The sequence below is a fragment of the Phalaenopsis equestris genome, unplaced genomic scaffold (assembly GCF_001263595.1).
Source record: "Phalaenopsis equestris unplaced genomic scaffold, ASM126359v1 Scaffold000223, whole genome shotgun sequence".
Lineage (NCBI taxonomy): Eukaryota > Viridiplantae > Streptophyta > Magnoliopsida > Asparagales > Orchidaceae > Phalaenopsis > Phalaenopsis equestris.
Window position 1 is genome coordinate 692,182 of NW_018164665.1, and position 61,023 is coordinate 753,204.

General features: G+C 33.8%; 4 protein-coding genes across 10 annotated transcripts in view; 3 read left to right on the top strand and 1 right to left on the bottom strand.

Annotated features, from left to right (window-relative positions):
- LOC110023211 (protein transport protein SEC23) overlaps positions 1-16,715 on the bottom strand; it is a 20,160-nt gene extending 3,445 nt beyond the window's left edge. For both annotated transcript variants that reach the window (XM_020722514.1, XM_020722515.1), the window contains exons 1-12: positions 16,302-16,715; positions 16,151-16,213; positions 15,749-15,802; positions 15,199-15,371; positions 14,112-14,298; positions 13,577-13,722; positions 12,920-13,074; positions 12,393-12,474; positions 12,186-12,301; positions 6,567-6,662; positions 4,848-4,971; positions 1,403-1,677 (exon numbers count right to left, since the gene is read on the bottom strand). In XM_020722514.1, the coding sequence (XP_020578173.1) occupies positions 1,403-1,677; positions 4,848-4,971; positions 6,567-6,662; positions 12,186-12,301; positions 12,393-12,474; positions 12,920-13,074; positions 13,577-13,722; positions 14,112-14,298; positions 15,199-15,371; positions 15,749-15,802; positions 16,151-16,213; positions 16,302-16,629 (1,799 nt within the window). In that variant the 5' untranslated portion in view covers positions 16,630-16,715. The remainder of the gene's footprint in view (positions 1-1,402; positions 1,678-4,847; positions 4,972-6,566; positions 6,663-12,185; positions 12,302-12,392; positions 12,475-12,919; positions 13,075-13,576; positions 13,723-14,111; positions 14,299-15,198; positions 15,372-15,748; positions 15,803-16,150; positions 16,214-16,301) is intronic.
- A 10,608-nt stretch (positions 16,716-27,323) lies between these two features.
- On the top strand, positions 27,324-29,307 carry LOC110023252. The gene is made up of 2 exons (XM_020722565.1): positions 27,324-27,690; positions 28,772-29,307. The coding sequence occupies exons 1-2, from the start codon at positions 27,402-27,404 to the stop codon at positions 29,113-29,115; spliced, it is 633 nt and encodes a 210-aa protein (XP_020578224.1). The 5' UTR covers positions 27,324-27,401; the 3' UTR covers positions 29,116-29,307.
- A 2,820-nt stretch (positions 29,308-32,127) lies between these two features.
- Positions 32,128-49,004, top strand: LOC110023190. Of its 6 annotated transcripts, none has more exons than XR_002293865.1 (4): positions 32,128-32,570; positions 37,097-37,323; positions 37,515-37,698; positions 48,724-49,004. XR_002293865.1 is itself a non-coding variant. In XM_020722470.1 (2 exons), exon 1 carries the CDS (start codon positions 32,164-32,166, stop codon positions 32,527-32,529), a length of 366 nt encoding a protein of 121 aa, XP_020578129.1. In that variant the 5' UTR covers positions 32,128-32,163; the 3' UTR covers positions 32,530-32,570; positions 48,724-48,993. The 6 variants fall into 6 exon arrangements, 1 of the variants encoding a protein (XP_020578129.1); XR_002293867.1 differs by having other exon boundaries at positions 37,530-37,698; XR_002293868.1 differs by lacking the exon at positions 48,724-49,004 and adding an exon at positions 40,189-40,367.
- On the top strand, positions 38,220-59,986 carry LOC110023274 (ammonium transporter 3 member 2). Its single transcript, XM_020722597.1, is given in 7 exon segments — positions 38,220-38,424; positions 48,724-48,780; positions 53,241-53,331; positions 55,555-56,245; positions 57,190-57,464; positions 57,467-57,492; positions 59,415-59,986. Coding segments are annotated over 7 exon segments (1,917 nt in total).
- The last annotated feature ends 1,037 nt before the right edge of the window (positions 59,987-61,023 follow it).

Here is a 61,023-nt window from a genome sequence, read left to right on the forward strand (position 1 = left end):
TATATAAGCACTACCCAAATTCTATGTATTTACATATCTGACACTTTAACTTTACTTTTTTTACATTTAAGTAAAGTGGCAAAATAGCCCCCTGACTCTTTATATGGGGTCATTTTCATCCCTGAGTTTATAAAAGTGCTAAATTAGTCCCTGGACTGTTTTTATGAGGACTAAAAAGTCCTTAGACTGTTTTAATAGGTGCTGAAAAATCCTCACCGGGGACTATTGCAGCCCATATTGAAGGAATTTGGGGATTAAATTGATATTTTTATAAGCTCGGGGGCCAAAATGGCCCCCCTGCAACGAGGACTCAAGCTCAAGCCCCCAACTCCACTATAAAAGGACCATGCTGGAGTTTGAGAGCAACAAATTATGAAGTAGTTAATTCTCCTCATCATACTAAAATGCAAATTGCTCAATTAAATGTTCATAAAAAATAAATTAAGAAGAGCAACATAGATAGCAATTAAAAATGGCATTACTGATAACAAAGGCCAAAAAAACAATGAAAGATTTACTTACATACCACTCAATGCCTATGTATTTACATATCAAGCATCTAAATTTCAATTTTTACACACATACCACCTTACCAATGCATGAAAAGGTCTATTTCACAATTTAAAAGTTCAAATGGTGTTACTTTTCATGTGATATGAAAGATTTGCGTTATATAAACAGAAAGTAAATTTTAGGTGTTAGATATACATAGGAATTGGGTGGTACGTAAATGCCCCAAAATGAATTAAAATCACTCAATGTATTTGGTTGATTGTAGCTAAAAGGTGATGTGAACTCCCAAGCTAAAGCAGGTTCTTGCGAACTTAAAGAAAAAAGAGAAATTTATACCACATAATTCTTATGTATTTACATATCCAACACACAAATTTTGATATTTACACTTATAACATCATGATTTCATAGGCCCATGCATGAAAAGATGTATTTCATTTTTCAAAAGTTAAAATGTTCGTGTTTTTTGATGTGATGTTAAAGATTTGAGTGGTATGAATGTAAATATGAATTCATAGTTGTTAGATATGTATATAAATAATAAGGGGCATGTGCATAGCACACAATTCTCATATATTTACATATCTAGCACCTAAACTTCCGTATGTTAAACACATAGCACTCAAATCCTTAATATCACAAAAAATAGCTCTATTACCATCTTTTAAAAGTGAACTACACCTTTTCATGCATAGGTTTAAAGTTCCAAAGTGCTATGTATGTAAATATGAAAGTTTAGGTATGAGATATGTAAATACATAAGAATTGTCTGCTAGGTATGTAAATTTCCCAAATAAGGTTTATGTGGTATGTAAATGAATGTCCGGGAAAAAAAAAACTTACTACACAAGGTTTTGATGAGATAAAAAAATGATTGAAGACAAAATACCTGAATAGGCATTGCAAATAAATACGATAATCTGGGTGTACCCCTTCTTCGTGGAAGCCAAGAAGAGGATTCCTTAGAAAAGCAAATACGAGTCGAGGAATGGGCTGCAATTGTGGGCACTGCGAGAAGCCAATATCAACACGAGAAAATGAACTTCCATTATCATAATGAGCAAGCTTAAACGCATCGCTGTACTGCGCAGTAAGAATGACAAGCCAATCATGTAGCAGAAATCTTCCTTCCCTGACTCCTTGCTCTAGGGAAGCTAAAACAACCTGAAAAACAGTGTGGTAAGTAAACAGAAAGCCACAAACTAGAACAAATAAAAGTAATTAAGTACCAAAATAGTCCCTTGACTATTTAGATAGGGTCATTTTAGTCCCAAGAGTCAATAAAAGCCCTTAAATTAGTCCCAGGCTATTTAAATTGGGGTTGAAATAGTGCCCACAAATGAGTTATTTCATACCATATTAAAAGAGTCTAGGGACTAATTTGACACTTTAATAAACTCTAGGACTAAAATGACCCTCTACAAAGAGTCAAGAGACTATTTTGACATTTTTCTAAAAAGTAAATGTTACAACCACCATAGAAATTCAATTAGGTGATTTATGGTAAGAGAAAAGCGTAAAAAATGATCCCACAACTCTTTGTAGGGGTCATTTTAGTCTCAAAGTTTATAAAAGTGCAAATTTATTCCCTAGAGTCTTTTAATATGGGTTCAAATAGTTCCTCATAATGACTATTTTAGCCCAGTTAAAAGAATCTTTGGACCAATTTAGTATTTTTATAAACTCGAGGAGAAAATGGTGCTATATAAATAGTAAGGGGACTATTTTGGCACTTTACTATTTATGGCTACTAGGTACCCTACCCCTTTTTAAAATTACGCAATATGAGGCGAGCCCCCAACACATTTTACAAAAAAAAATTGTAGTGAGGCTTATGCCTCACTGCTCCAAGGTGAGGCTACGCCTCGCCTCAAAAAACACTACAAATCTTTTAGAATATTCATAATTTTTTTAGCAAAACTTAAAGTAATATCAATGCACTCAACATACACACCTCACAAACTAAATAACAAGAAATAAAAGAAAATATATACTCATAAAAAAATTATATAATTCTAATTTAAATTATCAATAAAATTATTATTTTAATTAACAATTTTATTGATGATTGCTCATTAAAAAAATAACTGAGATTAAAGATAATAAGAAATGAGGAAATATAGATACGACTAAGGAAAATACGTGAGATAAACAATTCATTATGGCAATAATTCTAACAAAAATTGATTAGGCGATAAAAGTAATATGATTTTAAAATAAAAAATTCAAATGTTAATGACATGTTATATTCTTCTTTAAGTGGGGGGTAGTATGTGAAAGAGAGAAATATTAACGCTGATTTTTTTTTTATTGTTATGTTTTTAGGTTTCAGTATATTATTTTAATATCTTAGGTTACTTTCATAGTTTAATATTTATATAAACTATCTTATTTTATAATTTGATCTTAGGATATTAACGTGTTATTTCTAATTTTACATAATTTATTACTTTTTAAATGTGTTAATAAATTAAAATATTAATATATTAACGCTATGTAGAGCGATCCCCGATCCTGTCTTCTTGCTCAAATTTGGTAGCGAGAAACATCTCTTTTTAGATTCATTTAGATTCGTCACAGTTTCGAGATGAGTGCTCCATTGCTTAACCTGAATTGCCTTCCTCCAAGAACCAGAGCGGAAAGGTAAGGGGGCAAAAAACAGAGAAATGAAAAATGGTTATGACTGCTGCAGGATGTGAGTGTCCTAATCGCTGGTATCGTAGGTTAATTGGAGTTGCAATGGATTGGAATGCTAGAATGAGGATAAAGGCCACTCCGGCTTCATCCTTTGGTTTGCTGTCCGATTCTTGATTTGAAACCCATCAAAATCAGAGTGAATTAAGTAATCACCAATGGTTTAGAGAAGTTGTGTGATATAGAAGGTGCATGAAGTCTAGAGAAAAAGAAAACGCTCATGTTGGTAAAGGTAGTATGCCACGACCTGTGTGAGAGATCGGGATTGAATTGCCATCACCAATGGTGATTTGTTTAGGGTCATTGTATTCAGTTGGTTGCTAAAGTTGAGAGTAATCAGTGGTGAGATGGGAGATTCCACCTGTATCGAGGTTTTGTTAGATGCTGATGGAATGTATGTAAGGTTGGTTCTGTGCAAGAAGAATAGTGATGAATGACCTTATTTGCCACAAATCAGCGAGGACTTGGTGTTTTTGTTACTGTTGTTATTGTAGAGTGACAATGGGATTGAATAGAGTGTCTGCGTTGAAATCTCTTGATTGTTATGGAGTTGCAGCTTCTAAAGAATACTAGGGTCGTGCGAGATGACTGTTACTTAATGTTTTCTACCTATTCTCTTATCGCTTAACTGAAGAGAAGCAAGTAAAAATCATCAAGATGAATTGGCTCAGAGTACCTAGAGGGCAGACCATTGAGGATGTAAAAAGGCAACATATTCAGTGTCCAACCTACACCAGTTGATCTACAAGGGATTTGATGTCGTTAAGGGATTGAGTCATGGGGTCATACTTCATAGAGACATGGTGTAGCACATTTTTAAGTTGTATCATCTTGGAATAGTTGGTTGATTGCGGTCGTTTCAAATGGCAGCACTTGAATCTAGAAATAGAGCAAGAGATAGTATGACACAAGATATGGTGGAGTAGAGTACCGCTGACAGGTTTTGGTCAACGAGTTTCCAGAGGATGTGATCTGGGTTGGAGTAAGAAGAAGAACTAGAATTCAGTATGAACGGGTTTTTTTTGGGAGAGGCGGGAAGTGGGGGTGGAGTATTTGAGAGCTCGAGAGCTCTAAATGGGATGGTTGTCTGCTGTGAGGGATCTGTTTGCCAAGGATTTGATATTGATCATGAGAAATTGTGGGGTGGGAATAATTGAAATGGTGGCTGTTTGTAGAACGAAGGATGATTCATCTTTATGTGATTGAGATGAATTGTGGCTGTTTGTAGTGAATACAAGCTTCTACCATGTGCTTTTTGTTTTGTGAGCATATGCGGTTCGATAAATCATACATGGTTGGAAAAAGAAAAGAAAGTACGAAGAAACTTGTATTCACTAAACTAAATCAAAAGCAAACATGCTGCCAAAGCAAAAATTGAAGTAATAATAAAAGGGCACGGCAGGAGAATTACAAACTCAAACAAAATTCCAAAGCTTACCCACCTTCAAGAGGCACAAAGTATGCTTCAAAAATCGTTAGCAGCTAAGTTTCACCCATGCAGCGAGAACAAATACCATTGATTCTTATAGCACAAAAATATTAAAATAAACATGTAAACTTTGGAAACCTAAGGTTTACCATTTTCTTACTCCAATCAGATTAAGTCAATTTAATAGAAAAATCATGAAGAAAAAGAGCACCTTGTGAACAAGGATGCATAAAACTGTTTCTGGATCAACATTGTCATACAGATCATTGATACCACCAGCTGTTGTATACTGGATCGTGCGAATTCTCAGTCTTCTTTGTAAGGAAAACTTTGGCCTGAATAGATGCGTCACTCATGAAATTTAATAAAAAGAAATGATATAATAACAAAAGAATAATTTCAAATATAATCACTAATATCAGAACATAAATTACTGAACTAGATGGGCTTAACCAATGCATGAGGTTTTTGTCAATGAGAGATTCAAGAATGGAGTTGATATACGGGGCCTTACCCCTGCATTATGAGAAAAAGCACAAAATAGTCCCCACAACCATCAGCAAATGACCAATCTAATCCCGGTGTTTAAATTGCTTCACTTTAGTTTCAAACAATTAAAAACTAATCCAAATTAGTCCTAAGGCTGAATTTCAGGGTTAAAGTAAGCACCAACTGTTACCTTTGAAGGTATTTAGGAATAATATTTTGAAATAAAATTTTATTTTTATTATTAATTTTTTTTCATATATAATAAATTATTTAAATTTATGAATGAAGGTAAGTCTTTTAGTTGAAGTATGAGTTTAATATTGCATAATATATTAATAATATAATTATTAAGTCTATTTAAATTTATTTTATTTTTTTTACTTATAATTATACTAATAAATCATTAAGTATTCATTAACTAATTAATCATTAATAATAATTTTATTATATTAAGTACAACAACAACAACAAAGCCTTAATCCCACTAATTTTATTATATTAACTACATTAAAAAATAATTTAAATTTCATTAATTAATAATTGATTAGTTATTTATTAACATTAATAATTATTAAATTTTATTAAATTAATTGAATTTAAAAATGCGATTTATCTTTTATTAAATAATTATTATATAGTTACGTTTACATTTATCTAATTATAATTATTTTGATAACATATTAATTAATTATTACTTATTAATCAATTAAATTAATGAAATTTAGTTTAAAAAAAAACAACTTGAAGCCACAAACCTATCTACCCCTCCCCTCTTCAACTTGAAACCCTTGCCTACGTCCCTCCCCCCTCCTGGTGTCACCCAAAATCACGTCTTTGTGACCGAAATATTGTCACGATTATAGCAAGCTAAGAAGGCAACAGCGGGATTGCGGCGTACAAAGACCTCCGACTCCCTTCTTTCTCATTGTTCCTCTTTGCACCTACATAAAATCATTAACGAAGAAAATCCTCGTCTTTCTACCACTTCTCCTCACCCGCATTCGCGCGAGTAGAAGAGATAGAGCAACAAATTAGGTCTAGAGCCGTGAAGTGACATTGCAGCGAGTTCAAATGATCATCGTAAATATAAATTTTTAATTTGACAAGCTCAATTGGTTCTGCAACAACATTAAATTAAACAGAAAATTTGATTTAGAGCTAATCTGGATCAATTTTCAATAGCCCGTGACTAATATGAAGTACTTTATAATTTTGGGACTGAATTAATCACTTATTGAAAGTCAGAGGAGTACTCTGAGCTTTTGCTTTCTGCATCATTATGCGCACATTTTCATATTTCAAACCGTTCACCTCCAATGCACATATAGAACCTAAGCATTGTTCCAACCCATCTTGATTATTGAAATATAAGTAGTTCTAAAAGAGGAGAACATGAAATATATATATTTTCCTTATCCATTATATTTGTAAACAGATGTACCTTTGACCAGATTTTGATGCAGAATCTAATGCCTCTTCTGTCGGAACAACAACGCTATACTGAAATGCAATTTGTAGCACAGGGGGTTCATTATGCCTGCAAGCGATTAAGTTAAATTTATATTATGCATCAACAGTAACAATCATATAGAAGGAAAAGAATGGAAACAATATGGATAAAATTTAGAGACATTTACATATATACCGCACACATATGTATTTACATATCTAACACCTAAACTTTCATATTACATGCATAGCATTCAAATCTATAAAATCACATAAAAAATACCACTTTTACTTTCTTTTTAAAATGGAAATACACCATTTCATGAATAGATTTATGACACCAAAGAGTTAAAAATGTAAATATAGAAATTCAGTTGTTAGATATGTAAATACATATAACTTTTGTGGTATGTACGCAAACTTCCCTAAAATTGCACGCGCTGGAGGATGTTCCTGCTTGGATAAAAAAGGATGAGAGTTATGTCAACAATCCATCTAAAGAATTTGCCAAAACTAATGAAATCATGCCAAATTTTAATTTTGATAGTGCTAGGCGCTTCTTAGAAATAGTGTGGCATGGACTAACCTGATTTTAACAAGTAGTAGGTAAGAGTTTGCTAAGAGCATGTCCGAGAAGCATACCATAACTTATTGTGGTGAAAGGTTGGTAGGTGTGTCAAATTGGGGTAAGTGTGTCAAATTGGGCTTGGGTCTGACCCTAAATTGACCTAACACGAAACTTCTTGACCCAAACCTGAAACGGGCCAGAAAGTCCAACACGAACCATCATTCAGGCAGTTGACTGATCCAACTAGTATAACCCATCTAACATAAGGCATAACAGCTACTTGTGTCAAATTCTGGTAAATTTAGGGTTGGATGGTCAAATTTCGAGTAAATTTCATGTCGGCGGGTCAAACTGACCCGAAATATTAAATGGGTCAAGACTCCTAGCCGAACCAGAGCAAAAATTATTCAGGTCAATCTAAATTTGTTCGGATCTTTTCAATCAAATTTGGGTTTGAGTTAGCGTGTAGGGTCAATTTTTTACACCCCTAGTGAAAGGTAAGCAAGAAAAAAATACCGCCCGCATGTGCCATACCACAACTTAACTTTTATGATGGAAATTATGCAAAGGTTGTCAAGATTTAAAACTAAAATTGTTATCTTAGGTGCTATAAATTTCGTAGAAAACAAACTCATAATGTTGCTTATGCTTATGATATCCTGATTCTGACAAACTCAAATCAAGAAAAACCATAAGACTACTTTAGTGCTTCTAAAACCTCAATTTAAAACCACCCGCAAATTGAAATTTGAAGGCACAACATAATCAAGCTTGGAGAACTACATTAGGATTTTAAACGGCATTATTACATCAATTTATGGATGAGTTTAGTAAATGTAGATGACTTGGCTCATGACGTGCAACAAGAACTATTTTTCATGAATGAGCATACTACAATATGTTGTATAACATATTTAAGATTTTAGAGAAACTGTATATTACATAAATTAGCAAATTGGGCAGCATTTCCTTTATTATCTGATCCTAAGTTTCCTAGCACCATCATTACAACAATGGCACCGGATTGCCACAACAATTTGATTGGATGTAAAATGGTAATAGCTAGAACTTTAAATGGAAAGACAATAAGGTGCATTTGGGGATCTAAATAAGATCGTTTGGTCCATACTCTGTGGGCATTTAATCAACATAAAAAGCCCCTCATTCAGTACATTTCAAGCCATTGAAATGTGTTTAACTTGTGAAAAGACATGAAATAATAAAGAGATCAACGGGAGAGACTACAGAGAGTATACTATATAAGGCCGAACACAAGTGATTACACAAACCTAGCTATCCTTGTGGCAACCTATTTATAAATTAGGATTGGGGTTTAAGCGTTAGAAGAAAAGCTATATAATATGCTTCATATAAAAAAATATTAAAAGAAGCAAATTAGTTACTCTCTCTAAAAATCACAAGACATGCAGCTTGAGAATTCAAACTCGAACTTGTAGTTGATCAACTGGTCAAGAGAAAGTTAAGGGTTCCACAGAATAAATCAAGTTGATTCTGAGCTTGGACGACTAAACCAGAGTTTGACCGGTCCGGTGAGTTTATTAAAAGTTTAGCAAGTTCTCTATATGTGTGGTAGAGTCCTCATTGAACTCACTTGGTGAGTCTGCATTGATCCCTTTTGTCCTGTTCAGTACAAGCTCGATTAATGAGTCCATCTCAAACTCACCTAGCGATTTAATCCTGAACCCAGCAGACGATTCTATCTTGCATTCAACTGGACAAGTTCAGCCTTAAAATATTTGGGTATAAAAAATAAGGGAGATTAATAACTTGTATTGCATGATTTTATTGGACAAATGTGTATAATCTCCTGTTGATTCAGTTGTAAATATAATAATATAAAAAGTGTTTAAAACATGTGGGTTAGATTAGGAAGCAATAGGTGGCCATTACCACTAATTAGTGAGCTAAGTATGGCTTTTGACTTCAAAGTCAATTGACTTGGGAGCGTAGGAATGAGAGAATGCGCAATCCTGCACGCGCATGATCCACTATAGTGCAGAACCTTTGGGAAGCCGCAATCCCGTTTTGGCAGAATTTCATGATTCGTGAATTCTACATCATTCCACATGATCAGGGAATATCCTATGACAACGGGACTGCTATTCGCCTCAATATATCTTCCGTTTGCAATTTCAGCCAAAACTTTTTTTTTCTTTTTGTTTTTTCCTAATTCTTTTATTTCTAATTAGGTTATTACTAATAGGAGACTATTTATATGATAATTTTTTTTATTTGAGGAAGTTAGGTTTTGATTCGAGTATTTTGGATACTATATTCTCTATCTTATGTTCTTAGGAGTGTTGTATCATTTCCTATTGAAAGTGGTGTGGTTGTATCTTGCTCGGGAATGGGTGGTAAAACCTCCTCACCACCTGTATCTCGCCATCTCTTCATTAAAGCCACTGTTTTCAACCGGGATAGCCGCCGAACTTGCCAAATCTGCTGTCCAAAAGCAGATCTTATCTCCTTCCCCTTCCAAACGCCATTAAAGTCCTATATATTTCATTCCGTCGCAATTCCATAACCACTTACCAACTAAATCCCCTTCCTAATTACCTCATAGGAGCCCTATAACGGTATTATGAACATAAGCTATGACGCAAAGTCATCCTACTTAAAATTGATCTTCCTAAAGAATGAAGACTATTTTGGTTGAAGAAGCCATAATTATAGCTCAAGGGTATATGCAACCTAGAGTCTAACTTTCAAACTAATTGCTAGGACCTTATCCTCGCAATATGAGTTGAGGCCATAACCAACATGGATTAAAGCATGTCCATAGTCAATTCTAAGGGTTATGAGAACATGATGTATGAGCTTCAAGATCTTAGAATCCTAGAATGATAGATAGGTGCATAAATTCCATGACTCTATAATTTCTTAATGATTCCACAAGCCTTTTTTACCCCAGTTCTCAAATCAATTAGACGGGCGGATAACATCTATGTTAAGCTTGAACAGGAAAAAAGGTAAATCTAAGATGATATAAATTGAATTTGTTCAAATGATTAGCAAAGAATTAAGTTCAACAATGAAAAATGGGAATTCAAAAGGTTAATCGCCCAATTAGCTGAGATAAAACTAATGATAACGATTTCATGCTAGGGACTCTAAAACGACAGAAATGATTATCAAGAAATAATAAAATTGAACTCCCAAATGGAAAACAACAGCAGGCTTTTAGTTCTTAAGTTGAAAAACAACTATGATCAAACCCCCCTCGCATAGGCTCTCCTCTTCTCCTAAGATACAAAGAAAAAACCATATCATGCAAATTGATAATCAAAATTAAATCAGAGTGTAAGCAAGTAATGATTTTAGAACTGCTTAACAATGATCATATCTTCCTAAAACGTAAGATAAACTGGCTGGACACAGTCGAAAGATGCAACCAAAATTCTATGGTTTCTTTGTCATGATAGACCTAGGAAAAATTCTTAATGTTAATGCATAATAACCAACTGAACAATAAAAAGATAGAAAAATAGACCAAAAGAGACGGTGCTAGTAGAACAGGAATGTTGTTATAGAACCGTAGCAATGTAGGGTAACTTTGTTGTTAAGAGCAAGCAAATACAACATCATACACAAAATATGGAAGTATATGCAAAGTTGAATGCAACATAAAGGGCATTGTGAAGTAAGAATGTGCATACTTGAGATTCTAAGAGTAGAAAAATCAAAGAAAGTAGTGAGGGAAAATTGGCTAAGGGTATATGCATCCAAAAATTGAGAAAGCATCAATAAAACAATGGACCAGATAAATAGGCATTGATTATAATGCAATGGGAGTTATTACTAAACTAGATGATTATGCTTTAAGGAAAAATATAGCTGCACTATATTTAAAGCCAAATGCAGTGCTTAAAATAAAAAGAGAGGAAAGAGATTCACAGAGCAGGCTCAAATGAACCCAAAGAAAAACAGAAAGAAGATTCACATAGCTAGAACAAAATATCTAGAGTAACATAAATGATGATGCTGAACCATTGTTTAAGTTAATTATAGTTAATAATACAAACTTAGAGCCTGTTAATTGCCAAAAGCCGGTTTCTTTCTAGAATTTGAAAATAAACCAATTTATTTCCAAGAAGGTTGTTTGACTATCTACCATTGTAAGTCGCTTTGCTCCTTAGCTAGGTGATTAGAACTAATAGTGCCAAGTTAGAGAACTTATAAACACACTATAAATCTTACCAGCCAATGTGACTATTCGCCCTTGAGCGGAAAAGATAGCAAGGCTAATCCCAACTTCAAAAGCATTCCATTTTAAAATTTCATTCGTGAGGACCCAAACAGTCCTATACTACTGAAAAGCAAGCTTGCTACTTCAGGAAAAGGAAGAAATTCATTGGAAAATTTAACACACATTTTTCTATTGCATCTAGGAAGTCTCCATCACACCAACTTAATACGCAAATGTTTCTTTAATTCAAATGCTCTATAAACAAAATTCCAAGTACATATAAGCTTTAATTTAAGTTTTGTATGAGCAAATGCAATAAAGGCATGCATAGATAAATTTTATATGTGTAATTGCATGCATGCATGAAGTAAATTATCTTCTTCATAAATGTGACCCAAGCATGGATTCACGATTTAGGCGACATCTCAAACATGCTCCAAAGTTTCAATTTTGTTTAAAATTCTCTGTACCAAGCCAACTTTTATGGACACCACTCACTGGATTTTCATCTCCATTCATGGCTAGCATATCGTTGAAGCATTCATCAATCTCATCTCTCATTAATAAATAAAAAGATGAATGGTGTAGATTTTAAGGATGAACGACCAATCACCTAATTTGAGTTCAAAGTGCACAGCATCAGCAAGTTGAAGCTTGGTATCCAATTATAAAAATATATTTATACAAGTGCTCAGATGCATGAACATATCCAATTATAAAAATATATTTATACAAGTGCTCAGATGCATGAACAGCAAATGTCATATGCACGAATGAAAACTTCCAGGTGAAAGAAATTGAAAAAGAAAAGGAGAGGGAGCTGAGCTCGGAAATACCTAGAGAAACCAGAAGAATTAACAAATTCAAAGTCATAAGCATATGTAGCAAAAGAATCGCAACATATGATGTGCTGGACATTTTCATATTGTGGGTCAGGGAAGAAATGGCCATACTGCAAATAATGACAGTTAAATTTTAATGAGAACAGAAACCAGAACTAGAATCACATAATCAAGACGCAAACAATGATACTGATTTCGTACAGAATGTCCAAGTTTGAATTCAGAAGATGTTCTCAAACGTAGGATACAACCAAAAGCATATGGACGACTCAACATCCGGTACCTACAAGATGCTAAAAATCAATTCTTAGAAATCAAGAGCAATAAGAACAATGGACATTTACATACATAACACACAATTCTTATGTATTTACATATATAAAACCAATACATTAATATATACATTCATAGCACCCAACTATTTCACATCACATCAAAAATACCACTTTTACTAACTTTTTAAAAGTCAAATGCATCTTTTATAAATAGGTTTTTAGTACCAAGGTATTATAAATGTAAATATCAAACTTTAGGTGTTAGATATGTAAATCCAAAAGGAATGTGTGGAATGTAGGTAAATTTCCCTAAAATTAAATGCATAAACCAGATAGTAGAAAAGTAGAAAAATATATCTCAATCCTCTAAATAACACATTTTTATGTGTTAGAGTTGAGCCGCATAACCATCAAATGGATCCAGTCTAAAATGACTACAAAATTTAGGCTTACATGTCCTGTGGAAGAGTTGAATCATCCGTGCTTGAGTAAAGAAACAGAGAACCACCGCTCTCTATACTCAGAAATTTGAGAGAAGCCAAGTCCGTGTATTCATTTGTTATGGCAAATAAATCCACGCAAACACCTGCTTGAACAGCAATAGTAGCCTGTGCAGCACAGTCAGCAAACATGTTTCCAAACATACAGTGATAATTAATGGCTTTTTAGCGAACAATATTATGTTTGTTTTTTCCTTTGTTTTTAGAAACATGTTTGTTTAGTGTATTGTTTACATGTTTCATTTTTTTATTTCCAAAAATAAATTAATATGTTCTTGAAAACACTCAAAAAACTTTTAGATGTTTTGTTTGTTTTTAAAAATGATCATATCTCAATCAAATATGTTAAACATGTTTTGATTTGAAACAAAACATGTTTGGCCATATATTTCTATGTTTTGGTTTTTTTTTTAAATGCTCAAAACACCATAAAGTTATTTTTGATGATTTCAAAAATATATTTATTTTAAACAGATGATAAAAAAGATATAAAAACACACTAAACAAGCACATTTTTAAAACAAAAGAAAACACAAAAACAAAATCAAAAAACAAAAAACAATATTGTTCCAAACAAGTCCTTGGATTATCAAATTTAAATCAGTATTACCAAATCTTTATAGAATGGTGTCTGCTCAGGAAGCAGAGCCAAGTCAGCATCTTCCTTTCTACTAGCATATTGATCTCCATAACGCCTCGTATCTAACTGCCCAGCTCCATAGTCAGGAGGACCAGATAAAAAGGCAAATACTCTAGCTGCCCATATTTAGAAGGCAAAACATTCCTAGTAAGAGACATTAAATGATAGAAACATGCAAGGGAAAATATAGGAAAATGCACATTTGTAGAACACAATTCATATGTATCTACATATCTCACCCCTAAACTTTCATATTTACATGCATAACCCTTTGGAGCTTTAAAACTATGAGGAAAATATGTAATTTCTAAAAAGTGGTGACAGTGCTATGTTTTATGTGATATTCAAGATTAGAGTGCTATGTGTGTAAATATGAAAGTTTAGGTGTGAGATATGTAAATACATAAGAATTGTGTGCTAAGTATGTAAATGCCCAAAATAATATATTATATCAACAATACAATCAAGCATACCAACGTGACATAAGAATCAGTCTTTACCATACCCAATGCAAACGTATTTCCATATTCAGAACTCATATAGCTTATAAGAGCATCCATGGCTGTCCCAAAACCACGGCCTCCAAACAAGACGCCATCTATCCCTTGTCCTGCAGCTGTGGTTCTTTCCCATGAAGTTGTTGGCTTTAGCGTCTCAAGAGCTGCAGCAATGCGGTCTTTGCAAGTTTCTACCTGAAAACAAAGAAGGAAGATTTACATGCATACCACTCAATTCCTATGCATTTACATGTCTAGCACCTAAACTTCAATTTTTAAAAACACACCATACGGCCTTACCCATGCACAAAAAGTTATACTTCACTTTTTAAAAGTTAAAACAGTGATTTTTTTTATGTGATATGAAAGATATGGTGACATGAATGTAAAAAATTAAAATTTTGGTATTAGATATGTAAGTATACAGTGATTAAGTAGTATGTAGGTAAATGCCTTTTGTTAGAGTTGATTTTACATCTTATTGGCCTTTGAAGACAACATCAGTAATAGAAAACCATGACACGTGCACAAATTTAAGATTGCAGAGAGAACCAAGTTATTTATATTCCATCTCCTCTAGCTGATCTACATAAGATACAAATAAGGGTGTAAACAAGTCGAGTCGAGCTTGAACCACCATCAACTTGAGCTTGATTAATTAATCGAGTCAGAGCTCAAACTCAAGCTTAATTCTACGATTCGATTTGGTTCATGAGTCGGCTTGTTTAATATAAAAGACATTTATTTTTATAATAATATGACAAATAAAATGAGTAATTAGGAGATAAATAATAAGAAATAACTTGATATAAAATGTAAAATATCATTTTAAAATATTTTTAGAAATTTAAATATAAAGTCTTGAATTTTAATATATTTTGAATATATTTTATATTAATTATTATTTAAACGAGCTAACGAGTCTAGTAATGGCTTGAGCTTGGCATGTTAGCTCATCGAGCTCATTTCACGATTCACTTATCAAGCAAAGCCCAAGCCGGCACACGAGTCAACTAGGCTCAGTTACACCCCCAGACGCAGAAAATAAAATTACAAGCAAAGAGTGCTGACATAACTGATAATTTGATTACTTACAGGCGCCAAAAATGAAAGTAATGGCATCACATCTTCAAGGTTGATTGGTAATCTACCCTCTGCTTCAGGTGGAATAAGAACATTTTTTACTACTGGTATGGGTCCTTGAACATCATAGAGCCCTATCTTATGGCTGAAGGTAACAAGCCCAAATAATGACCCAGGTCCAAGAGCTGCATTAATGATGTAAAAGTTGGTCAGAATGAAAAAAGGAGGGCACAACTTAAAAAGGACATCTACAAACATAACCCCAATTCCTATGCATTTACATATTTAACACCTAAAATTACTTTTTTACATTTATACCACCCAAATCTATCATATTACATAAAAAATGCAACCATTTTAAGTTTTGAAATGTGAAATGCACCTTTTCAAGCATAGGTAAGAAGGTACGAATGTAAAAATTGAAGTTTGGGTGTTAGAAATGTAAAAACATATGAATTAAATGGTATGTATGTAAATCTTTCAACTTAAAATTGGTTTGTTTCAGTTCAATAAGCAGTGGTTTGGGAATATCCAGCTTCATAAGTCTCATCTAAGCATCTACCTTCAAGGGCTGCTAGAAGAGAACTTTTGACAAGCTCCAAAAAATCTTCAGAAGCTGCAACAAGTCAAGAAAACAGACTTTACATGGCATCATCAAGGACACGGTAGCCTCAAATTTTAGCACTAAATTACCAGTAAAATACACTTACAACCTCGAAATATGCTCAAATAGAAAAAAAATAGGGAAATTGCACCAAAGAAAAACCAAAGCACAACAATATTTAATGGCATGTCAGGTGAGTGATCGGGTGTTCTATTCGTTAGATATGTACAGAACATCGCAGAGTCGAAATACTGGAGTTAAGACGATTCAAAAAAAATTCTACTGACACCGTCCTTTACATGCAAATTCATGGAAGAGCAATAGAATCAAAAGCACAGTAATCAGCCAAATTAATCTCACATGCCAAATCAATGGCAGCAACGTAGACCGGCCGCGCCTGCATTGCCTCTGCAGAATCCTCCACTGTGACAAATTCCCCTCGTTAGTCAGCCAAAAGGAATCAGAACAGAAACACGAATGCAAAAGTAAGTAAATTCAATTGCAGGTAAACCCGGGAGCTCGAGATCGATGAAGGAAGAGCTCATCTCCGCGCAGGCCTGGGGTTGGGAATAACGCTCGATGGCATGGGAGGGGAGGCCGTTGAGGGATCCGCAGAGTGCGCAGGTCCAAGCCCACTGCTCCAGCTCGCAGTATGTGTTAAAATATGCCCAGCAGTTCTCGCAACGGGGGAGGAGATGGCCGTCGGATCCGTATGCCGGCGATACGCCATGCTCATCCGCCTGAGAGAAAGGCGTTACAGCTACTCCCCAAGGGATCCCAGAGGACTCCTGCACCTCCGCGTCGGCAGGAAAGCGTGAGAGCGAAGCCCGGACAGACATCGTCGCCGGCGGGTCGACAGCCAAAATCGGGCTTTTAGCTTTTAGGGGAAGGCCTCCCGGTTCGTAATCTAATTCAAGCCAACTAGCCCTATTTTCTCAACCCTTTAAATTTACAAATATTTTTCATATATATAATTAAATTATTTTGTATATACACTTTAATCTTCTAAATATTTTTATATCTCATCAATCATATCATAATAATATTTTTTTTTCATGCATAACTAATGTCAAAATGTATGTAAAAATTGAAGTTTTAAGTGTTGGATATATAAATACAAATAAATTGAGTGGTATGTAGCTCCTTTAAATCTTAATTTGAGCCCATGAGCCGGTTGCTACCAATATAAGTCAAACTTAAGTTCGACATTAGAGCTTGACTCGAGCTCGAGTTCTTAAATTGACGAAAGAGTCAAGCTCAAACATGGCGTGGTTCGAGCTCAACTTGACCTTTTACATACCTAATCAACACCGGATAAGAAAATATTTGACTTCAACACAGATATTACAGAAACTTTACTCAAATATTTATAATTAACACTCATACTTAAGAAAACTAGTACCTCATATCATAATGGAAATAAACATAATTGAAGGTTTTAAGGTCTTCAAAACTATAAAAGTCATCTCAAGTTTTCCTTGGCCTTAGATTGAGACCTAGTGACGGGGCCAATATCATACGTCGTGTTTCTCATGACATTTCATTGTGCTAACCTTCTATGGGAAATATAATTGTTTATTGTCCACAACAAGGTGACTTTCTATTGAGAATTTATTTTGTAGTAATATCATAAGTTATCACAATTTTTTTATAATATTTGAATTTCTTCTATCAACAATTATAAATATACATCAATTTTTTTCTTCGAGCTATATGGGTTGGATATGATCAATATGAGAACATAAAATGTACAGCCATGCACATACAAAGTAGTAAGCTATACAACTTATATATCATACACCAACAATATGGTGTGAAACTATTGATATACAAACAAAGGCTAATGTTATGAATAATCTCTATAATGAGGCTTCGTAGATTGAAATTTTTGCATGCTTCTTCATCTATCAGATGAATTGAGTAATTGATTTTTTCTGACCTTTCGTTGTGTTATTCCACATGCTCAACAACATTTATAGAGATAAATAGTCTTTAAAATTATAAAATGAGCATCAAGTTTAAGAGATGCTTGTACATTGTACAAAAATTCTTCTATTTCTATTTCTTTTTTTTTTTTACAAGTAATTTGAATCTTTAAACACCACAAAAATTGCATTGAGTCGCCATTGTATTAGCCTATGATATAATATGTAGTCGTTAACACAATAATCTCTTGTCTTTCATATCAACCCTAACTTTAACACTAATTTTTCCATTCCTTACAGATCCTCTAGCACTAATTTCTCTTTTAATTTTTCTCTATTTGAGTAATCATGTATATTACAGTCTGGCCTAATGTTAAATATTCTAAGAGCCGCAAATGACTCAAAAATGAGTAGTGAAACCTTCCCACAATAGCTATTCTACAACTTCAATAATTCATAATGATTGAGCTTTTATGTTCAGCGGTTCCTCATCCATTTGCTTAGTAAACTAAACTCTAGTTGCATTAATGATCATTTACTCAAATTTTATAGGATAATATTCACTTAGATCTACATAGTTTGCTGAAGCACTAGTTTGAACATAGAAAAATGTGGTTTTTACTCATTATGTGAAATCAAGTACCAGTACTTATGTTAAATCTCATATGATATAAATTCAACATCATTTTGCCTGCTTTTAAAAATGCTTGTTGTTTTTTGCACATAAGCATCAAAACTTACTCTTTAAAAGATAATTGAGAAGTTGTGAAGTCAGTTGCACGAAACATTCGATGTCATTCAAGAACTTATCGATGAGTCCATTTATGCTTGGATAGAATCTATTGTACAACTATGATCTTAAATTTCATATATCCATTGACACCCTAAAAATTTAAGGACAAATACATTTAATACATAAGTTAAATATATATTTTCATATATATGGTATGATTGTAACGATTAATTAATGTAACGTCTATCAAGGGGTCACAATCATAATGCATAAATAAATTTTCCTTTCATATGTTAAAAAAAACACAATTTTTATGTAAGTATGTTTGTTAGCTAACTCAACCAAAAAAGTGAGTAGTCATATCATGTACCGATCTACCATGTACCAAGAGTTACTTAACTGATTCGACCCAAAAAACACCAAAGAAATCAAATGCTAACAAAAAATACCATCATTCCTATCACATCAAAAAATACTAACATTTTAACCATTTAAAAGTGAAATACATTTTTTTTGCATGCAAAACTAAGGTGCGTGTGAGTATAAGTAAAAAAATATATAAGAATTACGTGGTTTGGATGCAAATCTTTCTAAACCTAAATAATAAAGGGGCATTTACTACATAGCACAATTATATATACATATATATATATATATATATATCACACCCAAACTTTCATATTTATTTACATAGCACTTAAATTTTTATCATCACAAAAAAAAAAAAAAAACTATTATGCATTTACATATCTCATACCTAGGTTTAAAGCACCAAATTGCTATGTATATAAATATTAAATTAAGAATTATGTGCTATGTAAATTTCCCAAACCTATTAGGTGCTAGTCATGTGAATAGATGGGAATTGAGTGAGTAGGCTTGGGATCGCCAAGTGCATGAAAAGGAAAAGGGGAAGGAAGAGGAAGGGGGAGTAAAATAAAGATTATTGTAGTCACTTTAAAATCTTTGACTTGACTTGTCCCATTTCTTTTGTAAAATTATCTATATTTAGTTAATTTGGTCACTTAAATGGATTAATAAAGTAAAATGACATTTTTTGACATTAAAATAATTATAATAATTAAAATACAATTTAAAAAATTACCAAAGTTAGTTTTTGGAGCTCCTCATAACTAGAGGAACCTAAGAAAAATGAAATTTAAATAAAAATAAGCACTTCATTTTTTAGCTAATTTTAATCATTTAAATAATTAAAAATCAATTAAAATCATAAAAATCACAAATCTTTAAAAACATACTAAAATGTTAAATTTGGCTTTCTGATCACTTAAAACCAATTAAAATAATTTTCTCAATTTCTAAGTCAAGATATTAATTTTGAAAGGCTTAAAAATAGATTTTCTTTAATTTTTTACTAAAATAATTCTAATAATTAAAATATAAGTCACAAAAATAGGAAATTAATTTTTTTGGGTTTCCTGGACTCAGAGGGATTTAATAAAAATATAAAAATTAATTTTCCATTTAAATATTATTTCATATTGAACTAATACTCAAAACAAATAAATAATTCTAATAATTAGATTAAATCTCTTAAAAATATGAAAATTGGTCTAAGTGGTCATCTAACCTAGGTGAACCTCCAATAATTTTATTAAGGACATATGTTTTATTTTAGTTAAGCTATTAAATTTTCATTGAAAATCCCTATTTTGCATTATAAATAATTAAAAAAATTAAATAAACTTGGAAAAATCACATTTTCTCCTATGATGTTTTAATTAACCCATGAGTGAGGTAACATACAATTTTCAAGTCATTTTAGTCTAATTTAATGAATTATAGAGTGTTAAGGTCTTAGGGGCAAAAGTGTAATTTTGGAATTTAAAGCTTAATTAATATAATTAATATTTAGGTCTAATCAAAGAGGGTAAATGAGTAATATATGATCTTAAAATAACATGTCTTGATGATTGAAACATAAAAGGGATAAGTGGTAGAATCCAACCTCACTTTGAATCTCATAAAGGATAAAATTATAATTTTTCAAATTAATGAAATTTGGAAGAATAATTAAATAGGAAGATATTAAGGTGAGGGGTTTGATTTTAGAAGATCATAACTCACTGATTTTAACCCCCAAATAATGGTTTTGAGATGATTTGTAATTCATGATAAGGATTAAAAAATCCTTTTTCTTAATTACAAATCTACCCATTAAACCTTAAGGGCTTAGTAGTGAACTAGGCTTAATCAAAATTATGTCTAATGAGGTTTTAGAAAATAACTTATAATTAATTTAAAATCTTTCAAAACACTACAAGCCCGTTTTCAAAATCAAATAAATTAAATTCCTTAATTAAGTTAAGTCGCCACCTAAAAGATCTTTACCTATATAATCCTTAAGTGAGATATTAAGTGATGGTTACCCCACTTAAGAGATAATCAAAACACCATAATTCACTGAGCATAAGGTTATTAATTGGATGAAATATATAGCAAACACAATAAGATCAAAATGAACTCAAGGTAAATCCAGGGACTATGAAATGTTTAGGGTATTACCCGAGACTTCTTCATAATCCTTTGGAAATCTTGTAGGACATCTGAACTTATTATGATTTACTTAATGGAACCATCCTCAAAATTTAAACCCACTAAGTTATGACATAGGACCTTGTAGACAACACCTCGAAATATATTTGCTCCAAATATATTATATGCTTTGCAAGTACTGACCTTTCAGGTGGAGGAATGAGAAGACTCGTCGGGTACACTTTTACAATTTACGGTGCTTTCTTTTCTTGTATTTCCTATACTGTACTTTTAGCTTATAAACTCGCATGTTAAACAACGATGTCACCATGCATGAAAATCAAAACTGTTAGGATAGCCGTAAAACCAAAACCAATGTTAAAATTTACCAAGATAAAATTCACCTCCACAACTCAAAATTTAATCACAAACATCACAAACCAACATTTGCAAACATCTCTATCGGATGATCGGGAATCCCTCAGAGGAGGTAACCTACGGTTGCTAAAGAGACTTCCTACAGTCTAAATGAAAGTATGGAACTCATTAAGTTGACTTTTGTAATTTCATTTGGACTAACTGAATCAGATAGAAAATAGTCGTACCGGAACGAGAGAACCATAGGATCCTAACCGGTGTCGCTTTAATCAACTTTGATATGCCTCATAATATTTAAAGAACTATAACCATAGGGACATTTAATTTGACATCATGACTTAACACATTAGAAAACTAAAACTCGCCGCGACGAGGAGCCTGGAGCCAGCATTGTGGGCAGCACGACCATCTTCAACAGCAAAACATGTCTACATTAGCTAAACCATTCTTTCCTTAGAATTAAACAACAAGCCATAGAATTTTGAGGTTGTTTACTTATGTAACATAAATCTTCAACTCATCTTTAGGCCTTTGTATAGCTCTGCTGTACAATATAAACCCTAACTCGTCTTAGGATTCTGAGGTTGTCGTTCGTCACGACCTAAATCCTCACATCTTCCAGACTATTTGTGGGATTGTTTCATACGAATATAAGCTATACTTAATAAAATTGGCAGGATGAAATATTCAATAATTATAATATCCAAAATTGAAGCCAAACAATAGGATAACTTGGGAAGTCACCGAGGTTCTCCTCCGGATCTATGACATCCCCTAGTTCTTCCTCATTTGGATTCCACAATAAAATGTTCCAAATTTTAGTCATTCCCCTTTCACACTTCTTTGTCCGATCTCATTGAAAAGTCATATCCTTTTGATCACTTTGAAGATAACATTTCTTGATTTTTTTCGAGAATTTTCTTAGGTGAGTTCAGTTATCTAAGATGTAATTAACTATAGGGGCATGCCCTTATAGGAAGTTTTTCCAAACTCAGCTTAATATAAACCCTATTTAATTCTACGTATTAAATAAGGGAATTTGTCGGCTTATAATAAAGCAGTTTCGCAGACCAAACAAATTTCATATATTTATTAGTTTATTTGATCGAGTCTCACCCTCAAGTCTTGTGTTTATCTTTCGGGATAGATACAGGGTTTGAGGTACGATGCTCTTTCAATTAAACTATGAAAAATATGAGGTCAGTTTGATTTCATGTTTTTCTAAACTTATATATATGTAAATTAAATGTCCTTTCGAAGCGGGCAACGGGAATTCAGTTCCGGTAACCTACAGCTTCCAACGGGCAACTCCACACCCAAAATATTGCCGACACCTGCCTTTGAATAAACCTTAGAAGGGTTGATTTTGAAATCTAAGGTCAAGATCAAATGAAAATCCTTACTTCAAAGAATCCAATATTTATTTTTTTATTGATAGTCTTACATTTTTATTCATAAACACATTCAAGATATAAACCGTAATCACGTCATCTATCTATGCATACATACAAATATATACATAAGAAATGTGTTAGTATTTATCATGAAGAGATCTAATGATACGAAAGGAATAAGTCACAACAAATGAGGGCCTCCTTATAGAAGACCGGGAGGCCCGTTTATTGGATAGGATGCAAGCGCTGTCCGAGCCAATGGCAAAGAAGAAGGTCGACTGAGCCAAGAGAAGGATAAAAGGATGATAATCAACATGAATTGATTCAATCAGTCTATAATAAGACAGACAAGCATCCGACTTAAGCCCTACTAGAAATTTGATCTAAGGCAGCGATCTACCTTCCTATTGATCTGAGTTGACGAACAACCTAACTCCTTAATATCAAAAGTCATCCCACGGACGCCCCTAAGGCTGCTTTTCAAAGACCAAGTATTGACAATACAATAATGTCAGACTCTCCTCATTCATGACCGAACTACCTATCAAGTTACATTAATTCACCCTTTGCCCGATAGTCAAATCTCACTTCATAAAAAAGAGCTCATCATCAGAGGATCGAGGGCCGATATTCAGAGCAAATCAAACAATTAACAATGCGGAGCTGATTTAATCAGTCATGTCGACTCAAAGTCAATCAAACTCATATGATAAAAAATGTCGGCTCAACCTAGCCAACCAAACCTGCCTTACCAAGTTGAAAGTCAACTAGCTCAGGCGACCGAGACAGAGAGCAACCAAGCAATAGACTCATATATGTAAAATATTTAGAATATCCTATACATCCCTCATTAAAGCTGAGGAAGACATGCAACATTATTATATCGTATCATCTCACTTATAAATAGAAATATTATTTTATGAGAAAAGAGAGATAGATAAGATGTATTAGTGTTCATTACTATTCACCGCCCTCTCCCACTCTCTCCCTCTCCCCTTTCCCACGCTTTATTCCTTAGGGTGTGATTCACAGACAAACCAAATTTCAACAAATTACATATCATTTAGAGAATTCTCTTGCACATACAAAACACTCGTGCTCACTTTATGAAAAAAATATATATATATATATATTAAATCTTCAACCCTTGCCTAACCTATAATTGTGCATGAAACACGAGAAAAAAGAAGAATGCACAATAAGAGCAAGGAACCCACATTGCCTCCTTACTAATTGCTACAAAGGCATGAGTAATGGGAAACCCCCTAATTTGAGTGTGACATTCACCTTCCATGTGCTCATGACTTGGACACTATTACACATCGCTTTAGGACAGCCATATCTCCACCAACCCCACTCCTTTTCCAATTATTAATTCTTGCATCCTACTTATATTCATGCCATGCCCCATCCCCTCTCCTCCTTTGCAATATCTTTCAATTAAAGCTTATCCATTGTTCCAATTTGTGAACAATAATATATCTCTAAAATAATATATTTATATATAGAAGGAAATTTGCTTACATACCACTTAATTCTTTGTATTTACATGCCTGACAACTAGGCTTCAAGTTTTACGTGTATAAATGCTTTCTTATGCATGCAAATGTAGTATCACTTTTGAACAGTTAAACTTCAAAGATTTGGGTGGTATAAATGTAAATAACTGAGTTTCGATGTTAGATATATAAATACACTGGAATTTTAGTACAAATAAAAAAAAACAATAATTTAAATGGATTTTAATATAAATTTTTACTCCTTTTATATAAATAAAAAAAATATTTTAATATGATTATTATTCTTTACTAATTAGACTGCAAAGAATATATTTTTAATGATCATATCAATAAATAAAAATGATATTGGTTTATTTTTAAGAAGATATATTTACATATATACCCTACTATTCCTATCTATTTACATATCTACAATTTTACCAATATTTAAAAGGTGCGCTTCATCTTTTAAAATTTATTGAATATTAAAAATAATGATATTTTTATATGATATGAAATATTTGAGTGTTATAAATATAATAATTCAACATTAATTATTAGAAATGCAAATACATAAAAACATAACCACTTTATTCTAAATTTTCTTTTGAGATTTTTGTTATATGCCACTCTAATCTAAGGTATAAACTTTGGCTCGAATCCCTATATGTTGCGTCAATAATGAATGATTTAATTCATTACATAAATACCACATAATTCTCATATATTTACATTATAATATATTCTTTATATTTACATATGCATAAAACATAAATTTTTATGTCACACAAAAATATCACCATCATTAAGTTAAAAAATAAATGTAATACACCTTTTCATACATATGTTGTTAAGATGAAGGTGATATCAATGTAAATATCAACTCTAAGGGTCTGTTTGGGGCAGTTATGACTTGTTGAATAATATGCTGATAAGCTGATTAAACACCATCTACTGATAAGCTAGGTGCAATGACTATTACTATTTTTTATTTTTTATAGAAAAGTCAGACCACAGCCAGAAAGTTATCACCGCAACTAGATATGTGTGATGTGAAAACGTTGTTTTCAGCATTTTGAAAATGTATAAGCAGCCAAAACGCAGTTTACCCAAAAAGATAATGTGCATTTTCAAAACGTCACCACAACAAAAAAGCTAGCTCAAACGGACCCCAAGTCTTAGATATGTAAATGCATAAGACTCGTGTGGTATATGTGTAAATTTCCCTTATAAAAATTAGTTAAGGTTGATATAGAGATGGAGAGGGAGAGGCGGTATTTGGGGTAAGTTTATATATATATATCTCTCTCTATGTGTGTGTATTATATCATAAATTTCTTATGTGTTTATATATCTAGTTTGTAAAATACTTTATTATATACCTTCTTAAAACTCTAAGTATAATGCATTTGTAAAATAGAACATATATTAGTTTATTTAAAAGAAATGCACTAGTGTATATACGGAGGGAGAAAGTATTTTATACGGATAACCATATGTCCAGACAACCAATCATGGCAGTGAGTACACTGTGGCATTCACTACATGGTTCATTGTGATTGCTTGTCCTCACACATGGTTATATATCCATAAACAATATTTTTTCATCCCAGGAGCATATTTGCATAAATTAAGGATTAGAAGACATGCATGCTAATTCACAAGCATAAGATGTACAAACAGAGGAGTAAAAGTTGCACAACAATAAGAATAATATATTTCAACAAAATGTAGTAATACATCATATATGATTTTCCCACATGATCAATAAGAAGTGATACAGTCTATATATAGAGAATGGTAAGAAAAGAAACATACATTGTGTTGTTGTGGTTGTTAGGATTTGGGAACAACGTGTAGTGGAGAAATGATGAACGGTGCAATGTATTGTCATGATGTATATGACATTGATGTAGGAGAAACATATCATAAAAATTCATGTATGGGTTTGTGCTCTTATCACTGCTCCACGAGCTGACCAGCTACTGGTTGAATGGCTAGCATGCTTCGAAGAAACTTAAAAATGAGTTGTTGTGAGAGTTTTTATAAGTACTTCGATTGGTTGATCAGTGGAAGAGATATGCAGAACTTCAATTTCTTTGGATTTGATAGACTAACTGATAAAATTGTAATCAAATTTGATATGTTTTGTATGAGAGTGAAATATTGTGTTGTTGGGTAGGGTGTTATCACAGTATTGAAAGATGAGAGCAAGCACCAAGTGGAGCTGTCAAAGCCAAAGCAAGGAAGATCAAAGCAAATGAAACTCCGAGACAGACCAAAGACAACCGAAGATTATAAGAACGAGCTTATACAAGGAAGATTTAGCTCCTTAGTATCTCCACCCACCCAAAAGATATCCAAATGCCCCTCATCAAGGGTGGTCAAATATCAATAGTTAGGCTATATCAATTAGTCGACTCATACCGACCAAATTACTCAGCCGACCGACATTATCCCATCTAGCCGAGCTGATCTTATAGTCGACCAAGACATATCAATTTAAGCTTGGTTGGTCGACCCTGAAAGCAGCCAATTGGTAAACTCATATTTGTAAAATACCATAAATAACTTGTACAGTTCCCTTTAAAGTAGGGACAAAAATGTAATATCATCACATTGATTCTTTCTTCTATAAATTGGGAGATTATTTTGTGAATAAGACATCACTGATAGAATGTTTTAATGTTCACTTCTCTCTCTATCTCTCTCACTTTGCTTACTTACACTTTATTATTTACGTGTGATTCACGGAAAAATCAGAATTCAACATACTTCATTAAGCTAATAAAACTATAATATAACTCAAGAATAAAGCATAATTCAACGCTAAAAATTCTATAAATAAATTAAAAAAAATTTAAGTACATAATATATAAATACATAATAATCAAAATATTTTATGCATTTTCATAATAATAATAATAATAATAATAATAATAATTCAAGCCTTTATATTGATTTTTTGGACCAAACATTAATCATAAGAAGTTGAGATGAAAAAGACCCAAAGCTAACTATAATAATTTTCCATAAATCAATATGAATTTAATAACTTCAACCATCAAAATAATATTATTTTTCACCTAAAAAAATAAAAAATAAAAAACATTTAAATGCGCACCACATGCACTTCCTTCCCCACTCATACTTTCTCCATCTTCTCCCTCCTCCAAAGCCCACACCATGAATCCTCATGGAGGAGAAACCTCATTCTGCTACTTCCATCCAAAGTCATCTCTTGTGGGAGTCTGCGCTCTCTGCCTCAAGGAAAGACTCCTCAGCCTCGCCGCAAAGCAGGCCCACGTTCTTCTTCCTCAAAACCCTAATAAAATCATGCGACAGCTGAGGAGAAAGCCTTCCATTGCTCTTCCAAAGGTCTTCGCTTTAGGCTCATTCTTCCACCTCTTTGAAGCTCGACCTCAGAAGCCGGAGGAAGAAGACAAAGAAGGCTCGGTGGCCAGCAGCCTTGAAGGCATTCTCTTCTCATTCCTTGCCTTTCATTTTTCTTCCTTCTCTAAATTTCTATTTTTTTTTTTATTTTGAGAGGATAAATGAGATTCATCATATTCTACCAAAAAAAAAAGGTATTTTGTTTTATTATTAAAAAAAACTTTTTTTTTGAAGTTATATTTTCGTGATGATTAAATTAGAAATTAATGATTCGAGCTTCTAATTCAAGAGAAAATTCTCTGTTTTATGAGAAAATATTACATTCTGTAAATCGACCTTGCGGTTGACGGCATGAATCGGTGAGATCTACACCGTCATTTGCAAGTTTGAATGACGAACAAAATATTATCTCTCACCGAAGATTATTTTGAGCATCATCTTGTAGATCTCATTAATTGTTATTTCCCAAAGCTTTTGATGTAATAATTTTGCTGAACTTAATTTCATTATTTATTTATATATATACACTAAATTCTTATCTTGCTTATGACAAAAATTGATAATTCAAAATCTCTTAGAAAAAATTTATTTCTGAGGCTCCGCCTCGAACAGTGGTGTCACATTGTTGTTTTGGTTGATCGGGTAAACTGTATTTTAACAGCTCTTTTAAAAAACTGTCATTGAAATTAGCGTTTTTCCACCGCTCCTGACTATATGCGGTGGGAACTTTCTAGCCGCGGTATGATATTTAAAAAATAAATAAATAAAATTTTGTAATAGCTGTTTCAGTTTTTTGCAACATCAGATTATTTTTCAGCAGCTTCACAACAATTTTTTAATAAATTGCAACAGCCTCAAACATTCCCTATGTGTCATTGAATTTTTTACTTTATTAAAACTATTATTTTCAAAAAATTTAGTATTAGCTTTCCTTTTTTTAAAAATATATTTCAATTTTTTACATATCTAAGACTTAAACTTTCACCTTTCCCATGTATTTCACCTCTTAAAACTTTAAATAGTGGCACTTTTTATGCAATTTCAAAGCTTTAGGTGATGTAAATGTAAAAGATAAAATTTTGGTGCTTTATAAATAAGAATTTGGTGGTATGTATGTAAATGTCATTTGCAATTATTTAAATTTGGGTGATTATTTCTGTCAGATTCTTTCATATCAATAAGGTTTGAGGCTGATGGGCGCGGTTCATGGGAGAGTATGAAGAAATCAAGAGAAGGGTGGCCATGGCTTCCCAGCGGAAGAGGAGGGGATGAGTTGCAGGAGTATATTAATGGCAGGAGGAACAGTGTGGTGGAGAAATCTACGCGGCAGAGAGGGCTGAGGTGGCGGAAGAGGATTGGAGAGTTCATCCAGCTGGCGCGCTGGAATAGGTCCCGCAAGGCTGGAGCTTCTCATGCGGTGATTGTGAGGAAGGTGGAGAGAGGAAGGGGGAGAAGGGGTTGGATAAGAAGCTTGACTAGAAGGACTGTGGTCTCTACCACAGATTAGGGGGAGAGAATATTAGGAGTCGTCATGCATATGAACTCGATGTATAATATTATTGTATATTATTGTACAACATGTGTATAACAATGCTCATAAAATCGGTCTGCATGACACGAAATAGTTTTTGCATTTGAGGACCCTAATGTTGAATTTCATTGGTTTATTTGAGAGGATTTACATACATGTCAATTTACATATATAACACTAAAAAATCAACTTTTTAAAATTTATGCTACTTTAACCATGCATGAAAGATGTATTTCACCTTTTTAAAGTTAAAATGGTAATGCTTTTTTATGTGATATGAAATATTTGTGAGGTATAAATGTTAAAAAAAAAAAAAATTAGTTTTTAGATATGTAAATACAGAAGAATTGGGTGGTATGCATGTAATTGCCCTTGTTTTTTAAATAGGATGTAAAATATATGTATAAGCAAATATATTTACATATTTTTTCGTACATATTACTATGAGTAGATAGTATAATTGCATGCAAGAGCGGACTCAAGTAGGGTTCAAGGGAAAATTGCAACCCCCCTCCCTAAAATTAGATTTTAACTTATGTGGGAGAGTGATTTGACTTTTTGCCCCTCTTGAAATATCAACAATTTTGCCCCTCCCTCCTGAAATATCAATTTGTCATTCACTGCCCCAGGACGGCTCGTGCTCCCCCCCCCCCCCCCCCCACTCTCAAAACAGATATGGGTTCCGCCTTCCAACAAAAAAGTTTGTTGCGTATGTGATATTCTTATAGTAAGCATAGATTATGCATGCCAGATTGTTATAAGATCAAGGAAAGAGGGCCGTCCATCTCAACATTTTTTTATGGAAGATTTATATATTTACCACATATATGTTCATATGTATTTAAATATATAACACCTAAACTTTAACTTTTATTAATATGACACCTTATTTATGCATAAAAATATATTTTTTGCTTTTAAATAGTTAAAATAGTGATATTTTAATTGCGATGTGAAATACTTGGCATGTATAAATGTAAAAATCAAGGTTAATTTATGTGTTAGATTGAAAATTAATTGGTAAAGATCAACTGTGCTAATAGACAACGATAATCAAAAGATGCTCATCAAGTGGGGATGGTTGAATGATAAAAGTAAGACAATGGTAATTGAGCAAGGTTTTGTAGTGATGCGTAGATGACAAAGGCTGTTGATAATGATTATTATTGTAGATTGTCAATAAAAAATACTGTGTTGTTTATATATACAAGCTCTCTCCCTCCCTCCTTCCCTCTTATGATCCCATTTACTTGAAACATGTGTGTTATTCCGATTGAGACGATCTTGCTAGTAGCTAGCATTGAATAGATTTTGCTATGCAAAAATGTTGACGAGTGACTTTGACAAGTAAAATTAATAAATAACATATATTCATTCAAATAAAATGACAAGTAAATGAGGCATGCAGTATGAACAACAAAAAAGAATAATTATGTGTGTATAACATTGTAGAATTAGATGAGTATTAAGACATGAATATGTTTAATTATAACATGCAATTAGTTCCAATCCAATAAAATCATACCAATGCATAACTAAGTTGTCCATTCAATATTAATTTAATTTATGTTTATATAAGTGGTTTTAATAGATACCTTGAATTCAAGAAGAGAAAATTAAGTCTTTGGAGCTTACATACTCTTCCCCTTGAAGCAATTCGGCTCCAATTTGTTGCCTTAGTTCCAAAAGAGTTGTAGATATTTCACGATTATCTAATATTCAATCTTCCATGTTACGTCTCCATGTGACTAATTTTTCCATAGTATTATGACAAAAAGGATTAACCGACAATGAAACTGTCAAACTTCATGCTTCAACATACAAATTAGTACTTTTTCATGGCTAAAGTTTTCTCGAATCACCAATGGTTCGTGCTTGATAATATGACAGTCATTATATTGAGAAGTTATGCAATGATAGCCTCACCAAGTTGGGCGAGATGAACATGGCGGCGGCTAGGGTAGCTCTAAAAACTTTTATTGAACGAGCGGCTACAATAGTTCTTCTCTTTGGAGTCATTCTAAACAATTAAAATTTATATGAAATCAAAATTGGCTAGATAACTAACTAACAAGAATAACTTATCCCCTACCTGTCTTAAGAAGATTATGGAATGCAAGGACCATGGACGTTGATTATAAAAAATTGGTTCTCATACCACTTTATCACACCCTGGGTCCATAAGACGATATACCCCGACAACACAGGATATGATGAAGTGAATCAAACATATTTTGTATTTTCAAAATGAAGGTTATGTTCAAATAATAACATAAATAAACAAGTATAAAATTTATTCTATAATTATTAGTTCAACGATACAACTAAAATTAATGTAAAAAGCTAACTGAATCAAAATAAAAACAATAATAAGACACGACCATCAATTAAAAAAAACAATAACTGAGATAAATACTAAAAAACAAAGATAACATGAAACCTAAAACAAATAGTCGACTCCGACCACAAATAAAATAAAAAAAAAACTATTTATCGAGTCATAAATGATATGAATGATAGGTCATGCAGTACTAACAATAAAGAAAGAGAATTATGCATATATAACATCTTAGAATCACATGAGTATGAAAATGTTAATGTGCTTAATTATGAACATTTGATTATTTCCAATAAAAAAAATGATACCAGATCATAACTTAACAGTTTATTGAATTTTAACTTATTTTATATTTATATAACCGACTTTAATAAACATCATGAAATCGAGATTATTAATACTAACACAATAAAATTCATAACTCCTGTAGAGTCATCGCTCTATAAGTCTGCCGGTCCGATTAGCTAATATACAAAAGAGCTTAATTGGACTACACACAACATACCAAATTTTTCACACATATAATAGGTAAGAAATTTGATGTGTTAGATGTGTAAATATATAAAAACTACGTGGTATGTATGTAAATACCCCCATTGTCATGTAAATATAAAAATTTGGATGTTAAATAGTAAAATCAGGTTAATTGCGGCTGATTTTTGTCGACCGAAGAAACGTTCGGAGTGATGGAGGCGGGAGGGGAAGGCGAAGGTGGCGGAGGAGCCGAAAGGGTTGGAAATACGGCGGCTGTATGGAAGGAGAAGCTGGCGAGGGAATGGCAGAAGATCAGAGAGCATGCGGAGACGTATCCGTACGTTTGGGGATCGTATATTGTGGTCTATGGAGGCTTTGGTGTATACTTAACCTACAGGTGGCGGAAGCTTCGGCGGACTGAGGGCCGCATCCGCGTCCTCCAGGAGAGGCTTCGCAAGCTCGTCGAGGATGAGGAGGCCGCTGCTGCTAGCTCCGGAAGCGGTGCGGTTGCTGATCCTCAATCAGCTACTCCAAAGTCGGTTCCGATGTCGACGAAGGTGGATGATAAGCTAAGTTAGCGAATCTGAAGAGGTCTTGTTTTTGTCGAACTGTTTAAGTGGTACGTCTCCTTTCCACTTTACTGTGGGGTTTAGGGTTTTTGGAACATTGTTTCATTTTCTGTGTTTACTTCTTTATTTCCTATATCCTATACCAAAACAGCAACACCTGTGTTTACTTCTTTATTTCCTATACCAAAACAGCAACACTTTTTTTTTTTTAATTGTCCTTTCATCAATTTGAATGTTTATTTCTGCAAACAATTTACTGGATACTGGCAGGAATATGACCAAACCAAACTATAATTTGCTCAATTTTCTCAAGATTTAAGTATCCCTCTATTCAGATGCTATTAATGGTGTATCTCGAGGTGCTGCAACTGTCTATAAAAGGAGTTGCGGGGAAACATAATTTTGAAATCGTTGGTGGTATTACATACTTTGGTTTTTTTTTCCGTTTGAGAAGTCAGACAATAATTTTCTTACAGTACCACTACTCTAGTAGATGTAATACTTTGGATCAAACTTTGCATGGGATCCAATCTTATTCTCTAATAGTATAGCAAGCTACTTGGTGTATTTCCCAGATAATCAGGGAAAATGTGAAACACGAGAAAGACAATATATATTTCTGTTGGTAAAAGTAGAAAACGCTGCAGACATCAATCTCCACTATCTTTTTATACTCCCTCCCTACAAGGCTATCACCAAGTAAATATTAATAATGCTATTAAGTAAATTTAAAAGAGTAATTAAATTTACTGTGAAGGAAATTAACGAAAAGGATATTTATGCTCAGTTAGCTATTCAACTACACCAGACTCACCTAGGCTTCAGAAGAACTCAACTCGAGTTAGGAGATGGCAATGCCATTAGGAGGATTTTACTCGCAAATCTCAACATCACAGAATGTAGGAGATATTTTCAATTCAGAGGGTAAAGAAATGATATAAGCATTATCGTTAATCTTCCTTGCAATTCGAAATGGACCCAATTTCCACGGCTGTACTTTAGAGTAAGTGCCTCTAGGAAATATTCCTTTCATAGACGAACCAAAACTAGATCTCCAAACTTGAACTCCTTAAACCACTTTTTAAGACTAGTGTGGTTTTTATATGCTTGGTTACTTTGAGTGAGTTTACCTTTGACTTCCTGAATCATTGAGGAGAAATTAGTAGCTAGATATTCAATAATTTTATTACGTGCTTTAGGAAGGACCGTGAGGTCGACCATATGATTGGGTGCCTTGGTATGAACGACTCTGAATGGAGCTTTGCCAGTGGATCCATCTGGCATTGAATTGTATGCAAATTTTGCTCTACTAAGTGCTCCATCTCACTGCTTGAGAGTTTCTCCAACTAGACAATGAATCATATTATTGAGAGTTCGGTTAACGAGCTCTGTTTAGTCGTTAATTTGAGGATGGTAAGCTGAACTCATTCTAAGTTCAGTGTGTAGTCTTTTCCACAGTTCCCTCTAGAAGCAACTCATAAATTTAACATCATAATTTAATGTGAGGCTTCAAAGTAGGCCATGGAGGTGAACAATATTCGTAAAGAATAATCGTGCAATATTAAGAGCATCATAAATTTTTTTAAAAGGAATAAAATGTGGCATTTTATAAAAATGATCCACCACTACCATGACAGAGTCAAAACCCCTTTTAGTTCTTGGAAGGACTATAACAAAATCTAGGCTCAAGTCTTCCCAAATTGTTGTAGGAATTTGTATTGACATATACAAACCATCATTTTGAACATTTTTTTTGTAAGTTTGACAAGTGGCGCATTGTTATATAAAATGGCCTACATCTGTACGTAGTTTCGACCACAAAAAATGAGTCGTCAACAAGGCAATGGTTTATCCCAGCCAGGTATGTGCGGCCAATCCTCCAATATGCATTTCTTTAATTAAATGAGTACAGAAAGAAGTGTTTGGAATGCACAATTGGTTACCTTTAAAAAAAATCCTTGCTTAAGAGAATAATCGCCGAGCAGAGATTTGTATATACAATTTTTCCAAGGAGTGGCAAAGTCAGTATCCGTTGCATACTATTCCTTGATAGTTTCTGGTCCAGTAATTGAGGCTTGTAAGGAGAGTCGGAGACCAACAAGTTGGCTTTATGGCTCCGAGCTTCAACCATTTATTAGTATGACCCACTTTGTGTTTTAATACAAAACTAAATTTTTATAGAAAAATCACCCACCACACATGCATCCTGTTGAGTGTTTGAGACTGTTGAAATTGTAAGGCTTTATGATTGCTGAATAAAACAAATTCTTGGTGAACTTGATATTGTTCCCAATGCTTGAGAGCTCTCACCCCCGCATACAATTCTTGTTTATAAGTAGACCACTTTTGTCGATTGCTACATAATTTTTCACTGAAATATTCAATAGGTTTATCTTCTTGAGACAACATGACACCAATGCCAATTGTTGAAGCGTCTACTTCAACAAGAAATGGTTTATCAAAATTTAAGATAGCTAAAACATTAGTATTACACAGTTTTTTTAATGATGTCAAAGCTACCTTGTTGTTCCGAACCTCACAGGAAAGTTTTGCTCTTCAAGTAATCAATAATTGGTGCCATGATAATGCTAAAACCTTTGATGAATCTTCTATAAAAATTAGCTAACCGTCAAAGCTGTAAACTTCAAACATAGTGCTAGGAGTGGGCCAAGATCGGATAGTTGCTATCTTGTCAGGATTAGTTTCAATGTCAGTGGAGCTAACAATAAAAACCAAAAAGTGGACATTTGATACCGCAAACTCGCATTTGGAGAGATTAAGATATAATTTCTCTTGGCATAGTGTATTAAAGAGCAATGTAAGATGCCATATCTGTTCAGCTAAAGAAGAGCTATAAACCAAGTTGTCATCGAAGCATACGACACAAAACCGCCAGAGAGAAGGCTTTAAAATCTCATTCAATAGTCGCATCAACGTACTAGGTGCATTGCAAAGTCTGAATGAAAAAACTTGCCTCTCATATAATCCTCGTCGAGTTGTAAAGGCTTCTCCATTTATCACCTGGTTGGATTCAAATGGGTTGGTATCCGTTTTGTAGGTCCAATTTTTTTTTAAAAAATTTAGCTCCAATTAATTTGTTCAAGAGTTCCAACCGAGGCATTGAAAATCAAAATTTGGTGGTAATTTTATTGATGGCTCGACTATCGATACACATTAGACATTTTCCATCATTCATAGGAATGATTAATGCCGGCACTGCACATGGACTTAAACTATTTTTGATATATTATTTCTGTAGTAAATCATCAACCATTTCCTGTAGTATTCGATGCTTCTTTGGAATTAATCGATAATGAGGTAAATTTGAAAACATGGATCCAAAAATGAAATATATTTGATGCTAAATAGCACGCATACGAGGTAACAAATCAGGTAAATCATCTGGAGTTAAGTCGACACACTGCTCCACCAAAACTTGAGCCCTATTTGGCATTTCCTTAGTAGCTGGCTTGTGTTTTGCATACAAGACAACATGCAATTTGATCCTCCAACTCATAATTTTGCAGAAAGTGATTACCCGAAATAACAATGAAAGCTACAGGGTCTGAAGTGGAATCTTTCACATTGATACTGGATGGCAGCAATCTCAGCTTTCGTCCATTTCTTTCAATTATGTAAGCATCGGACCTGCCGTCATACCACTCTCTCTCATCGAGTTGCTAGGAACGACTCAAAATAACATACCAGACATCCATGTCTATTACATCACAAAGAATTTTGCAATGGTATAGTTTCCCAATATAGAATGAAATTTTGCACATTTCTTAACTTAAACTTCAATCTCCTTTCTCACCCAACTAATTTTATACGACTGAGGATGCTTTGTATTTTTTAATTGGAGAGCTTTAACAACCTTTAATGAGATAATATTTTCAGTGCAACCATTATCAATAATAAATTCACATACCTTGCCTCCAATAGTGCATCGCATCCTGAATATAGAATGCCTCTGAGTACAATTGTTACCTCAAGGAGCAAGCAATACCTTTTCTAGTATGCAGGATATAAATTCTCCTATGTCGGCTTGTAAGTCCACATCGTCAGAAGTTCGGTAACCCATAGCTGCCCTCTATTTCAAGTTCCCCTTCGAGCACTTGAAGTTATCTTCGGGTAGGAGCTTGAAGACATCTAAAACATTCACTTGGAGCTGGTTGTTGATATGCGTTATCATGATTATAGCTGGTTTTGCAATGGGATATGGATTTCGTCAATTTGGGTTGGTTGGCACTATTTTGAACTTGAAGAACATTCTGTTTTGGTTGTTGCACTCCCCTATTCTGTTCCCCACTGAAATCAACGGATCCACATCGAGAATATCGATGTTTAGGCTGTTTTGATTGCTGAATTTCTGCTTTATAAGCAAAGTTAATGGTCTGTGACGGACCAAACTGCATTCATTTCTAATTTCTCTTGAATCAATTCTTTCAAATCACCAATATATTGAGCTACTAATTGTCGTTCAGTTTCATTCAAATTATTTCTTGCACAACCTATAAAATTCTATCTTATAAACACTAACACTCTGATCATTTTGGGCATATCTTTGATACTGTAGATAAAGCATTTGCTCATAATCGGTGGGGAGAAAATTATCTCGCAACAGTTGTTTCATGCGAGCCCAACTATGAACCCTCCCACGCCCTTCACGTTTTCACGTTTGAACCAATTGAATCCACCAAGCTCCCGCTCTCCCTTTCAACCAACATGCTATATACTTGACTTGCTTCTCCGGTGAGATGTCCATGTATCGAAGAAGGATTCTACCGCTTGCTCCCAATCCAGGTAATCCTCAATGTGCAAATGCCCATCAAAATAGCGAATATCTAGTTTCACTTTGAATTCACCTTGCAGCTGATTTACCTATCCTCTTCACAGTGGGGGATTGCCCCATGTCTCATTCTTACTGTCAGAATCGAAAGCCATGATTTTTGTCTTGTGTCAATAATTTTGGCCTTCGTCTAATACAACATTAGGTTACGCCGATTTAGATCGCTGGAATCTTCTCCTGTTGGGATTCACTAGAACAGACTCTCCCATAGCTGGTATGGTTGCCAAGCATACCGGTGGAAGGAGATCTCCGCCCTTCAGATTTCGCAGCTCTCGTCGCGTCTCCACCACAAATTATTGGAAACTATGATCAATCATTCCACCGTGCAGGTAAGGGTCGTGAGCTGTATGATGTTTTTCCGAGGCAAACAGACAAAAGGCGAAACAGGAATAGGACAAGAAGATTGTATTTCTGTTGGTAAAAGTAGAAAAAGCTGCATACATCAATCTCTACTATCCTTTTATACTCCCTCTCTATAAGGCTATCAGTAAGTAAATATTAATAATGCTATTAAGCAAATTTAAAAGAGTAATTAGAAATACTATAAATGAAATTAATGAAAAGGATATTTGTGTCCAGTCAGCTATTCTATGTTGATAGGATATATTTTTTGGGGCGTTTTATTACCTGCTTTAGTGGTGAACTGCAAATTGAATGCGGAAGTTTTTAATATTTTGATTTTTGATTGATTGAAAACGAAAATTTTGATTTTTGATTGATTGAAAACGAAATATAATGTAATGTTTTGGTGAATTTAAAATTCACAACTCAGTTCAATTTTGGTGCCTTTGAAAATTGGTGGATTCAAATAATTTTCAAATATACAACACAAGTTGTTGTTGCTGCCTTCATGGCTGTGCACACAAATGTCGTCATCATTGCCCATCAATCTTTCATTGGCTTCCACCCTCCATCAGACAATGCCTCCTTATTGACCCTTGTTGCATTGGTTGTCGTCTCCATCGTCGTCACACGCTCCATGCCTGCAACTCCCACCTCTGCCGTTGTAACACATCCTATATCGGTTGCCTCTGCCTCCTTCCTTTGTCATCAAGGTTTGCATTGATTCCATATTTCGTCAGACCAAGCACAAAATAGTAATATTCACCTAAGAACTAAAAAATATTTAAATTTACTACATTTTAATTACACTGCAGTTTTCTTACTCTGAATTCTTTTTTCAACCAACCAAATGACCCTTAAAGATTTAATATTCAACTAATAATGAAAATGGAATAGGTAATGATAAAACTAGGTTTCTTTATATTTAATAATTATATTCGAAATACATTGTGAAACATTATCTCTATTTCCTTTTCTTTTTGAATGTTTTAGTTTGATTTGGGAAGGCTATAAACAATTAAAACTTTCAAGACTATCATTTTTACATCAAAAGATAAAATGGATGGGAGCATTATTTAAACTTCAATACTTTCTCTGTTTGTCCCCTTAGATCCATAATATAAGGGGTGGCCTAATCAATTTGTAATTAATTATGTATTATTTTAAAAGAGGTGTTTGCTCACTATTCTTAGGGGTAGTTATGATATGCTCGTTATATTATAGATAATATTTCTCCAACTTATATTAAGGGGTTTTTTTTTATCCATTTATATTTGAATTTTAGTAATATATTTAATTGTAAATTGTTGCATGTATGAGGGTTGATTATTCTTAATTAAATATTTAACATTTGACCTCTACACTTCACTCCCTTCTTTCATGTTCATCTCTTTCTTTACTTTATCTACTAAGATTCCACTATCTTCATTTATAATGTGTCTAATTAGATCAACATCCTTATATCTCTTAATTTTTTATTTCCTTATATAGTACCATGATTGTTTGCTATTCATTAAAGGCAATAGCTTTTAGCATGCTCATTGAATGCTTCACGGTTTATAAAACTTCTAGCTTTCTTATAATCATTATAAAAATTAATAATAATAAATATTGTCACTTTTTAATAGCACATTTCTTTTCTTTGGTAACTTTTTGTATTTCTTCACTCCACCATCAAGTTTTTTTGTATTTCTTCACTCCACCATCAAGTTTCTTTGTCAACGCATGATATATTTTTTTAAATTTTCTTAGAACTTATATGACAATATTTTTAATACAACTACACACCTTTTAGATCATTTAGATTCGTCTCAATTGAAAATTTTCAATTTCTTTTCTTGCAACCTATCTTGAATGATTCATAATTTCTCATCTTTTAGATAATAATTCCATAACGTGAGGTATTATTTCATTTGATTGTTTTCTTTATACTCTTAACTTTGACATTTATAATTACAGCTCTGTCGTATTGTCAGAGTTTTCTATATAATCACTTAAAAATTTTTGTTAGAAGTATTTCTTTCCTAGAGAGAAGTTTATTTTTGATTTGCTAGTTCCTACTTTGTAAGTGATTAGGTGCTCTCATTGATTTCTTATGCATTATAATGGCTCATCAATCTCTTATCAAAATAGTTTTTTGAACCATCTTCTAATCCAACTTGAGAATTATATACATTAATTAAACTTATAATATGTTGAGTGTTTCATTAGTAATCACCCTTACAATTTTGCTATTCTTTAAATCGTCATGTTCATTTTTCCTCCGCCCTTTCCATTCTAAATCTTCACTTAGCCTTTAGCAAATCTAATTTTAGTATTAGACCTAGATAGCTCTTGGTCATTTTTTACCATATTTGGATTATAATAATCAATACGTGGTTCTTGTTGGAATATCTTTTTTAACTATAAGACATTTATTTTTTTGCATAACATTTAGTAAAAATATATGCAAAATAAAGCTATAAATTTTTTTATAGGTACCTACACGCACACGCGCGCGCGCACACCCACACAATCACGCACTTAAGGAATGACCGGAGGCTATTATATGAGCTCTGACCATCCCTCATGCGCCAAAGAATTCAAGTATCACACTCTACGTTCGGGGGGAATCAAACCCTAGACAAGAGGGTACTTACAACTGACAAACAGATGCCCGACCAACTGATATATATTTATTGAATTATATGTACTTCTGAGAAAATTCATGTTAAGAAGTTATGTTTGATTTGAAATTTTACTCTATGTTGCATGGTGAAACTCTCTCATATAATCACTTCATAAACTTTGAAATTGTTTTTTCTTTCTTCCAAGTATCAAGAAGCTTATTTGTGATTTAGTGTTTCCTATTTGAAATTAAGGATCTGTTTGGGGCAGCTGCAACTTATTAAGTAGCTGTTGTGGGGAAGATATATGTCTGTTTGTTTTGTGCAGTTTTGCAGCACTTGTGTTGCAGCTGTTTATGAATAAATGTCTTTTTTGCACCTGTAATATTGTACTGTTTGTAATAGAATTAGTCGTGCTTGCACATTTCATACATAAAAATAAATATTCAGAATGAATATTACATAATAAAACTAACACTCCACTAAAAGTAACGCTAATCAAAATTAAAAATAAAACTATTAAAATAATAATTAATAATAATATTATTATATTATTATTTTTAAAATGCAGACGAGTAATGTCTTGAGACAATCTCTCCTATGAAACTCTTCATGTATGATCACTATTGGCGGTGAATTCATCAAACCAATCTACCCACATGAAGAAGTCACAATTTTCTATTATATTCCTTGAACTCTTGTAAAATTATTTCTCATAGCTATGTGTCTGTCGTGAAGTAAGCATAAAACACTGCAGTCTACAGTAGCAGTACAATGCTTTAGAGGCACTGAAAATCCTCGAACTCATTTTTCTGAATGTTTAAAACCACAAATTACGGATATTTAGATGTAACATTAGTAAAGAAAAATAATTGAAATACTCAATTAAAGTTTTATAAAGTTGTGAGGTCTCAGAGCACGAAGTAACAAACCAACGAATAATCTGTCACTACAAAAAGACCTTATATTTTTTTTAAAAATGGTTCTTGGCTGCCTTTAAACCATCAATACGAAGCTCTTATGTCTCACAAATGCATATCACCACAAATGTCATCCAGAAGAACCCCAACAAGCATACGATTGAAAAAAGAGGGGTGCTTGGTTGTCTTGATAGCGATTTCATATGTGTCAAGAACATATAACAACATATAAGTCATCCAACAAAACTTATAAGATTGAATGTCTCATCATAGATCTCCAAACAAAAAATAAAACATGTAATAAATAAACACGTGGAAATTTATACCCACTGTTGTCTCGAAAACCATCCACGAGGGAAAAAATATATGCAAAAGAACTGAAAATAAAAGTTGCATCAAATTGAGATTCAACATGTATATCGTTGCATAAATCGTCAATACAATAAACATTAATCATTTTCACAACAGATTGCACATGAAATAAAAAAAAAAAAAACATACAACTTTTCACCCACTAATTATGCCTTCAGTAATTTGTTTTCTCAACTCTATCTCCTCAGCACTTTTCCCATCCTAGGTATAAGACTAAAGCAAATCACTTTCAATCTGTGATATTGATTACCTTAGGCGCTATTCATATGCTTCAATAAGGGCATGCAAATGATTTTCATTTGTCATATTGATGTCTGTGTCACTACGTTAAGTTTGCTGTTGAATGTAGTTGTGAGAAGTCATTGTAGCGACCATAATCTATACTTGTTTGCTAAATGGATATGTGATCATATCTTGCAGAATAACCCATTTTTTTCTTCCAAATTCCAAATATTTTTTCAATAAGCAACGCTGTTAACTCTTTCAAAACCAAGAATGCAGTATTTGATATCCGAAATTGGTTTGAGAAACCCTCTTTGTAAATGATATTTAAAATCAACCAAATAATATTTCTCTGATATAATTATACTCATTAGTAATCCACTAAAAATTCTATTTTATTTATTCATTTTCTATCTAACCTGACGGTGCTTGGGAAAATTCTATTTTTGAATTCGCGTGACAAATTTGAATATGCGACTGTTGTGTGTACTGTCTTCCCATCCGACCATGACAAAAGTGAAGCACATGTAAAGTTACATTATAAATTAGGAACATGGAGACATCGCAAATAGTTAACAACAAGGAGAGTTTAATAGTTCATATCCCGATAATTATTGAAAGGGAACCATTGATAATTTTGATATTTTTATTGCCTGTATAAGACCATAGGAAGAAATAATTTAAAACTAGTTGTGTGATTTGTTGCGCCATGATCAATTATTCAAAAACGAGAAAAATTAGGAATAACACTTAATAAAGCAGTGGCTAAAGAGTTACCCTTATGTACTAAAAAGCATGTTAGAATCAGGGAAAATTTTGAAGATTAAAATAATGTATGCAAGTGCTCCAATTGCTCATTGATGAAAGAGACTGCATTCGAGTTAGCCGACAACTTTTGAGTTTCCTTAGCGATGGCTTGACTTCACCCACATTTAAAATTTTTCTAATTTACAGGTTTATCATGAAGCTTCTAACATGCCTATTTTGTGTGCATGATTTGTTGCAATGTTCATGCTATGGCGCTTTACGGCCTTCTTTGTCAGCATTAACTTCTTTTGACACAAAAGCTGAGTTATCCTGTTCAATCTTAACAGAAGATTCAGTGTTGCACAACATAATTTTTGTTCTGGACTCTTTATGCTTAACTTCAAAAAAGACTTTTTGAATTGAGTGCAGGGTTTCTCATTGACGATGCGACCTCATATTTCGTCAAAACTCTGATTAACGTCGACTAAGAATATGTAAACCTAATTGTTTTCCTCTCTCTTCTTGTGGTGAGCGTAATCATTCAAATTCTCTCAAATGTCATCATAGTATTGATCAAGATCCCACCATAATGTTACTAACTCGTTGTAATACGTCCTAACATCCCTGTCATTTTGTTTGGATTTCTAAAGTTGAGTTTTCAACTAAAAAATTTAGGAAGAATTCACTAAGTCTGAATAGAGATCTCGAACGACCTCTCGAATATCTCGAACAGTGGAAATGAATAAATTTGGCTTTCATATGGTAGGTTCCATGGAGTTGACGAGCTAAACCATAATCAGTGAATTTTCAAATTGCAATTTTTCAGGCTCGGATCAACAACAGTAGATTTAAAATTTCTCCTGTTAGATATCCAATCTTGTCTCTCCCATTGTTTGCAAATTTGTGGTTTGAGCCCACTCAAGGTAGTTGTGTTTGCTGAGTTTTATCAATTTGAGATAAGGCGGTAAGTTATGGGGATAATACTCATCCATGAGAGGGTGACTCCCACGTTAAAAAAGTAATAAAATCAACCTTAACTCCATATGATAAAAGAAGGAAACATGATATATGACATACAAAAAATTCTAACTTCTAAAAATAGAAAATACTAACAATAAAATATATTAAAAAGTAAAATCTTCATAAAAACAAACAAAGAAAATAAATATGATATGCAATAATATGAAATAAGAAATATTGTTTGATGACATTTTCTTAAACAAAGATTAATTTACAGATGATAGTGCATCATATTATTTTCAAGTAAATTTTCTTTTATATCATGGAACTTCCTGTTACGCCTGTAACAAAACCGATCCAGGAGTCACCGGTCGAAAGGCACTCAGCTGGCTTGTAGAAGAAGTTGGCGGGGCTGTCCTATTCGCGTGAAGAAGCCGAGCGACAAGTTTTCGTAGCGAAAGGAAGCCGGGCGTAGGTGGTGTTCACAAGGGGCTTAATCACATAATCAAGGAGGAAAAATTAAAGACGTTTGGTGGGAAAGTTGATAGGAAAAGTTTGAAATGTTGGGAGAGGATTCTATTAAGTGGAAGAGCCTAGAGTTTGTTTGTTTTATGCATGTTTTGTTGGCTGCCGTGTTTTTCTTCTTCTTGTGATGTTTCTAGGGCTGTGGGAGAGCTGATCTACCTTTCAAAAGTAGATTATCTTTCAATCTTGCTTGTTCTCATTTTTTTTCGTAAGAGCAATCTTCATTTGTGTTTTTTCATCTATTTATTGCCATTTTGTCGTGTTGCTTGTTGATTTTTTGTTCCGGAGCGTATCACTTCCCACACCTCCATCATGGTTCATTTACACAATTAACTTCTTGGATTGGTAAAAAATTGCAGTATAGGACATTTTATCTGAAACAAATGATAACTACAGTATTTTATCTGAAGTAGAGGATTTTTTATTTCTTTTTGAAGAATGAGGCTAATATGATGGTGATCAATGTCATACCAAAATTGTTACTGATGGCATTCATCATGCAAAGCCTCATAAACAACATGACGTCTCTATAATAATTTTTGCATGAAAAGTTCTATAAACAACTTTAATTTCATGTTTGAGTTCCATTTTCAATTCAATAATCAAGTACTCATGAGGTTAAAGCATTAAAACTGTGCTAGTGGAGTTGTGAAGGATTTACTTATGTTTAATTTTCGTATTTCATTAGTAAAGCTGACAAACATTTATTTTGAAATACTAAGGGGTTGTTTAGGATCATTTTTTTTATTTTGATTTTTTTTTTGTTTATGCTTTGATTTGGAATAAAACATGTTTGACTATATTATTAAGGTGAGATTATTTTTAAAAACACTCATATCACCCAAAAATTATTTTTGAATGTTTTTAAGAACGTTTTAATTTGTTTTCCGAAACAAAAAATAAAATTATCTAAAAAAGCGCACTACTCAAACATGTTTTTAAAAAAAGGAAAAAAATAATAAAATTTATCCCAAACAACCTCTAAGATATCATAACTTTTGAATCTTCTGTTCTACTTTTAAAGAATACGCAACCATTGATTTATATAGCCTCTTTTTGTGATGATGGGAATTACATATGGTTTCATTGAACAAAATTTGGTTTCAGCCTTGTAGGGCCAGGGGAATGCCATAAAATTATGGATACAATAGAAGCAGGGGTTAGATATAACAGGGGAGACTACTTCTTAAGTGTCGTGAAAACGACGGTAATTAAACAAAAATTGAAATGAGAAATTCGCAAAAAAACAACAGACACAGATTTACATGGTTCGGTAAATTGCTTACGTCAACGAAGTTGCATAGGATTTTATTAGCTTTGAGGATTACACACTGCTGACCACATCGACTATTACAAGAAACTCTCTCTCTCCTCACCTTCTCTCTCTCTCTAACCGAGAGCTACAACCAAGGGGAAGCCAACAACCGAAGGAATCCCAAGGGAGCTAGTGTAGTGCGATACTCCTCTTGTCCGTGAGCCAACACCGAAGAAGTCCTGGAAAAAACTAGACCTTGCGATACAGTCTTCCTGTAATCTGATCCGAAGAAGAAGATTAGGAGCTCTATCCTGCGATGCACCAGAGAACGTCAATTAATAGACAAACTATTTCGGCCCATTAAGGAAAGGCCTTTATTGCGAATATTCATGGCTACTTCTTTGCTTTAGTCGTGAAATCAAAGTCAAGTAGTCAACACCCTTAGTCGACATATCAACGTCTACATAACCTTGTACCTTCAAGCTCTTTCCTGGCTTCCCAACTATTTGACATTGAAACCAACAATATCAGCGCACATATCTCATTATCAAAATCAATTTCAACTGATGACAATTGATTTGTGATGATATTGAAATCATTCGGATGCTGAACGAAAGACACACCTTCTTCCATCTTTAAGTTGAATAACTTTTTCATCAAATGCACATTGTTAGTCGCCTATGCTTTTCATACATACCTGATAAAGCCGCCGTGAGATATACAGTAGTCATTTCCTTAATAATGTTGTGGGCAACGGATCTCGAAATGATTAATCGAACAACCACCAGAACCTGTCGATCTAACAAATTCCAATGAGTTTCATCTATCTTCTTCGGTCGGTTTCCCTGTAACGGAAGATGAAGTTTATTCTCATAGAGGTAGTCTTCTATCTACATCATCTAGTAACAAAATCTGTGTCATTAAAATTCTCGATCTCTGATATCATCATTACATCTCCAACTATCGTTTTTCTCAAATCCGAACCAAGGCTCTGATACCAATTGTTGTGAAAAACGACGGGTTTAAAACGAAAATTGGAATTAGAAATTCGCAAAGAAACTGACACATATTTACGTGGTTCGGCAAATTGCCTATGTCTATGGAGCTGCAGAAGATTTTATTAGCTTTAAGGATTACACACCGTTGACCACGTCGACTATTACAAGAAAGTTTTTTTCTCTTTCTTCCTCTCTCTTTCTCTCTCTAACCAAGAGCTACAACTAAGGGGAAGCCAACAACAGAAGGAATCCCCCCAAGGGAGCTGGTGCCGTGCGATACTCCTCTTTTCCGTGAGCCAACACCGAAGAAGTCCTCGAAAAACTGGACATTGTGATAAAGTCTTCCTGTAATCCGAACTGAAGAAGAAGATTAGGTGGAGCTCTATCCTGCGATGCACCAGAGAACGTCAATTAATAGACAAACTATTTCGGCCCATTAAGGTAAGGCCTTTATTGCGAATATCCCTGGCTATATCTTGCTTTTAATTGCGAAATCAGAGTGGCGGGAGAGCGGGAAACTGTGATTGGTGGGAGATTTACACAAGGAAAGGCCCTGGCTCATGAATCCTTTACAAGGAAAGAATTAAAGAGCAGTTCAATTTGAATATCAGATCCAAATAGTTTCCATAGTGCAGAATCCGCCAAATAAGGAAGTGGACCGGGTCTCCACTTTCCTCAACATTAAGTTGGAACTTGGAAATTATAGCCTCTTCTTTGTTGATGTTGGTATAGATCTGTTGTTGATAGTGGTCGCTCCACATTTGATTTGAAAACAAAATTTTAAGCCTTGTTTTAAGTAGATTAGAATAGTCAGATCAGCTAATGGTTCAAATAGCTATTTTTTACTGGCACATTCTCTGTTGGCCTAGTAAAAGCACTGTTATAAAGATATTTGGCCCTAGAAATTTTCTATACCCGTAAAATCCCCTGTTATTGGTTTGTTAGTTTGCTGTTTAGAAAAGCAAAATTTTTCAGTCAGAAGATAGAAAAGGAAAATAAATGGTTATGTTTCTTTTAGGTCAAGCAAGCAGAACTTCTGTCATCAATTATATCCTATAGGCAGCTAAGAAATTGTATGAAGAAGGATCAATTTACCCTTATGGCTTGTTTGGGATCAACTTTGTCGTTTGTTGTTTGTTTTTAGTTTTTCTTTTGTTTATTGTTTTTTTTACGTTTCTTATTTTTTATTTTTAAAAATAAATTAACATGTTTTTAAAAACACTCATAACAACTTTTAGCTGTGGAGTATTTTAAGTGTTTTTAAGAACAATTATTTCTTAATCAAATATGTCAAAATATGTTTTGTTTCAAATCACAACATAAACAAAACAAAGCATAAGATAAAAAGTAGAAGTGATTTAGTGATGAATAACCGAGTTCATTCTAAATTAGCAAAAGAGAACTTAGTTGTCTTTATTTGTTTCTGCATTTAGTTACTTGTACGAATATGATTGGCATATAAGAAAAAAAAATTCCATAAGTTCTTATAATTTCAAAATCTATACTATCCATAAAAAATGCATTTTCCTTTTCATTTACTATTGACTCCTTGTTATACAACAAAATATTGAAGGTTTTGCATGTTATGAGCCTAAGAAATTTAATTCTGCCACTAAATGATTCTAACTAGTATCAGAAGGGAAGAGAATATTCCCCATATGGCTTATTGTCCGACTTTAGATAAGCATAAATGTAAAAAAGGTTTTACATTTATCTAAGATGACCAATATATCAAGTGTCAAATACTCAGTTTTTATGTCTTGATGCTTATTTCAATTGATCAATTATAAACTAAACAAATGTGGAGCATTGTTTAGGTACTCTAATTTCCTATCATGTTCTATAGTAGGGGTGCAAACGAGTCGGGTCGAGTTAAGCTTGAGCTTGAGCTTGATTAATTTATTGAGTTCGAGCTCAAGCTCGAGTTTAGTTCTACAAGTTCGAGTCGGCTTATTTATTATCAAAGAAATAAAACAATATTAATCCAAACTAGTGTTATAATAACATGACAAATAGAATGAATAATTTGGAGGTAAATAATAAAAAATCATTTTAACATAAAATCTAAAATATTATTTTTTAAACTTCTTTAAAAATTTAATGATAAAAGTTTTGAATTTAATATACTTTGAGTACATTTTATATTAATTATTTTTAAGAGAGTCGGCTTACGTGCTAATTGGTTTGAAGTCAGGGCTGGCTCAAGCTTTGCTAGTTAGCTAATTGAGGCTCATCGAGCCAAGCCCGAGCCAACTCCCGAGTAGGCTTGGCTCAATTACACCACTATTCTATAAGGGTCGATCATCATGTCATATTGAAGTACCAACCATTAGTTACTGCGTCACATATTGCATTTTTTTGTTAATGTCGCATATTACATTTTTAACTGGTCTTTGCTGCACTTTAGGGCTTCCTCAGTTCTCACATCCGACGAAGAGATTTATGCAAGTTTTGGATGAAGCAGGTCAGCACTTGAAGGGCTTCAAATTCCACCATTGCTGATAAAACTGTACGACTTTTTCTTTTAACTTTGAATAACCTATAGATGAACTAGACACACCCTATATTTTGAATCTCCCAAATTTGAGCTTTTTAATGTAATCTTCTTTATTATTGATCCAAATTCATTATTGATTTCTATTTATTCTAGAATAATGTACTCACTTTTAGCAACTTCTCAGTGTCATCTTCTACATTTTTACGAACTACTTATAGGGACATGCCATCATCATAGCTACTAGCCAACTGTAGAACAAGTTTTTATACTGAAAACTACATAGAATAACATAAGGAAGATTTACATCCACACCACTCAATTCTTTTGTATTCACATATCTAACACCTAAACTTCAATCTTTATATTTCCTTACCTATGCCTGAGAATGCATATTCTACGTTTTAAAAGCTAAAATGATGGTACTTTTGAGGTGATATGAAATATTTGGGTGTTGTAAATGTAAAAAAGCCAAACTTTATGTGTTATATTTGTAAGCACATAGGAATTGGGTCGAATGTATTGAAATACCCCAATAAGGAAATAAGTTTTCACAATGATGAGTAAAGTGTCAAAATAGTCCCTGATTTTATAGAAGTGTCAAAATAGTTTCTAAATTCTTTAAATTGGGGCTAAAATAATCTCCATTGAGTACTATTAGAACTCAATTTAAAAATAGCGAGGGATTATTTTTACATTTCTATAAACTCTAGGACTAAAACGACCTCACTTAAATAGTGGGGGACTATTTTGACACTTACAATAACGAACATAAAAGGTTGTCCCTAGCTATTTGGTGTTTGATTCATTTATAGATTTTGTATTGATGCCAATGGAGCAATCCGTGTGCACTTTCTTTTCTTTTTCTTTAATATGAATTCGCAAGAGAAGTATTCTTTTAAGCAATGAGTTCATTGTTGCACTTTCTTTTCTTTTATTAATATGAATATGTGGGAGTGGTATTTTCTTTTATGCAATGAATCAATTGTTTCTAATTTTTCTAATCTAGCACTCCAGGCAGCCTTTTTTTATCCAACAGTCTTCAATGTCAATATAGGTTAGGAAAATTTACATGCATACCACTCAATTCTAATGTAATTACATATCTAACACCTATACTTCAATTTTAACGGACATGCGATCTTATCTATGATGAAAATGATGTATTTCACTTATAAAAGTTAAAATGATAGATATTTTTTATGTGATATGAAATGTCTGGGTGCCATGAATGTAAAAGCAAAATTTTGGTGTTAAATGCCTAGGAATTGGGTGGTGTATGTAAATATGAAACTTTAGTTGTGAAATATTTAAATGCATGAGAATTGTGTGCTTGGCATGTAAATTTCCGAAGTGACATAATCATCTTCCCTTGTTTATTGCGAGTGTAGGGCTGCAAAAAAATTGATTCGGGCCGGGTGGTTGTTTGAGCTCGGCTCGTGCTTACTAGAAGTTTGTTCAATTTTGACTTGAGTTCGATTCAACCTTTTGTGAAGAGTTTGTTAAAGTTTGGTTTGGGCACAACTCGAGCTTGTTTACATTGTGATTAACAAATTTTAAATGAATAAATTGTTTGAAAAAATAAATAAGTTTTATCAAGTGAAATTTGTTGAGTCTAGCATATATGACTTTAATTGAACAAACTTAATAAACGAGCCCTACTTCTAGCTGAGCTTGTTCGCATGCTGCATCTCTAGTGAATGTCTTTTCGAGACTCAAAATTTTACGACTCTCGAGTTTTAAACGATATTATTCATGATCTTGAAGAAATCAAATAACAAACTATATATGTTTGTTCCTTTAATAATCGAGAATATTTAGAAGAGTTCAATCATAAATGAGCTCTAATCAGGCAGAGCCATGGTAGGTTGTTGAACACTCGGCAAACTTTGTAGTTTTTTCTTAGACTTAATTTTCCTACAGGAAATGCCACACTGGGTAGAAGTTTTGTCCCATAAGGATTTTTTTTTTAGTTTTATTTTGTCCCATAAGGAAACTGATTGCATGAACATTTCTTTGAAGTTCCTTTCTCCCTTGCACTAATTTGTTCGAAAGTTAATGGCAAATTACTAATTATTAATTTGTAATTTGTTTGCATTCAATTTTTTTTTTCTGGGGGCATTTGCATGCATACAACACCATTCTTGCATATCTAACACCTAAACATGTATATTTACATACATGCCATTTATACCTTGGATATCAGAACAAAAATATCACTATCATTATTTTCTTAAAAGTGAAATGCACCTTTTCATGAATGGTTTTATGACAGCAAGGTGTTACATGGGTAATATCAAACTTTGTGTTAGATATGTAAATATGTAAGAATTGTGTGGTATGGTATGTATGTAAAATTCCATTTTTTTTTTCAGTGTTCGAAAGTCTCTTCTCCTATTGAGTGCTAGTGCTGACCGTTGTTGTAAATGGTTGGTATGAAGACTAAAAGCTTTATTGAATCAGCCTAATTTCTTGCAAATTTTTTTTCCTTTTGGTTTCGGCTCTGTTTCTTGTCAAATTCGTATTATAGTAATCAAGCTCTAGGAAAGTAACAATGGGATCACATGAGGTTTTAGAATGGAGAAGCCATTGGCAGGTTCTGGCACGCCTATGATGGGATCGAGAGTATGCTGGTGATTGAACCTCGGGATCTGGGAAGCTAATGACGGGATTGTGGTGTTCCAATCGCAATTCAGGCTTGCTTGGAGCCTACGGGATCGCTGTTTTACATAGCTAGGAAGCAAATGACGAGATCGCAATATACATGCGACGAGAAAGCCTCGTACAGAGCGGAACAACAACTCCAGTCAGAATCGCGATGATCGTGACAGATAGGTGATCGGATCACACTTACAGAGCAATACAATCACTCATTTCGACTTAGAGGGCAAGCAAATGACGGGATTGCGGCTTGCAATGACCGGACCATGTGATACTGTCACGCTTCAAGCTAGTTGGGAAGCCGATGTGCGTATAAAGTGCTGCTTTCATTGAAAATTTTATTGGAATTAATGGCAGAAAAAAAGCTAAAATTTTAGAGGAGAAATTAGATAGAGATGAGCCAAATCATCTCTAAAATGGAAGGATGTTACTAAGTGATGGAGGGGCGATTCTCATTCATGGAGTGAAGATTCATGATTTTGAAAGAAATAATGAAGAAGATCATGGAATTTTACATAAACCCACTGCTACCCGTGGCTCGATTGAGTGATAGCGTCGAGAATGGACACGAGCAGCATCGATCTGAAGGATTTGTGAGGCCTCAAGGCAACGTTGTTGTCTTAGGCGGATCTGGAGCTATGGGATCAAGCGAAGGAATTAGGATCAGACTCTAGAGGCAGCACTTGAATGTAATAATAGGACATCCAGATTGTTGGAACAAATGAAAGTAGGCAGGATTGAGCGGAGTCTAGAATAAGCTCAAGAGACAACACTTGAAAGAAATAGCACGACATTTGAATGGTTGTAACTAATGGAAGTGAGTAGGATTGAGCAAATGAGTGAGGAATGGATTCAAGTGACAACATCTGGAGGGAATAATACAACATGGAGGTTTGGAACGAGCGAGAATAGGAGAAATGAGATGATGTGCGCTTTGGGGTTGGAGAAGATTGCTTCGAAGAAATTTGGTTTGGAACAAGAAACTATAATTGGTGGTACCCTAACATCCAACTGCATCAATGCCTTTTTTGTGGTAGCCTTTTAGGTGAAAGTTGGAAGGCGATTCAGGGGTAATGATTGGAACGAGACAATTGGAGAAGAGCATGAGAGTTTGTAAGGGCCAAATTTTGACACTAGATTTTTCGGGAGGGAGACAATTTTAGTACTTCGTAGTGACCCTAGTTTGTACAAGGCATGGGGGTTGACAAATCTAGCAAAGGTGGTGGCTATGTTGGAGTGGTCATTACTTAAGATTTTGACGGGGTTGGTAAGATTTAAGGTAGTTGCAAGATATTACCTCAAATTCGTGAAATGTTGTAATTCAATTTTGTAAGGAAAGCTTTCAGTGGGTGAAAGTAATGGCCCAGTTTTTTGAGAAGTTAAAGAATGACATGATAAGTGTACCGGTAGGGCTGTGAACGATCCGATTTTGAGTCAGCTAGAGCCGAGCTGGGGTCGGCTCAAAATCAGTTAAAAAAATTTTGATCCAAAATTTTGGCTTGTAGCACAACTCGTTTATTTCGATCTGATATTGACTCGAGCCAAATTTTGAATTAATTTTTGAGTGATTAATGACCTTTGAGCTAAATTCACTGTCATTCATATATTGTTAACGATCCGATTTCGAGCCGAGCTCGGGTAGGCCCAAAATTGGCTTGAACAAAATTCTATTCAAAATTTTAGCTCGCAGCTTGGCTCGTTTATTTCGATATGAGCCAAAATTTGAATCAATCTTCGAGCGATTAACAGTCTTTGAACTAAATTCACAGCCCTATGTATTGGTGCTGGAGTTCCTGATTTCAACGAATGTTTCATTGTGGAGATTGATTCTTCATGCTATGAAGTATGCACTGTTCTTAGGCAATGTCAACAATCTATCACTTTTTTCAACCAAGTGCTGACAACGAGACCTAGACTCAAGTCTATATATGAGCGAGAGTTGATTGTTAATGTCTTGACCATTCATAAGCGTCATCCATATTTGTTGGGGTGATACTTTATAGTCAGGACAAATTAAAAGAGCTTAAAATATTTGTGGAGCATAGAATGTTGAATGAGGAGCATTAGATGTGACTATCCTACTTGGATTATGATTTTGAGATATAATATCGCCCATGAGTAGATAATAAGTCCGCAAACGCACTATCAAGGAAGATGGAGAAGCCCCAATTGATAACTTTATTAGTACCCATAGTCTTAGATTGGGAAGCCCTGAGGCAAGAAAGCAAGCATGATGAGATGCTCAGAATGTCATGACCTAGGCTGAGATTTGAAATTAACCAATCCCAGAACAAACGATCGAACAATGAAATTAAGTTTTCTATATTTTTAATTATATTACTAACAATTTTTTTTTAAGAAAATTAATTGAATGGGCCACTAACGGAAATAGAGGAAGATCAAGGCAGAGTCACTACATGATCCGAACAATCATCAATAATATGCATTGAGGGGACAACAACTACTCTACCAGGGCATATTTGTGTTACCGAGTGCATCGGGGTTTAATCCCCAAACTGTTGCATAAGATTATGGCACGTATTGGGGACAATAGCATACCTTTTGAGGTCATTATCATCATCATATTTATCATTGCATCCAATTTTTCATGCATCAAAATTGAGGCATGCTATCGGAGACCACACACCGTCGTCTTCACTATGTCCAACTCTAACAAAGGATTTGAAGGTGGTTTTGGAATCTTTGGAGGTAGAAGGGGTGCACTGAGAAGTGACAGAGACAAATGAGGTGTTGATTAAGTGGAAAACTCTCTCAGATTATGAAATAACTTGAGAGCTTTATGAAGTGATCCAAAAGCAATTTTGGTCATTGCATCTTGGGGATAAGATGTTTCTTTAGGAGTTGTTTTGTTGGTCCCTCGTGACGATGCTTAGGAATTATGGGGAGTCAATCTACTTCTCTAATTATAGATTACTCATTATTTATTAGGAATTAATCAAAATTAGTAGTAACTTAGATTTTCTAACATAATTATTGCAATTTATGCGTTGATTCGGCTCCAATTCGTATCACGTGATTCTTGTTAAACAAGGATATCTATCAAATTTGCAATAAGTAAAATTATGGTGCGCTGAGCCTTTTTTTTAGGGCCATTTACATACATACCATTCATTCTTCATGTATTTACATATCTAATACCTAAATATTATATTTTTTTTCTATTTATACTACTCATATCTTTTATATTAAATTAAACATGTCACTATTGTAACTTTAAGAAGTAAATTACAATTTTTTATGCATTAGATAACGCGACAACTGACACCTATAAAAATTAAAGTTGAGTTGTAGACGTGTAATTATATAGAAATTGAGTGGCATGCAACAATCTTCGGTCGCAAATGACTGCAAAAGTAATAGTTGATTGTAAAAATCATAATTTGTTATAAAAATCAAATGACTACGATACACTTCAAGTATTTGATCTAAGGTTATTTAGAATCAAATTGGATCACTTGAAGCACAACTAAACTTGTATTGCCGAGACCACTCAAATTAACTATAAATTATTTGAAAATAAAACTTAAATGATTCTGAATTTAAATTTGGAACATCTCTTAGCCAAAAATGCATTGCGATCAAATAAATTTCTCGGCATCATATCAATAATATTGATGCTCTTCACATAGATAAAAAAGTATATCAAGATTATTGGTACAAAAAAATATCAGGACCTCAATTACTGTCTGACATGAGTACACTTTGACCTTTCTTAGTTAAAAAAATTAAATAATTTAATATATGATGAGGTCGAACTGTACATATGACAGACAGTGATTTAAGTCCTAATAAATTTTTGTTTTTGAATTTGAGATATAATTTTTTTTAGTTTACATAATATAAAATATCCGGGCATCTAAAAACCCCAAAATTTGTTGAATCGTAAATCGTACATACATCAGAAAAACAGCTCTATAACGAAAGTCAAACTTCAAATCTCCGAAGTATCCGCTCACCCACAGAAAACTTCCGGTGAGAATACCGAAAGGCCGGATTCGAATCTTCTACCAGATACCGTTTACACATTCCAAACCTCCTATAAAATCCCCTTCAAATTCTCAGAGCCCAAAAAAGTAAAAAAAAAAACAAAGGCAGAGGAACCGCCGCGATGTCTCTCCCGGTGGCCTACCAAGGCAACACCTCCGCCGCCTCGCCCGACTGGCTGAACAAAGGCGACAACTCATGGCAGATGACCGCCGCCACCCTCGTGGGCCTCCAAAGCGTTCCGGGCCTCGTCATCCTCTACGGCGGCATCGTCAAGAAGAAATGGGCCGTCAACTCCGCCTTCATGGCCCTCTACGCCTTCGCCGCCGTGTGGCTCTGTTGGGTCACGTGGGCCTACAACATGTCCTTCGGCGACAAGCTCCTCCCTTTATGGGGCAAGGCGAAGCCTGCACTCGGCCACAAGTTCCTCCTCAAACAGGCCGCAATTCCGGCGACCATTCATTACTACAGAACCGGTGAAGTCGAGACGGCGATGGTGGCGCCGTACTATCCGATGGCGACGATGGTGTATTTTCAGTGCGTTTTTGCGGCGATCACGCTGATACTGGTGGCGGGATCTCTTCTGGGGAGGATGAATATAAGGGCGTGGATGGCGTTTGTGCCGCTGTGGTTGACTTTCTCTTATACGGTGACGGCGTTCAGTATTTGGGGAGGGGGTTTCCTATTCCAGTGGGGGGTTATGGATTACTCCGGCGGATACGTTATTCATCTGTCCTCCGGCGTCGCCGGATTCACCGCCGCTTATTGGGTATGCATTCAACGCTGCACGTTTTTTATGTTATTTTAGTTTGTTCTGTATTAAAAAAAAAGCGATTTTTCTCACCCTCAAAACTCTCTTTTTTAGAAACAAAGCACCAAATTTATGTACTTCACCCCTCCTCAACAGTAAAAATCATTTTTTTATCGATAGATTGGGTGTTTTATTTGTAAACATCATAACAATTAGATATAAAAATGGAAGATTACATACATATCACTTTAGTGTTATGTATTTTCAAATTTAACATCTATAATTCAATTTATAGATATATAAATTGAAAAAAAAAATGTTTAGATGTTAGGTATGTAAATAAATAAGAGTTGTTGGTATGCATGTGAATTTCACCAAAATTTTTAGTTATTTTAATATTGAAATTTAATTTTCATAAAATGTTGTATTTTAATGGGTTTTGGGTGGAATATTATGACATAAATTTTTTTTTTTTTTTGGCTACGAATAGAGAATAAATTCAGAAAGGATATCGAGATCTAGTTTTTAATTTAGAAGATTTCAAAATTTAATTGACGTTTGAATGTATTTATATATAAAAAGTTATTTAATTTCATAATATTTGAATTTATTAGAAATAATGTGCGTTAATTTCGTAAATCATATATTTATGAAGTTGAGCTGGAATATTCTAAAATAATATATTTTTTTATAAATAGAAAATAAATTAGATAAGGATTGGAAGATTTTCATACATTCAATTCATTTCATATGTATTTCTATATATTAAAACCAAAATTTCCGACTTAAATTTTTAATTTTAGAAATAAGCGCAGTTGACTTTAATTCTTTAATCAATACAGAGTTAATGTATATTTAATATTAGCATATTTCCCAAAGTCAACAAAATTATACAATTTTAATAAACTTTTCTGTTTATTATTATTATTAATATTAATTAATTAAAAAAAAAATGCGGGTAGGTTGGACCGAGGTCGACCAAGGACAGGGAGAGGTTTCCGCCGAATAATCTGCTTCTTATGCTGGCGGGGGCCGGGCTGCTGTGGATGGGCTGGGCCGGCTTCAATGGGGGTGACCCATACTCGGCCAACACCGACTCCTCCTTGGCGGTGCTCAACACCAACATCTGCGCCGCCACCAGCCTCCTCGTCTGGACCTCCCTCGACGTCATCTTCTTCAAGAAGCCCTCCGTCATCGGAGCCGTCCAGGGTATGATCACCGGTCTCGTTTGCATCCCGGTCTCGTTTGCATCCCCCCCGGCGCAGGTACCCTTTTTTTTTTTTCTCTTTTTTTAATTTTTATTTATTTAAAGCTAACTATGTGCCATATCTAATCATTATATATATATATATATATATATATGTATGTATGTAAGGCCTTACGTGTTATGACTATATAAATAGATAAAAATAAAGGAAGGAATTGAAAATTGTCATGTCATGTCTGAATGGAAATATATTAAAAAGAATGATTATATAAATATATAAATTTTGAGTGACATTTAAAAAAATTAAAAATAATATTGTTATTTTGATAGGACTTTGTCCCACGCTTTTCGAGTTATTATTATTATTATTTAATTCAACGCGGTTTTCGTGTGCCGGCAGAGTTCCAAAAAGGCCACGTGGTTTTTTTTTTTTTCCTTCTGTTTGTAAATTCACATAAATTAAGGCATTTTTTTTTTCTCTCTTATAAATATTATATATTTTAATAATTAATTTATTAATTTAGTTTAGGGGATATACGACACTTATATAATATTTTATTGAATAAAAATCGCGCTCATAACTTAATTAACTTTGAAAAAAATTAAAAAAAAATTGGAGAAATTAGGTGAAAAGTTTAAAATTTTTTTAAAAGTTTATTAAATTCATTTTATTTTAACCTAATTACGACCAAGCCAAATTTATTTTTAATTTAATATTTGATTTTATTGTCCAAGTAAACTCTAATTTATTTGACATTAAGTTTTTTGGGAGCAGCTTGTGCATGTCAGGATAAACTGTTTATCCTGAAACGTGGCCCGTGGGCAGAGTCGGTCGCAGGGGTCGACCCACGGCTTGCGTTTAGTGTAAAAACCAAAATGCAGTTTCGGATAAGCTGATGAAGCGCGCGAACCAAACAGTATGATGGTATTTTGAAAACGCCGCCCGCACTTATAAGCTGTCCCAAACGGACCCTAAATCTCAACTTCTCATGCGTGCGCGTGTATATACCTACATACATACATACCTACATATGTATGTATGTCTAAACTTTAGTTTTTAATTTTTAACTATAAAAACTGTAATTCAAAGGTGAAATATAATTATTTATATATTCCTTTATTTCTTTATTTACTTATCTGATACATAAAATTTAATATTTTACATATGTCACCCAATTTATGCATACTTAACTTATATTAAAATTTTTTATGCTATAAATATTAAACGTGAAGCTTAGGTGTTAGATATTTAAATACATGAGAATTTGTGTGGCTTTTTTTTTTGTGGTCAAAGTTAAGAGGAAAACTTGGATTGTAATACTTTGACTTTCTTTACGATAAATTTGAATTTTATTGATTTATTTTGATATGCGTGAAGCATATATATATATATGAAAATTTTCATGAATATTAAGATAAATTATTATGTGAAGAGTACATATATGCGAACTTTGTATATAAAGTGTTATAAATTATAATATACAATAATATTGCACAAAACATAATTATCTAGAGCTTTCATACATTATATATATTTTTTTTCACAAATGAATTATTACATGTGGATATCATATGCAGAATGACGAAAGAGATCTACGAACTGTATAGGAGCATTCGCTGGAATGGGATAAGTTATTCTTTGATAGGATCCCAATGGGATCGTAGAATCCACTAAGGATGTAATAGGTATTTGTGGTATTATTCATGATAGTTTTGAAAGTATTGTGATATTATTATATGACAATACTCACAGTCACGCAGCTTATCCGGATGAAATATTTCTTAGGTTTCACAAAGGAATTATTATATCCAAATAGAATAAATAAAACTAGTATTATTCAAGATAGCATTGTTGTATGATTACATCACAATACTATTAATATTATGATAAATACCACAAATACTACAAAAAAGTTACCATCTATAATTTTTCACGAGGATATAACCCAAAATCTCTTCTCCTCTGTGTGCACCATTTAGGATTGGTGCAAGGATGGGCGGCGATCGCCATGGGGGTTCTCTCCGGCAGCATCCCGTGGTTCACGATGATGGTGGTCCACAAGCGCTCCTCCCTCCTCCAAAAAATCGATGACACCCTCGGCGTCTTCCACACACATGCCGTCGCTGGATTCCTCGGCGGTGCCACCACCGGTCTCTTCGCCGAGCCCACCCTCTGCTCCCTCTTCCTCCCCGTCACCAACTCCCGCGGCGCCTTCTACGGCAGCCCCGGCGGCGTCCAGTTCCTCAAACAGATCGTCAGCGCCCTCTTCGTCGTCGGCTGGAACCTCGTCATCACCTCCATTATCTGCCTTGCAATCCGGATCTTCATCCCCCTGAGAATGCCGGACGAAGAGCTCGTTGTCGGAGATGACGCCGTGCATGGAGAGGAGGCGTATGCGCTGTGGGGAGATGGGGAGACTCTCGACGCTACGAAGCACGGGTTTTACTCCGACGGGGGGCGGTCAGCCGCCACGCTCGGCGGCGGTGCAGATGGGTTACTTATAGGTGTTTCTTTGTTTTGTAGGAGGAACATTCAAGGAGTGCTTGAATGAACCCTAAGAGCAGTATGTGTTTTTAATTTCTGGTGTTTATTTTATTATCTTCTTTTTATTTAATGAAAATTGTAATTGGTCAGTTTGTTTAGCTTGAAAAAAGTATGTAATTAATATAAAAGGAGGGGTTGAATTTGTTTAAATTTTTATTGCAAATGTGATTTTGTTTTGTCATTCTTTTTTTAGTTAAGATAACATGTCGAGCGCACTTGCTGAAGCGGTTTCATTTGTCGAGCTGCTCATGACTTGTTGAACTCTTCACAATCACTTTTTGAGAATAGTAAATCACAGATGTGAAAGACGACATTCAGGAACATATATGAATCCACATCTATTTACGAGCCGTCCGACATCCCTGTCTTGATCTTCTTGCAATGTCATTCATCACCGACGAGGCATGTGTCGTACAACATATATCTTGTTTTTCTTGTTATAGTTATAAAAGTATTATTGTGATAGTATTAATGAATTTCATAATTTGTAAATCTATTTTCATAATAATTCTACAACTATTCATTTATGCATTATAATCATCTATATGTGACTAAAATATTTATAAAATTGCAATGCTAACTAAAATTAGAAGGAGATAATTCATGCATGGCACTCAAAACTAGGGCTGTAAATGAACCGAGCTTGAGCGAGCTCAGACTTGGCTCGTGTTCGGCTTGTTCGAAATAGCTCGTGTTCGAAATCAGCTCGTGAATAGGGTGTTCGTGTTCGACTCGTGTTTAAATATTTGTGTACGTGTTTTTGTGTACGTGTTCAGCTCTTGTTTGACTCGAAATTGGCTCGTTAAATTAAAATTGAGAAAAAAAGATGTAACGTGTGGGATTCGAATATGGATCAAATCTATAAAAAAAAAAAATATTAACCACATTGCCGCCTTAGTGTTATTATTTAAACTTAGACATAAATATATATAATATATTATTATATAAATAATATATGTAATATATTGTTATATAAAAAGTTTCGAGCCATTTCGAGTCGAACATGAGCGGACAAACTGTTGTTCGTGTTCGGCTCGTTTTCAT

Coding starts and splice junctions, on each gene's coding strand:
- LOC110023252 (XM_020722565.1), top strand. CDS start 27,402: ATGAATCCTCATGGAGGAGAAACCTCATTCTGCTACTTCCATCCAAAG. Junction 27,691..28,771: donor GGTGGCCAGCAGCCTTGAAG/GCATTCTCTTCT, acceptor TATTTCTGTCAG/ATTCTTTCATATCAATAAGG.
- LOC110023190 (XM_020722470.1), top strand. CDS start 32,164: ATGGAGGCGGGAGGGGAAGGCGAAGGTGGCGGAGGAGCCGAAAGGGTT.